Genomic DNA, 72,089 nt, shown 5'->3' on the forward strand with positions numbered 1-72,089 from the left:
CAGTCCTCTCTCCCAGTCTCCTGCAGTGTCAGGCAACACAAGGGAACAAAATACTATACTTTTATTCAGAGCTGCCTTATAATCTTGAACCTTCTTTTAACATCTTCCATCGATTTCTCTCATCAGGACAGGTAGGGTAAAGGAGACTGGGCAAGGTTTATAAAATGAAACGAGGTATGCATTAAAAATAAGTGTCTGAAGATGAAAACTGGTAATGCAGGAAAAGAAACCATAGGTACTGGAGACCAAGTCTGATTTCAGATCTCACTGGAGAAATGTGCCAATACATTTACATCAGCCTCTATTTGAACTCACCCCAAATCCACATGCAACACAATTTCAAGGAAAGTGTGGATCACTGTGACAGTGTTTGTACATGGGACAAAAAATACCTCTTGCCAAGTAAGAGCAGATGGAAAAAAAATCGGCCTGTGCGTTCTGGAAATACTGTAGTAATTTGGACTATGCCTGAGTGTATCCTCTGGCAGAAACAATTTTGTCACCTCACCAGTGAATTTATCACTAGAGAAGTGAATCCAACATTGCAGAGTATCAGGCTGCAAAACTGCTTTGGGGGCTAAATATTTCCTTGACTGAAACAGAAAAACAAATGTATCAGAAACAAAAATTTTAATAGCCTATTTCACTTGTAAGAAATGTAGAATGATCATCCTAGTCCAACTGCCTGATCAACTCAGGGTTGACGAGAAATTAAATCAGCTTGTTAAGGGCATTCTCCAAATGCCTTAAACACTCACAAGCTTGGGACATTGACCACCTCTCTGGGAAGCCTGTCCCACTGTTTGAATGCCTGCTTAGTAAAGAAATGCTTCCAAATATCAGTCTAAACCTCCTCTGGTGCATCTTTAAACCATTCCTACGTAACTTATCACTTGAGTCCCAAGTGGAAGAGATCAGCACTTCCCTATCCACTTGCCCTCCTTGGGAAGCATCAGAAAGTGATGTTTCCCCTCAATCCTCCTTTGCTCTGAACTAGCCAAGCCCAAAGCCCTCAGCCTTTCCTCACAGGACATGCCTTCCAGCCCTTTCACCAGCTTTGAGGTACGCTTCTGGATGCATTCAAGGACTTCAATATCCTTAAATTGTGGGGCCCAGAACTGAATGGAGAACTCAAGGAGAGGCTGCATCAATACTCAGTTTGGAAAGTAAGTGTTCAAGTACCAAATCCTATCTTTTGGAACTCACCTGTGGTGTAAGGGTAGCTTCTCTTGCAACATCTCTCATGGTACTCCTTATTTTAATATTGTCTATAGACAGGAAAGGGAGGTGGAGGGGAAGCTGCTGTCCCTTGTCAAGCCACCCCTTTCTCAAGATGGACTGAGGCCAGGTTCAGTACTAGTCTCCCATTGCCTCTCCACCACTCCAGAGTCACAAATAGTGTTCTGCTCTTCACTGGGGAGGCAATGAATAAGGTAACAGGCAGACATCATCAGAGGTGACATTGCAGTGAAGGAACTTCCCCCACATTGGCTGTTCATGTGTCCAGAAGGAAGAGTGGCTGCTCAGTTCGTATGTTGACTCTGCTGAAGAGTTTTGACCTGGCAGTGGGGCAGATTATAGCAAAAAAAAGGCTCCGTGGTTCCTTACCCTAATGAGATGATTATGATACCTTAACTCGCATCCTTGAAATTATGCTCAGTTCTGCATTTCACCTAGCTACAATGACATAGGTGAGAGCAAAACAAAACCTGCAGCAAATTGGTGTCTTCCTAAGGGCATAGATTTTTTTATAATTGCTTCTTGGATGAAAATGGTAAAAATCTCTATAAAATGGTTAATGGAAAATTTGCCTTTTAATTAGAGTCTAATGCAACCATGAGGTCTATCAGGGAAGAATTGTGTAGAGTTGTATTCATTCCCATGACCCTGAGCACTGCTGAGCAGTACTATTGAAAGGCACAGTACACCGTGCTTATGCAGCAAAATTTGAGGCCAGCACTGTACTTGGCTAGAAGAAAGAGATCAGTTAATCACTGACATATACCCTGCACAAGCAGACACAAAGAGTAATTTAAAATAGCTTCCTTTTATGAAAATGAAGATCTGATGGGACACACAGCTAGGAAAAGGTGCATAAAGTATGGTCTCTACTAGTACAGGAGAAAAATATGACCATCACCCAGTATTCATACATGAAATAAACCATGATTATGATAATATTCTCAGAAGATACTCTCAGTATCTTTCATTGCATTTACTTTTTGAACAACATTTCTTAATTGGGGAAGTGAACACAAGAGTATAGCCAAAGATACTGTGTGCAATTATTTTAATAGCATCATAGAACAACGAATTCACACCTTTAGAACTTGATTAATCAATATGTTTCTTGAACCAAAGAGAAACCCAGACTTAAATAAAACAAAATCTTTCACAGGAGCAAGTTTGAAAGTAGAACACATTACACCTTTTAGACTGTTGTTGTTGTTAACTGTTTCAGTAAATGAAAAAAATATTGGAAGCTAGTATTCTGGTCATAAAATAAGAAGTATTTCTTCAAAACAACTACAGTAAATATTCCCTGAGAATTAAGAATCAGCAACAACTATTGCCAAATTGTTTTTTCCATTACAGTGCAGAAATGTTACAGCACATTCTCACCATTCAAAGATCACACAGGAAGATTAAAGGCCACAGTTTTAATTTACTATGTGTATCTTCTGGATGTGCTCATCTTTCAAGAAAATTAAACCCTCAGCACTGAAGCTAACCAGGACATGAGGGGAGAGAAGGCAGTTGAGGAAAGATTTAATCTGTCTGCTGAGTGTGCATGTTCAGAATTCCTAATTTTTTCCCCTGCACTACGTTTTCTAAATTTTCCCTTCCAACTGATAGGCTATGGCAGCATTCTGGAATAACCCACTCTCTCTGTCCCCTCAGAAACATGCATATAAAATACACACCTGCCACCAAAATGTTCCACTCAGACAAGCAACTTGTAATCGAAGCAGAAAAGGGAGATAAAGCAGAAGAGTGGAGGAACTATTGAAGTTGAAATAATCAATTTTAATGCCTAAAATTAGATTTTATGGCCCATGGTACTGCTGAAAACTGCATGCAGCACAGCTTTATTTTGCATTATTCCTCAGCACGCAGAATTAAAGTGCAGTAAACATTTGGGATTTGGTACAGCACACTGTCATAAAAAAAGATAAAATCTAGTTTTTGTTATTAATTCAGCTCAAAAAAATGTCAGCCTGGGGCAGTTTGCATTTGCCCAAGAAAAATACAAGATCCAACTGGGATCCAAATTATCATGTTGTAGAAGCAAGTTTCTTCCCATCCAGCCCTATATACCACATCACTATATGCATGTCTCCCTGTGGCTACCTTTTAATCCCCTGTCTCTTTTGCCAACATTTAACAATCATTCTTTCCTTGCAACTTGCATGTCTTAGCTCAGCTGAATTCTTTTCTTCATGGCTTCAAAGCATCCAGCAGATCTGACAATGTCTGCTATTGGCTGATCTTTGAGTGCTACAACCCAGAAGGATAGAGCATTTATTAACAGCACACTATGAAAACCTGACCAGAGATCTGCAAAGACCCAACCTGCAAATAGTCTTTTGGTGGCAGTGGTAGTTGAGATGGGCTAACAGCAGAAGGGAGACAGTTTTAAGAAGGTTAAAAAATGGCTATCAGGAAGCCAGGAGAGAAGGCTAACATACACCAATGAATGCTGCAGTACTATCACAGTTTGATCCTAAAACAGTATTCAGAGGTGCTTGGAGAAACATAACATCTGAACACCTTTACTTGCCCCAGAAAACTTGGATGAAAGTACCAGCATGTGGGCTGAGGGGTCAAACTGAGAATGCAAAGTATTCAACATACCTAGAACATATTGTGCATATTGTAGTGACTTCAATAGTTTGGCCATGCTGGATCTGCTATGCTTATATCATGCAATTAATCTGCATGTATATAGGTAAACTGGTCTGAACATCAGTTCTCACTTTGCCCAGGCCATGAGAGGTCCAGAAACACTGGATATATGGCCACATTCCTCTTCTACTTCTTGGAAAAACTTTCTAAGTGAAAACAGAAGACAAGTCTAATAGAAGAGATGGTTGCCCTATCTCTAAATCTTGAGGACTGTGATCCAATTAGTTTTGTATATATTTCATTTTTTTCATAACCATTTTCTCTATTATCAGAGCATCTTTCTGCATAACTTCATCAACTGTTTTACTCAAAGAGATCTAAAGGAAAAATATATGAAAATAATCTTTACCATCTTTGAGAAGCAGCAATCAAGAAGGTCAAACAAATCAGCTGGCTATAAACTATGACATTTACTGTCTATCAAAAATAAATGCATCATATTGCAAAAGAAAATAATGCAACATGACTCACAGCAAAACATAAATGCATCTGGGTGATACAAACTTCAGTTGACATTACAGTACTTTATAGTAAAAAGCCTTTATTTTCTTTTCCTTTCCTTTCCTTTCTTTTCCTTTCTTTTCTTTACTACAGTGACATCTCAACATACACTGCCAGTTACTTTTAATCTTTTTAAGGAACAAGAAGATTCAGGCCTCTGCTCTCATCGTTAGCCAGACAAATAACAAATTCATGTTGGTGATTCAGCTCTGAAGACACCACTGGTATCTATGGCCACTCTTCAGCCACTGAGTAGCTGTGGAACATTTTGTTAGTTCAAGTACTACCTGTACAGTAAACCAAGCCCTAAAGTCTCCACATGTTCAAGTGCACAACACTCATTCAAGCAGTTTTACTTATAAAGAGACACTAAGATTGGTGACACTGTTGACACTTTAGCACAAGTCTGGCTGTGGGAGAAGAGAGAAAGGTTCCTGGTGTGTCAGATCATCTCTTCTAAACAGGAACAGCCAGACATGATGGAGTATAGATCTTGACTAGTTCGTCCCAAGCACAGTCCACCACCTACAAAGCAAACAAAATCTATTTAGATCCTTCACAAGTGTAATTTTTACAAAAACCACAGGGAACTTAATGCACATGGTGGATTTAATACCAGCTGGTACTCTGACTTACAATGCTTCAAAATTACACAGTAACTAAATTGGTTTTGGTTCAGGTTTTTTTTTCAACTTTAACTTTACTGAGAAACATGAAAATTAACAACCTCCTATTTTCCAAACTCCCCATGAGGAAAGCAGGGAAACTTTTGGGCTTCAACTGATTGCTCCAAATAGGCAAAAGAATGTAACTGAAAATTAAATTAAGGAAGGGCACACACAAGTCCAGACCTTCCATGTTTCTTCTCTTCATAGAGTCTTAGGATCCTTCTACCATAATATCTTAACATTTCATGATCAGATCTCAACAACCTTCTTATACTTGCAGATACAGAAATCCATTATAGATATTTTCCTAATGTCTAGTGCTGAGGAATGGAAAACCAAAAAAGTTCAACATAATTATACAGGAAGTTTCCTGAAAAATTAAGCCAGAATTTCAGTCTCAAGCTTGATAAGCTATGAGCTCACTGTCTATTGTTGAGAAGAGAAATGTGTATTTGCTGTCATTGTGATTTGGAGGCTGTAGTGCTGCTTCAAGCACTACCTACACCCCCACTTGTCTGCTATGAAGTGGTACCACTTGTGGCAAAGGCATCTTATAAACACAGTGACTGATTCAAGTATAACCTCTACTTTCCTGAATTCAACATCCCAAGTTCTATCTTAGATGAAGGCTTGAACTTAAAACCAGGAAACCAGAAAGCTAACCCAATTCACAGCATTTAAATTTTTAAATAAAAAACAAAATTCCAACAAAAAAGACTATGAAATACTTTAGGTTTGAAAATTAATTGAAAACGCACTTCAGAATGTGTAACAAAGTGAAAGGGCTAACCACACTGGCAGTTACTCAAGAAGATGACCTATCATAAATATTCACTAAATACTGTAGGAGACAAGAACTAGGGAATATAGAAGAAGAAAGAGGACAGCTAAAGAGAAAAAGGTGATGAGGTCCACAAATGAATGCTAACAAATCTGGCTGAAACCATATTGCAGTATCTTTACAATGTCATTTCCAGTTGGGATCACAAAAGATACAGTATTGGATGCTCTGCACAACAAGCTTCCTTCTGCTGCAAATTGCAATTCCTGTTCTCTTCTAGAGCCAGAATGAACAGCTGCACACTAAAAATTTGGAAATCCAACTACAGTATTTGATTTCAAACTATAATTAGCCCATTTTGTGTTTACTATACTGCACTATTATTCATTTTTATTGCTTCCTTAGCTGGTTCTACTTAGTTATTTGAAGTGCTTTCCATATACATCTAAATGGGTCAAAAAAACTCGTGACAATATGTCTGTCTATTCATACAACACAATAGAGCTTTCTGTAGCATAATGTTCTGCTGCATTGCAGTCTCTTAAATCATACCAAAAAGAAAATTTGAGTTTTCCACTAAATGCTGTGCAAAAGCTGGTAATCACCTAAACTGCAGGTTTTTTACTATTCTGCACAGATACAGATCAATGTTCTATAGGCAATACTTTCTACTTTTGTAAAGAAACAAAAACCAAAAATAACATTTGGAAAAAATCCCATGGGAATTCCCACCTGTTATCAATGTAATTAGCATCCCTGAAATCTCCTCTGAACAAATATAGTTATAGAACCATTTAATGTAGCAACAGTAAAAATAAACAGGGGATATTAAAAGAGTTTGAAAAGGATCACTTGTGATAAGTTACCCAACTCATTGACTTAATGATACCACATGAAAGGAGAAAACATGGCCAGGCAACAAGATGAAAACAAAAGCTACAGTAAGTAACCGTGATTCACGTTCTCCTGTGCAGCAGGAAGTCTATCATGGAATACTGACACAAGAAATCTTGAAGAAAATACACATGTGAAGTACAGCAAACAGTATCTCTGGGAAACGGGAACACTGCAGCATGGCAGAACATTAAAAAATAAAATGGCATTTCCATTTCTCCATGCTTTCTTCAAAATACAGCAAACAATGCCAGAGAAAGGGGGTAACTGTAAGCTAAGAGTGCAGCAGCTAGCATTCATTGATGGAGTGTGCCATGTGCCCCTTTGCAGTGGCTCAGAGACTGTCACTGCCTCAAATACAAATTACTAAGATGTATCCTAAACTAAAGAGAAGGACTTGTTCATGCAGCAACTGCATCAATTTACAAAATGTCTTCTCCTTGCATTTTGCTTTTATCTTGTGACCTGTCTTACACAGTGCTCTTGTGCCAGTTGTGTACCTTTCCCCAGAAAAGCAGAACATAGGATGTACATTGGATGTAAGTGCTTTAAAAGTATTTAGAAATGTCAGTTCTCATGTGACATATGACCATTTTTAATACTTCAAAGCACTTTAGCTTTTTTTAAAAAATAAATCAAATGCTGCTTTATTTAAATATTAAAAATTTCATTGGGATGACGGCTCATCCAGCATACCACAGTAAATAAATACAACATACAAAAAGGGGCAATTTCCTAAAGCTTGTATTTTGATCAATCAGATGGTATTACTGACAGATAAAGAAAATCCTCCTGTGGTGGGATGAAAATATAAGAAAATTGAAAATGGACTCACACTTTATTTGCTCACCTGATAGAAGTCCCTGCCATTAGAAGCATGAAGGGATGGGTTTGTCCTCCTATAAAAAAAGTCTGCTGTCTTGGGGACAAATTCTACTCTGAGATTCAAACAAATCTCACTGATTTCAGTTTTTAGAGGGTGCATGGTTTTGAGTTTGTTTGTGTTTTTTCTTTTTGTTTTTGTTTTGTTTTGGTTTTTTGTTTGGTTGTTGTTGTTTTGTTGGTTTTTTGTTTGTTTGTATTTGTTTTAAACTGACATGCCAGCAGAGCAGCAGACAGTTTATTTCAGTTGCAAAAATTATAAATATAATAATATTAACAGTATAATAAATATAATATAAATAAATAATATATTAATATAAAATAATATATCGTGTAATAATATAAATATTTAAATATAAAATAATAAATATAATTTGTATAAATTGCAATATCCTCATAATATTGACTCTTTTGCATGGCATATTTTGTATGTCATGCAACTTTCATAACATTTATTAACAGTCTTGTAACTATAGAATGCAGTTTTACTATTTCACTATACCAACTTTTAACTATTAAACTGCAGGGAAAAGCAGAATAATTAGAGCTTAATTGTAAAACAAGAATATTCTCTGTTGCACTGACTGGTAAACTACATGAAGAAATAACAAACAGAAGAAACATTCTAAACCTGGTAATTTTCACTGTAATTAAAGCTACATGGAACGAACACAGTCTAACAAAATTACATTTATTAATTGTCTTTAATGCTCTTATTTCAGTAGCAAAATTGTGGTACCAGCATATACACTAAAGGTACTAAACTGTTATTACTGCAGAACAAATATCATGCCAATTTATCTGCCAGCAAAGATACAAAAAAAAGTACAAAAATGGGGATCGCTTTCTCTTTGTATTTCTCTTCAAGCCAAAAACCAAGCAAACAAACCAACAACACTGCAACCATGGCAGAAAGCTAATTGCTTGACTAGAAAATATTAGTTCAACTCAGCTAAAACAGCTATCCTGTATTTTATTGAAATGTTAATCCTTGTCCCAGAGTATAACAATGTTTTCCACCAACTGATTTAATACTGACATCCGTTCATTTATCAGAGCCATTGCCATTGACTCACTAACTGATTTACTCCTTTGACAGGCCCTCTGTTTCCTATTCATCACAATCATCTTGCCTTGCAATAGACTTAGACCTTTTCCAGCACCCGAGGGCAATCCATTCAGTCTAGTGCAATTACCTGTGTGACATTCTGCCTCTTTACTGTTCAGAAGAAGCAAGAGAACAAGAGAAAACTCCCAAGTTAGCCACTAACTTTTTTATTCAGTACTTGAAGGCACAATAAATCTGCAAGACCTAATCAAGATTAAATATATTCAAAAGAACAACTAAAAACTTAAGAGTTCAATTACCCTTTATGAAAGGGTTTAATCAGAACAAAGTACAGCCCTCTCTAGATTAATATCTCCAGAACTATCTTGGTGCCACTGAGTTTCCAGAGTGCTCATAATGAATCACATGATAATACATAAATGTGCCTGAAAAAGACCCACTTCTCAGCTTCTCCTCATCCTGTTTTCAAATGAGATAAGGCTTTTTTTTTTCTGTAGAAGAGTCAGCAAGAAAAATTTCAGCTCTTGATTCCCATTAGCTGTTTCCCTTCCTCTTCTAGTTTCTTATCTTGTGTATCTTCTCAAACAGAATTTAATGGTCTATTTATATCATTATTAGGTATTTTGGAGGGATCCTGAACATCCTCTAAACTTGTGGGAGGGAGATTAATTGAAGATAAAGCAAGCTGGTAGGGTTGCTACTCATCAAATTATTTTCATAAATGAACATTGAAACTGATTGGTCAAATGCATAATGGTTCATGCATGAGTTTAAATTAATTCAGTACCTATTTTCTTAAAAAAAAAAACTGGACCACTATTGTGGCCTGTTTGGTTAGTAGTTGCCAGAGTGAACTGCATAATGCCAAACTTTACATGAGAGTGAAAATTATAAGAGTTTACAAATAAGACTTTTTATTTTCAATGTGCAGTAACAACTATATTTTTTTAAATTTACTTTTGAAAAAATATAGCTTGATTTAATTATTATTTCCAGTAAAGACAAAATTAAACAAACCCTGGAGCAGAACTTATAAAGATCTAGGTTCAACCTAGATTTATCCGAAAAAGATGCTCCAAATGCTGCTTAAAAAATCTGTTTCTTTCTTAGGGGGAAAAGAAAGAGGTAATAGACTTGAGTGGCATTATTTTTCGTGTTGCAAAGCTATGTCACAAAGAACTGATCTAAGAAGCTGAGACCTGTCTCATCATTTGTTCTGATACTCTGACATGGGCAACAGGAAGATGACTTGGAAGTCATGTCACATATTTGTAAATGCAAGTCTTCCAAGTGTGCTTTCATCAGAAAGTTGTAAAGGAAATGGAGATGTGAGTTGCAGATTAGAAAAAAGTTCTTGAAGTCTCCTGAGATTTGGTAGCAATTCCTCTGTACTCTGTAAATTAGGAGACATCACCTCAGTCTTCAAGAACTGGTTTAACTGGTAAGTCAATTTTGAGTTCTGTAGAAGGTCCATTGGGACTGAAAAATGCCTTTCTGTGCTGATACTGACCTTGGTGATCCCAAATGAAGTCAATTTACATCAGTGAAACTGTTTTCTAATGACCCTACCCAACCTTCAAATTCATCCTTCAGCTCAGAGTTAAGTTCAGTTCCTTCCTTTTGGGATACCATCACAAATAATCATAAGGCAAACAGTATTTTCACTAACAGCTGCAAAGTCCTGCTGTCTTCCACCGAGTTTCACTAGTGCAATTCACTGGGACTTCTTTAACATTTACTGGTCATGCAGGAGAGAAACAGAATCCACTACACTGAGTAAGGGATGTAAGGGGCTCACAGAAGTAGCAAGTATTTGTAAGCCATTGCACCAAATAAAATGCATGAGCAACACATTTACTGAGTAAGAAAGTACTGTCTCCCATCCCAGTACTTCAGTATCCAAACTGATTTTCCTCTCCAAACACTTGCAGCTTTTACAAAATTGTGAGGTCTGACAGAAACCTTTCCAAACACTGAGACTTTTGCTGATAATGGCAAATAGTGACCATTACTCATGAGTGCTTAGCTTTGACTTACATAGTGAAAGCTTAATTTTCACAGTCTGGAAAAGACATACAGTAAGCACCAGTAAGAAATATCTCCTTCTTTTAGCCCCTCCAACTCAGTAAGATGTTCAGATTGGTTTAATACTTGCAGCTGGTGAAATCTGATATTTTCTGGAAAAAAACACTCTGAAATTAGGTAAGCAGGTTCTTTTTATCTCAAAGAATCAAAGAAACTGCGTAACTTTAGTAGCATCCCAGAGAAGGACCATAAGGAGAGATTAAAACACGTGCAGATACTGTTATAATTATAGCAGTGGGATAACCATAACAGCTAGGTGGAAGCTATCAGGTCCTTAGTAATTAAGTGCAAAAGGTAAGGGGAAGCAACCAAAAGGAAAAAGCAGAGAATGTCTGTTTTTCTGTACATTTCCACAAGATGTAACTCCACTTTTATATGGAACAATCATCATTTCTGGGCCTCTTGAGCATCCACAATTAATTTAAATGAACAGCAAAATACATAGCCAAACAGCCTTACTAAAGACATCATCTGCATTTATATTTGGCTATACTGGTTAAGCCAACTTCCGCAGCCCCTCCTGTCCCTTCTGCTTCCTGTGTTGGCACAGCTAATGCAGCACACTCCAAAAGCTGCACAAAGAAAACAAGGAGCAGAACAAACCTGCACACCAAAACTTGACAATGATCAAAAATTTCCCCATAAAGCTGGATGAATTTAGAACTAGATTTCAAATTACCTTCAGGACATGCAGGTCAAGTGTATACAGTTTAGCCATGGCCTCCCTCCAGCTAGAAAGAAATGACATGACTGCTTTAAAATTTTAGTGATGCAGAATACTATAAATTTAATGGGATCAACAGACCAAAGCAGGCACCTCTTCTCAGCTCTACCACTGGCCAGGTGCAAGGAAGAAGCAGACTGTGTTTTGGCAGAACATGCTGGTGACACTCTGCAGCTTTAGGAAGAAGAGAGTGGAAGTTCAGGAAGGCCAAATTACAAGGCCAGTGTAACACGGAGCACAAGAGCCACGGGTACCACACTGGTACCATCAGTATCTCCATGATACAGGGTGTTGCGTGTTTAATCCCTGCCAGCAACTGTGTACCATGCTGCTGCTACTCACCCTGACCCTACCAGGTGGGATGGGGGGGGAGAATTGGGAAAAAAAAGGAGGTGCAACTAGAAGGTTAGAGAAAACAAGCTTCCTCCCAAACAGAAACAGCAATTTACACAGAGAGCTGTCCTTTTGCAGTGCAGTTATGATCCAAACACACACAATCACAGTAGAAGCAAATCCTAAGTGATCACTATTTGTGTTGTACACAAGTTATTCTAAAACCTAGAGTTCAGTATGTTCTGATCTGGCATGTTACAGATGTCTAATGTGCTTTTCACATATCAAGTGCTCTAAGCCACTACATCACTTGCCATCACTCCCACCGAAAATTACGAATCCTTGCAGTTTGGGAATGTCATTGTTCACAGCACAGAAATATAGAGAAATTGAAAGATTCCTCTCCTATTCCCATTAGATACTCAATTCTGTTCTCAGCAGCACAACAGAAAGCCTGATTCAGTGGAAATCAGTAATTTATACTTTCCACTGGCTGCTTTACAGAGTTCAGAACAGATGTGAGGTGAAGCTAAAAAAGACTTTCAGACAAAATTCAGAGTGTCAGGTTTTTTTACATTCGTGTTAGGCAAAATTGTTTTCGAACTGCAACAGAAAAGGGCTGGGTGTCTTTTCATCCATGATTTAAAGAAATCCATGATACACGTTTATTTTCTATTCTTTATATACTTATGGAAATAATTTCAGAATCAAGACAAGAATGGAATGTTTACAAGATCTGTACTTTTATCTGTGTCATTAATGGATTGCCTGAAGATATTAAAAATTAATTCATGACTTCCATATGGCATTTAACCTACAAGAGAAGAAAAATGCTGCTTTTAAATAAAGCTGCAGAAGTAACACCAAAGGAAGGTGCCTACAGCATGTAAACATGAACATAAACACAGCAAAATCCAAGGAAGAGATGGCTTAAAGCAGTATGATATTTTTATTAATCTGAACATTCACAGATCACAAACAGGAAAGTAAATATCAGGCGAGAAGTAAGAAATCCAGTGAGCTACAGAGCAGAACTCCACTACATGGTCTAGCATTACCAGCCCCAAGCAAGGAATAGTTTATAGCTGATTACCATTTTTAATCCCTACATAAATCATATGTCTATGTAGTGTGTATACAAGGAAGCAAACTTCAGTAGTTTTTCTTATCCCTAAACTTTGGGAAGAACTATCTGCTTTTAAAAACTGCATACTCTTCAATGTTGCTGAAAGGGTAAACAGATTTGCTCAGTTCTACATACTACACATCATCACAAATTTAAAAGATGTTTGATGCTTAGGGTCTTGCCACTGTTCTCATGTGTGCCTAGGCTACTTTGGCTGAAAGCTGGAGCTGGGAGTATTATCTCCTGGAAAACACGCCTGGCAAACTCTCACACCAGCACTTCAAGTTTAACAGAGAAATACTCTGAACATCATGAGGATCATTTCTGTTAATGCTTTGCACTGCAAAATGCACATTTTTCTGTGCACCTGAAAGTTTGTTTATTGTCTCAAATTTCGATGAATCTGACATTAACATTATGGTGGGGGAAAAAAACCTCAAACCTTACAGCATCCCATGTTTAAAATCCAAAGTTTTCAAAAAACACCTTCTCTACATAGAGGCAGATAATCCAAAATAGGTACTAGAATATGTAATTAAGTGCAAAGGAGTTTACTGTAACATCTAGCTAATATTAGTGAGTCTCTTTACATTCCTTATGACCAGATTTTTTTCCACATTGCCTCCCTTAGCACAAGAACCTGCTTTCCTGCGACTCTCTGCCTGTGGGCTCTGTTCAAAGCTCAATCAGTTCCACAGGAATGTCTTGTAATTCCTAGATTACTAGCTACTTAATCACAATATCTATTCTGAACCCTTTCAATAGTGCAGATAATTTTTTCTTTGACATGTAAAAAATACTGAAGTTCATTGTGCAAAGCCAAAGAAAACATAATCTGTCTAGACAACAAAAGATATCATTAAGAAAGAAAGCAAAGGTTAATGACCAGAATGGTACTTAATTTGAGTATAAATGAATAGCTTGTCCATTATAAATAAAATACCCTGCATTCTCTCTGGATCCTTCTTCTCTTTCTCCCCGAAGGAGAGAAGCAGTTCAAATCTGAAGTCGCAACTCCTTATAAAACACACAGTGAAAATCACAAATCATGCAAATAAACTAAGAAAACAAATAAATGAAGAAGAAGATAATGGAGCTCATCATCAGATTGATAAAGAACAGACATAAAGACAACCTACATACTGGGAACAGCAGCATAAAATTTAAGCAAATAATCTTTGTTAGATGGATGCAGAAGCCAGGGAAAGACTCCAAGGGCTCATACTGGAAGCAACTATTCAGCAGGTGTTCATACAATCATAGAATGGTTTGGGCTCAAAGGGACCTTAAAGCTCATCTAGTTCAAACCCCTCCTGACATTCACAAGGACACCTTTCACTAGACCAGGTTATTCACAGTCCTTTTCAGCCTGGTCTTGAATACTTCCATCCACAACTCTGGGTAACCTGTTCCAGTGTCTCATCACCCTCACAGTAAAACATTTCTTCTTTATACCTACCAATGATAGGAAGTTTGAAGCCATTACTCCTTGTCCTATCACTATGTGTCCTAGTAAAAAGTTCCTCTCCAGCTCTCTCGGAGGGTCCCTTTAGGTACTTTAGGAAGGCTGCTACAAGGTCTCCCTGGAGCCTTGTCTTTTCCATGCTGAACAACCTCAACTCTCTCAGCCTGTCTTTGTACAAGAGATGTACTTGTACTACTTTGTACAAGAGGCTTCAGCCTTCTGATCATCTTCATGGCCTTTCTCTGGACTCATTCCAACAGGTCCATGTCCTACTCAGAGCTGAACAAAGTATACTCAGGATAGTGTCTCATGAGTCTTCCTTTCAAAATGGGGCTATGTTTCCCTTGTGTTCACTCTTTAACTCAGTGAGAGTTCAATTTTATCACAGATTTTTAAACTTCTTAAAAAAACAAAAAATCCCACAATTCTCACTGCTGTGATATCCAACCCACAGAATACATTAAATCAACTCAATGGAAAAAAACAGGAATAATAAAGCTGTTGCAAATGCCAAACTTCTGTCTGGAACGCACATTGGCACTCAGCAAACATGGATATGTACTCCAGATTTATAGATTCTATGCATTAAATCCAACATCAGACTTGTAGAATTTTTGCATGGAAAAACAAGATACCTGAATGTACAAATGTCCTAGTGTTGACAGGTATGCACCACCATTTTCCTTTTTTCAACATAAAAGTGCATATGCACTTTTCTTTCAATTCGTTATCTACCATGAAGCAACGGGCTTATAGTCAAAGTAATCACATCCTCAATAGAAAATGGAAGAAAAAAATCTCTCTTCATTCAGATCAAATGCAAACCCACACCATGGAAAACTGAGCTGGGCTCAGCCCATGCACTGCTGTGGGACTGTGAAGCCCTAAAAGCACTATGCTATGCTCTCTGCTCCCTCTGGATCCAGTGCAGCCAAATCACATCTATGCAGTCACTTGGGATGAAGTGTCAATCCCCAGCAACTGGCCTTTAAGTATTCTTGCCTTGCACTGATGAAAACTAACCTGAACCTTGAAAGCTTTTTTCAGCTTTATAAATTTCCCAATGTGATTCACAGCATGACCTTGTGTAGTTACTGCAGCACAACTGAAGCAACAGAATTTAAGGAACAACCAACCAGGCAGAAAACCCATCAAGCTATCATTTACCTAGAATGGTTCCACATGCAGTAAGCTAAGTATTTTGCCAAACTTACACCTTTCTCCTGTGTCCTTTTACCAGCAGAAATTACAATAGTTTTAATTTGCTTTGTCCAAACAGAATGTGAATGCAGATGTTACAATTTTTATCTGGGGTGAAACAATCATTTTACAGTGAATCTGAGAAGAATCTTGATGCAAATTATATTTCTGACACGTTAAATAGTGCATTAGGAACAGTTAATACTGTTATTTTAAAGTAAAATTTACCTTCAGTTTTTCAGCTTTCCTTGTCTAAAAAATCATTTCATACTACAAAAAAAGAATCCTCTGTTTACAAAATAGAAACAAGTGTAGCAACAGAATGAGAGGGGAATCCTTACAGAACCAGTACATAAATAAGGGCTACTGATAAAATAGGTTCTACTTATTCACATTAATAGCTGAGGGTTTTTAAATTTCAGCCACAGATTAAGCCTCTCCTAGTCCTCTAAAAAAACCAGGCCTAGGTATCATGTGACACTACTGACATCTAACTTGATAACTGAAGTAGATGGAAGAAAGCTCGGTATCTCAGCCTAGCATTCTAGACTCTTCTCTACTATTCCTCCTACTGAAAAAAAAATATCCCATTTTCTTTCCCAGAGCTCACCACGGCTTTCAGTTATCTGATTTTGCAATCTTGTCTGTCCTGTCCTCCTCTCCTACCCAATGCAAGGAACTGCTTCACAAATAAAAATGGACCTTATTTGATAAGCATTCAGCCAGACTCACTTCCAGAAGCTTAGTGCAATCTGGTGACTTATTCAGGATCCAAGTCCTGCAGCCAGCCATGACCTGTGCCTATAAGAGGCAAGTGAACAGTAAATGCATCCCAGCTCTTACCTGACCACGCTTGTGAAGACTTAAATCAAGACCACATGTAAATTCAGTATGATGCTCAACTGTTTCCAGCAAAGGATTAGGCTTGGAAAAATCCCAGAATCTATAGAGAGAATAAAGGAGGGAGTGAGAGAGGTAAAAAAATCAAACAAACCACAATTAAAGTAATTGAAAGGCCATTTCAAAAATACAATTCAAGATATTGACAAATCTGTTGCTGCCAGGGTATTTAAAAAAGCAAACTCATCCACTTAGGAAACATAACAAATTATACTCCTGCAAAGCCATCTGCTGATTTGCATAAATTAAACCCCACTGAGCAAAGCCACCTTTGTGTCCTGTTGCAGAAACCAAGATCAAAGTTGGCACCAGGGAGCAGTCATTGGGACATTACTAAAAGAGAAGAAAAAACATAGGCTAGAATATTCTTGTTATATTTCTTGATGGCTGGGGAATTTTACCCCTGAAAGATATTAGCACAATTTTGAGATTTTCTTTCTCAGTTTTTGGCATCATTAACTATGGGGTCTTTATTTGAATAAAAAATTACACACTCATTTAGAGACCTCAGTCATGCACATTCTCAAATTTGAGACTGTGTTCCTGTAAAACAGAATTTAAAAACACATTTGTACTACACAGTTGAGCTGCATTACAAAATTCCACTAGTTTTAAAAGAAAATTTTAAAATAAATATTTTTTAAAAAAAAATTTTCTTTTGAGCCTTGGTTGATAAAAATACTTAGCAAATAACAATTCTGAAGTCCTCTACTTCACCCAGCTACTGTCCCAAAAGATGCAGTGTCCGTCAATGCAATTAACAGCAAGTATGAGAGATGTAAGAGTAGATGGGATTAAAATAGAGGTAAAAGATACCTCAGTCATGAAATAAAGGATTCAAGCCCAGAACTTTCAAATAACACACTGACAAAACTCCATATGATGGCACAGAACAAAGATTTGTTTCTCTTTCTTGTCTTGTATATACTGCTGAGAAAAGTCCACAGGCTGCACAGCATGGCACATTTTGTGGGCTGTCAGCTGTAATCAAATTTTCTACAGCTCAGATTTTCACACAGGAGTCAGTTGTATGTCTTACTACTTCTGTAACAATCACAGAGGTCTCTTTCCCTTGCCTTTACTGGGAAAAGTGACAATACTTAACAAGAACAGCTCATTATCAGACCAACTATAGTGGAAATACTGTAAGTTCAAACCAATTCAGGTAAAATAGCAAACACTGGAGCCAGCAGGGTCAGTTTGTTTTATATGTAGATGTAATTTCCTTCATGAACGAGGAGAGTGGTATCAGCACAATGGCTATGCCATAGCAACAACCCTCTTAATTTTTTCCTAGTACCTGAGATCTAAAACAAACAACTTACTTTGCAGGAGAGAGGAGCAGAAGACCATCTCAGCAATTCCATCCTCCCACATTTGTTCATAAGAAGGTAAGGAAACAAACCTTGTTGTTTCTAAGTAATAGTCTTCCTTACCACATTAGCTCTCTATTAATGCTTGAAAGACAGACGCTCATAACTAAGAACTACGATTAAAGAAGACCTTTTGATCAATTTTAAAAATAGTGGGACAATACAGTGTTTGTTACATGAAGTCATACAACGTCATATGAAGTTGTAAAGTCAGAAGCAGTTTAGAATTTAAGAGTACTACAACTTAGTTCAAGTTCAACAGACTGACTGGAAGCTTTGAAACCTTTTCTTAATATATTAATAGTTACTAGTGAAAGCCCAAAAAATGTTCAGTCTTAGGACTGAGAACTATTGATGACAAATTAATGATGGTTCTCATAAAAACTTTGCAACCCAAAATGAGAAACACTGTCTATAGCACAGCTTCCAAAACCACCATGGTGACAACAATATTTTCCTCAGATTCAACTTCCATCACATTCTGCAGACTGAGAGGACAATGCAATTTTTCTAAGACACTGTTTACCACAGCAGGACGGTTCTACAGCGAAGTGAAGATGGCATTCACAGCACAAGTAGGTGTGCTTGCATTACTTCAGCTGAAAGTGTATCTACAGTTAGCAGCATGAATTTAAAAAAATGGGGCGGACAAACCCGTAGGCTTTTAAGGTCCCTTACAGGTTTGTAAAGCCTGTACAATCACAGGTGTGTCACTCAGAACTGCTATTTTTACCCATCTTATGTATGAAGCCACAACTTCAGTCACATCTGCACCAATCACAAAACCCCAAAACCTGTATGAATGCATTTTCTTAAACTTTTTAATGTGGGAATTGTTAAAAGTTTAGCTTCTCCCTCATTTCTCTACAGTTTATTTTTTTACACGTACCTGGCATGCAATTCATAAGCTGCACATGTATTGCAAGTGGACTGCTTATTCTGAACAAGACATTATAAGAAGAGAAAAAGCCTGTCATGCTATGGATCTTGTAATTTCTACCACCCATAGCAGTCACGAACACTTGTGCTCCCCAACCGAATCACTTTTACCAACCCAAATATAGTTTTTCCTGCATATCTCCTACCTTGGCCTTACCCTCCACTCTAGCCTTACCAAGTGCCCCTGCACCTTCACCACCGTCTGGGAACAAAGAGGTTGCAAGTTCCAGTGTCGGTACAATTGTATTTGTTGTGGCAGCCTGTTGCTGCATGATAAGGAGCTAGCAGATCAGTAAGAAGATTGCTTACTTGTGGTGGTGAATTCATGCCACATCTCTTACCTTCCTTAAGGCAGTTCTTGGGGTTTCCCTGTCTTGCACGCTCATGAGTTTCTATTAAATTTGTAAAAGCTTAGTAAATTTAGACTGAATTTCCTGTCAAATCTAGTTAAGTTTTCAGTAAGTTCAAAACTTACTCCAGGAAATGATTCTATGAAAATGCACGGATGGAATCACAAAGACTCATCAAGTCTATGTCCTTCTGGGTAAGAACAAAAATATTTATAGTAAATATTTATTCATGAAAGCTTTATTAATGGCCTTAGGTTACAAAATGTCTTAATATACAATATTTTTAGGTGGGTGTGACCAGCTGCTTAGAGGCTGCTTTCCATAAAAGCCCACTCAACAACTAATGCTAGCTTTCAAACAAAACCACACCAGGCACAAGTGACAGTAGCATGCGGATGTATAAAACCAAGAACCTATCAAGAGCAACACAGAACTCAGTGCTAGCTTACTACATGTGTATCACACAATTCATCCCCCTGCTCCTATTCTCCAATTCCTGCACGGACTTGTAAAAGTTCTTCCTGCAAACTAGAAAAACTTGTCAGTGGAGAGTTTAGTGTCAAGCTACTTTTGGATACAGGCCAATGAGGGCAATGATGTTACTTCAGGCATTAACTGGGAACATCTACCTATTTCCATACTAATATTCTGAAGAGATAATTTCATTATAGTTGCAGTGAAGTATCAACATTATGAAGCAATTGGGGTATAGAAAGACATTTTCCATTTGAGGAAAATAAGAAAAAAAGAGAGCAAATGAGCAAATACCCGCCTTTTCACCTTGAAGGAAAAAAATATAGAAAAAAGAATACAAGGATAGTAAGGATAACCAGCTGAAATGAAACACAGTTTATTTTATGATCAGCCTTATTCTGTAAGACTTCTTTGTGATCCAAGTTACTGAACTTGTACACAGTCATGGAGGGCTGGAGATGGTGGTTTACCTTACAGTGTGCTGCGGAGATGATATCCAATATAGTACAACTTTTAACAAAAATTGCCTTTTTGCCTTAGGGACATATTCTGTGAATATGATCAAAAATCTGGCCTGATACCAGCTTAATGAAGCTCTATAATTTATCAGATCTTCTGTTTAGATTTTTGTGAGCACTCTCTGTGACTAATGCAGCAAGATTTCTTTTTTGTACTGAAGAGTCCAAAAATACAAAATGGTGATTCCAGTAAAAGATGATACTGATGTTCTTCCAAACTGAATTTTGACAGAGATAACATTCAGGAATATGCATGCAGGCCTAGAGTAGTTCTGGAAATGTTACAGTACTTTGTGTATTTCCTGGAATTTTAATGATTCATTTGTATTTAATCCGCTCTTTAATTAGCCTACATTTTCTATGAGTTCTTCTAAAGAGTAAGGAAATGGTACAGAAAAAAATTGCCTGAATGAAGCATTTACTGGACAGGGATTATAAATCATAATACCGAGGTATGTAAAAACTCAAGTTCAAATCAACATCCTCTTTTTTCTCACCTCCCCGTATGAAGCTGGCTTGTCAACTAGGTTTCTTTTCAATAGCTTGACTGTAGCCCACATTCAATTATTATACTATTTGCAAAGGAGGAATCTAAGCATTGTTAGCTTTGTTTTCAACCTACTATTTTTTCTTTTAGATATCCAGTTGTGATTATCTGCCAAACTAGCTGTACAACCTGAAACAAGCAAAACTCCTGCCTCTTACATGACAGTTTGATAATCTGAACTAAGTTTTGCAACTTTTGGTTAAACTATAAAGCTGCAGTAACGTTTCAGATTACAGAGCTCTGACAGTAAAGGATTGCTCCAATACTATGCTCTATTCTATCTACTATAAACTATTGCTTGCAGATAATTCTAAGCTTCAAACAGACTCGCCAAAGAATATAAATGAACAATATCATAACTGTTAATAAAATAACACTGCAACAAATCTATTTTTAAGGGACTGCCATACCATGCTGTTCTATTAATCAAAAATCAGCCCCTACCCATCAAATGGGGCTAAAAAGTCACAGACCTTGAGTAGATTCAACAAGATCCATAATTAATGCCATGTACTAGAACCCCTACTTCTCTTCCACCTTTTATATATTTATCAAGGATTTTTACTCTTAAATTGAAATGTATGTGTATATGTGCATATATTCACATCCACACATCCACATGTGTGGTGTACATGTGCATGTATAACAGGACATGTACATGTGGAGTGCATGGTGCATCCAATAAAATGACAGTATGTGGTAGATGTAAAACATAGTCTTTTAAAGAGTTGTTCCCAAATTTCATGGCAATAATTTTCCTCCATTATACAGAATATTTTGCTTGCTACACCTTTTCCAAAGACTTTCACCTGGCCTTCTCTGTTGTTTGTTCACTTATACCAAATTCAAGTCTTAGAAAACTGTCAAACATCTGTATTTCATTTCTTCAATTCTGCTCTCTCCCTAGTCAGAAACAGAAAAATAATGACTAGCGTGAATTTTGTGAAGAGGTCCCCAAGCTCTGCATTTACAGACATGATGCTTTGTGAGCTAGTAGCTCTCTTCATCTTTTCTGACAATTTCCACATACAAAAATACCAGAGCTGAAATTGTACTAGATTTCAGTACTGCACGAAGCACATTAGCGCCGAACCTGAAGGATATAGTTGGTGTCAAAAAGGGGAAGAGCAAGACAACACAATCAAGTCACTTTAATGCTTAATACGTTACCTTCATGAAGTAACTTTATATATGAAGTTATGGCAGAAGACTGGATAGATTTATCATTTAGCAACACATACTACCACTGAGAATTAACAACAGAACCCTTTGGCAACAGAGCCTCTCTAGGTCTGGTGTCAGACAGATTAGGACACGACCAGGAGTGACATTATTTGAGATGATATGGACAAGTGGGATAACTTTGCAGTCCTTTATGGAGACAAGAGAGCTTCTCCCATTTCTTAATGTACTGCCTACTACGTTCAGTCCACGTTAGACAACTAAAATGTGATCAAATAGATCAAAGAATGTGATTGAGGTATTCAGGAATACTTCATAGTGTTTTGACTTACAACATTGTATCTTAGAGAAATCCCAGTATCAAATCAAACTTCTTTAGGACTTTAAATCAGCTTTAAAACAACTTTACTATGAGATCCCCTGCAATATCAGATATACTGAGCAGCCAGGGGAACTTGAAGAAGTACTGTCTAAAAAGCTTCAGCATACACACTGTGGAAATCTACTAAAGCCTCCTCAGATACTGGTAGAACAAAAACTTTGTCCATAAAAAGCCTAAATAAAAATGTGTCACAGAAACATAAGAATTCACCTAACTAAATTACTTTAAGAGGGCATTACCTTCTTATCAGATATCATCACAGCTGGATGCAACTATGTTCAGTGAAGTGATGTGAAAAGGATTGCAGAAAGCATCTATCTGACAGAGCAGATACTGCTCAGCAGAGTGACTGAGCTGGCCTTTAAATGACAAACCCATGCATTTTCAACATAGCTTATGAAGCATCTGACAGCAGCGTTAACTATACTTCAGTATAACCACTCTGGAACTATTTTCTGTTGCGAGACATACTAAAATAGATCACCTTTCTAGTTTTATCCAATTAGAGAAAATACTGTACCTTACAGTAAAATCATAGGAGCAAGAGGCCAATATGGTTGCGTGGAATGGTGAAAACTGAAAAAAAAAAAACCCAAACAACTTTTGAAGTTAAAACATTGTGAACATAATACAGACTTACTGTAAGTAGCAAGTTATCAAAGTTTATCAAAGTTTAACTATTTAAATTATCTTGCCTGGTACTACATTGTGCTGCAACAAAACAGACTACATCAATGTATTTTTCCTCCATGCTTCTAATTACAAGGAATCATAGAATTAATAAACACAAGGAATGCTCTGTGGGATCCTGGTTTGCTTAGATTTCATTACAGCAGTACCAAAAAACCCTGGTGTAAAGTTAAGAAGCTCTGGAACAGTCACATAAACAGTCATTAAATTCTGCTTTTAGCTAATAGGCTGAGTTTCATCTTGTTATATAAATCAAGTTTCAAACCAGCTATGTGGCCAGTTAATTATTTTCAGAGAGACAAAATTGGTGCCACACTGCAGAGAATATAAGATGTATTACTGTCATTAATTCTATATCCTAGCATTTTGAAATTATTTATACAAATGGGAAAGTTGGAGAGAAGCAGAAAAACTGAAGGCAATGTAACATAATTTCATGATTTCCCCCTCTCCTATGGGGCAATTTACAGGATACACTCTTCCATAGACTTCTGAAGACTGGTTTAAGAACTGCAGCAAAAGAAGGATGCAGGTATGCAAAAATTGTTCATCTCAGCTCCAGTTTTTTGGCAACCTTCAGTTTCCAACTATTTTAAAATCTGTGTTTCTTAACAGGAAATACAACAAGCCACTGACGTAACGAGTTTGAAATGCAGGTCCTGCACACTGTGGTTCATAGTTAAGTCTTCCTGCAAGAATATTTCTAATATTCTTCACAGCAACTACAAAGTTGAAAGTTAAGTCTGGGCTATTGCCACAACTGATCGAGTTTCCAAGAGAACAGAGTATGTTGGTGGCTGCTGAACTCTGCAGACAGAGTTCTCTTTACTATAGCAGAATTGAGGGATGTGCATGCTGGAACTTGAACCTCTGCAGACCTCCTGCATTTTTTTTTTTTTGAGGGGAAAAAAACCCCAAAAGAAAACAGGTTCTGCACATCAGGAAAAAAAATACTAGAGAGGAAGAGGTCTGATGGGCAACAAAAAACAATGGTACACTTTCCATAAGCCCCCTCTGCATGTCCACACAGTTTAAGATAAAGCAAAACCATCCTGTCAAAGCTTTGTCATTAACCTTAAGTATCCTAGAAACTTACCTAAGCAAACTATCAAAATACTTAGCAGACTGCTACACATGTAAGTTGAAAAAATTTGCATGTCTTTCTGCTACAAGAGAAAATTCTGTTCCATTTAACTGTAAGATACTACAATTTTATCATCCGAACAGCTGTATACAGGCAGAAGATACCACCCTATCATCCATCCTGACCTCCAACAGATCATTTATCCAAGTTTTAAGGTAAATGCAAAAACCGTAACTATGTTTCAGTGTAAGATATTAAGCCAGCTAAGAAGGTGAGGATCAAATGCATCAACATCAAACTCTCCTAAAAAGGACTCCAGATGACCTCAGTGTGGTGATAATGCCCTGTACTGCAGTGAAAGACCATAAGAAATCTGCAGGAATCCTGACAGTATTGTGTTGGGTAGAATTCCTTGCCAGCCTCAGATCTGACAGTCAACACAACCCCTGAACAAGTGAACAGAATACAAACGACAGGCAACAAAAGAGTGTGATTTCATGGTTGGTTTAAGCTAATTTCAGAGTGCACTGCTGCCAAGACTTGTGGCTTCCACCTTCTTTTCCACTTCTAACTGCGTGCTCCTGTCCCCCTCCTTTGTGTCAAGGCTTGCAATCGTGTGGTTGAGCAACAAATTGAAACAGCTTAGTGATCCAGACAGAAACTAGTCACTTTCAGGGACAGGGTTTTCAGTCAGAGCCATCAGCTGCAGCTTTACTATCCCTAGTGTCAGCACAATGCAGGGGAAGGGATAACAGTAGGGGCAGCGGCCTTTATGGAGGCAGCATCCAGGTCTCTCTCTCAATTCAGTGTGACTGGTGAGTTATACCACACAAGTGGAGATATGCTGCACCCTCTTGAGGTGCTGGCTCACACTGTCATATCTTAAGTCCTCAGGGACCATGTCTGTCTTGAAATGGAAGCAATGAAAGCCTGGCAAGACGGAATAGAAGTCATGTACTCTCAGTATGGCTCCTTTTCACATGGATGCATCTTCTCCTATGAAAAATATTTCACAGAGCCAGATTAGAGAACAGTCATGCAGGCATTAAATTAGAAAAAAAGACTCATCATCAATCACCAGTGGGGAGAACAGGCACAGCTGGAACAAGGAGACCAGGAGCTTCTCATGTTGTCTGACCATGAAAAGGATTTGTGATACGGAATGACTACCTGAGTCACACCCTTTTCTGACAAATTACAAACTGAGCACAGAAACTTCTAAGTATCAAATAAAAAAAAAAGAAACAAATCAAGACCATGTGAAGCAAAATACCAACCCAGGCTAACTTTTTTCTGCTAGTTCAGACTTCCTAGAAAATATTAATAAACATACCTGTTCCTGAAAGGCTTGAAAAGGATTAGGTACTATCTCCTTTTTCAGGAGGCCTTGATATTGAGGCATTTGACTCTCTCACTCTTTGCTGGTTTCAATATTTTACATTGAAACATAGTTATAGTTTCTGAGTTTACCTAAAAAGATATTTGGATACATATTTTCATACAACATGAAAAACAGTCATTGTGCATTGAGAGCAAATTCTTATTGGTGGGAGTTCTAGTTGTACACAGATACAGTAAAGTCATCTGTAGCCTTTTATGCATAAAGTTTCAAAATCTCTTTGAATGCATTAATATTTTCTTTGTATACAGAAAGTTTATATTCACAATGTGTTCTCTGTCTTGTCCTCTGTGAATATTGGCACTCTCTGTGTGGAAAGACAAAGGAACAGCATCATTTAAAAATGAGTAAGGGGAAGTGTTTTCCCCATCTCAAATTTCCCACATAATTTAGCTGAAGTCAACCTTCTAATCCTCTCTCAAGCCCTCTAACACTCTTAGTGTTAATATACTGACTTTGAAAATGTAATTTACTGTAAAATCCCAGCAATCTGCGAGACATCAAAATGTTTGACAGTGCTAAACTGAAAGTTTTCAAGAACAGTCACTGTAACATCCAAAATCCTGTTGGCTTTCTCCAACTTATTAGATAATATAAAATATTACTCGCTTCCAGAAAAATTTGTGTAACAATTCACTTGGTCAATGGGAAATAAAATTCAACTTACTTTTACTCTTCTGATAGCATAGGTATGACCAAACAAGACAAACACTGGTTGCCGGATGTTTCTCAAATCCCAGCCTTTCAAACTACAGTCAACTGCACCAGTTACCAGCAAGTTCTGATGATATAACAAAAAACAGATATATCACAACAATTACTAAATTGGAGCAATGCATATGTTGGATACAAAAGATAGATAAATAAAAAAATGCAGGTTAATAAATCATAAATGAAGTGACATCCCAAGTATGTAAATTAAAGAGCACAGGGAAACACAGACTGGTCTTCTACTTTTCACTACTCTGCCCACTACACTAAAGAGTTAAGCAACATCTCTGATCTGCTTGGGCTGACCATCTCTTAGAACAATGCTCTTCTGAAGATTAACAGTGAATGAGAGCAACATACAACTAGGCAAATTTTCATGAAGAGAAGATGCAACAATGTTGCAGTAAAACGCCCGCTATTTAATGACAGTGGTTCAATTAGCAAAACAGTGGGATGAATAGTTTTATACCTCATCATATTTGCACCAGTCACAGCTCAAGACCTCAGCCTGGTGGGCTGGTATCACAAGTTTGACTCCTGGGGTTTTCACATCCCAAATTCTCAAAGTCTGATCACCTGAAACAAAGAGAAATTGATTCAATGTTGTTGCACCAATTACAGTCCATCAGCACTTAGCAGACAAGTGTTTCTTAGCTGTATGAAATACAAATGATTGCACAAGGACAATCATGCCAAACAAAGCAAGTAATATTATAAACATATCATGGAAGTGTCAGACTGATGCAAGAAAAGGTATCTGAACTTACTATTGCTCTTTCATTAGAGAGAAAACTTCATTTTACTACTTACACTTCCACTGTTTTTTAAACTCAGATTCTATTAAAAGGAGATAGGGTAAAAGACTTAACATTTAATTAAACTAGGAGCCATTTAAAAGGTCCATTTAAAAATGAACTTAGAAAATCAGAATCATGAAAAAGCTTTCTTTTCAAGCCATCTGAGAATTACCACCTAGTCACATGCTTTTGGCACAAAGTGAACAGTACTTGATATACAACTTATTTCAAAATTCCTTTAAAGAAAGGAAAATTTATGATGTATCTATCACCTGTATTCATCATGTACAAAGCTTGCAGTTACTCTCATTTATTGAAATATTGGAAGATAAATTCATTCTACTGTAACTGTTACAGATATGAAAGGCAACATGTGCTTTAACCTTGGAGCAAGCAAACACACACACACACACACACACACACACAGAGAGCAGTGGAGTCCAGCTTAAGAGCTGACAATCACCCGTGCCTCTCTCTTAACCTCCAGCCATACATTTTCTTCTGCCTCTAAAGATCTGTAGCATTTGTATACACCCTTCTTACAAATTCAGTTCCTAATGGCTTGTAAAGTCATCAAAAGCTGTATCAGCTGACAGGACAACTATGCTTTTCAATTTTTTTAAATTGGGATTTTCTCATTAGCCTTGATTATTTAGCTTTGTGTCAGCAAAAATGGATTCTCTAGCTATCTAGATTACAGAGAGAAAAAATCAATTAGAATTTATTATTATGCATATGTTCATTCAAGAGACAAATTTAATCACTAAAAGGTGATTAAAACACTCGTGATTTCTATAGCAAGCATGTATTAATGCTACCTAAATTAAAAACCCACTGTTTTACGCTAGTACTGAAGAAATTATTGCTATTTCCTTATAATTATTATTTTCATGCCGTTTATATACAAGCATTTTGACGGTTTTAGAGCCCTGTTGGTCACCAGCTGTAAAATATACAGCTGGGCATAAAAAAATCATAGCTCTTTTCAAGAAACTGGCTACAGATCAAATAAAATCATCCCTAGCGCCACAGCAATATTCCTAATTGCATGAACCACCAGCCCCTGTAGACTTCACAAAAAAGCCCCATAAAACATTTGGAAAGTTTAAATAAATAAAGCAGAGGGCTTGCTTCACTACATGTCACGAGCGTAGCCTTCTGACCGCAGAGACCATGGGGAGCTTGCTCAGGTGTTGGCTGGCTCGTCCTCAGCCCTCACGACTGGGAGAGATGCTGCACTCTTGGTGGATAAATTCCCCATCTCTAAGGTGGGAACAACACCCAATTTCTCCCCATTTTCATTCCTCTCCCCTACTGTCAAGAGGAAGACTGCTGCTCAGTAGACGGATAGCACTCCTGACTGTGGCACCCTGCAGCCAGCTGAAGCCTCAAACATTGCTACACTGCTTATAAAAACAGGGCAACATATGGAGAGGAAGAAACAGGAGCAGCAGGGTTTTGGCATAAAAACTGGTAGCATGCCCTGGATCCACTCTCCATTAGCCTTGCTAATCTGCTTGCCTGCAGAGGAAAGTTCGGTTTGAGTTTTAAGTCTTTCTGAGATTTTATAATGGACTTCTTAAAAAGCTTTTATTTTAATTTAATCAGATAACATAGATTTGAAGGGGAAACACATACTTCACTACAGACAGGATCACTTTCCCCAAGCAAATAAATATATAAATCCAGGTGAACTAGAATGAACTGTTATAGAGATGCTACAGTAGCATTATAAAGGCCAAAAGCATTTGGAAAATAAGTTATTCAGCCAATATCAATTTTGACACTAAATATACAATTGCCCCAATTACTTCTTTTTTAATAGAAAATGCTGATGCACGAGAAAAGGAAAAAATCGCTATTTTCCGTTTTTTTTTTTTTATTTCTTTGAAAATGCTAGACTTAGCAGTTATTAATTCTGGCTGGCACTATCAGTGAAATGTTTTTAATGGACTAACACAACATGCAAGTGAACCTTTCTGTGAATAGAAAAGACTGATTTGAAGCCAAAGGCAACTCTATTCTTTCACTTAAGTGGAAAAATCAGATAAATTTTTAAGAAAACCCTGATAAACAGTGCAATCCTGACTCTGCACATTTTAACAAACTTTTTTTAACCTCAAACTTATTTCCATTACATATATATATGCACATTTAATTGCAACAAAAGCTGCAGTTAAATATTTTGCAGTTTCCACATTTCCATGAGTACTACTGAACACGCGCTTCTTCCACAAGATAAAACAAAGTAATAATAATAAAAAGTCCAAGGAAAGCACATCTAGCACAATCATGTTCACTAACAGACACTTCCAGTTGACATCCCAAAGTAAGCAACCACAAAAGTACCCAACATTTCCCCCATAAAACATTGCTATTTTTGTAAGAAGAAATTTCTCCATGGCCACAGATTTTTACTGGTCCATTACATAATTATTATTTCAGAATTCTATACATTGTACTTGCTTGCTTGCTTTCTATTGAATATTTGTGAAATCTTGGACGAATCAATAGAACTACAAAATACACACCCATCTATTCAAAAACTTTTCAATTGATGCTAATCTACAAGTACATCATCCTTATACACAAGATAAAGATTGCTAATGTGAAATACAATATTTGATAGTGAGAAGAAAGAGTTTACTTGAGATTTAAATTTTATGTGAGTTTTATATGACGTTTTTTACTCACAGATATATTTTACCTAAATTTATAAATTATCCTCTTTGAAGTCCTGTGAGAACAACCAGCTAAGCAATCATTCCCAAACAGTAAGTACAAAAACTAGCTAGGTATTTGGGAGGTTAATAAAACCCCATGAAATCTTAAACGATATCTGAAGGGGGAAAGGACTCTAACTAGGACAGGCACAATGTTTTTCAGGAACCAACTTCCACCAGACCAGGTTGCTCAGAGCCCCATCCAACCTGGTCTTGAACACTTCCACAAATGGGGCATCTGCAGCTTCTCTGAGCAACCTGTTCTGGTTGTTCTGGTGCCTCATCACCCTCACAGTACAGAATTTCTTCATAATATCTAATCTAAAGCTACCCTCTTTCAGTTTAAAGCATTATCCCTTGTTCTATCACTACATGCATTTGTAAAAAGCTAAAACCATCGCAATGAAAGTATGTCTGCAGTGCCACTGACTGATTACAAGTTAACATTACTTGCTTACTTACAAGTATTTTTAAATATTAAACCAGATTGAATTATTTAGCTCAAATCAAACAAAAAATCTGCAGAAGAATTAAAAGCAGAACACAAATCTCATGACTCAAAACCAATCTCTTTATGCATGTTAAAATGATGGTGCTGATTGTTTCTATCAGAGACAATTGCTCTGATTTTGGCTGAAACAGAGGTGTTTTTCTTCCGAGTAGCTGGTACACTGCTGCGCTTTGGATTCAAGACGAGAATAACGTTGATAATACACTGATGTTTTGGTTGTCACTGAGGAGTGCTTACACTAAATCAAGGACTTTTCAGCTCCTCATGCTGCCCTGCCAGTGGCAGGGCTGGGGCTGCACAAAAAGTTGGAAGGGAACACAACCAGAACAGCTGACCACAGCTGACCAAAGGGATACCCTGTAACAGATGGCATCATGCTTAACCTACAAAGCTGGGAGAAGAAAAAGGAAGAAAGAGACATTTGGAATGATGGCATTTGTCTTCCCAAGTAACCATAATGCATGATTGAACGGTGCTTTCCAAGAAATGCCTGAACACTTGCCTGCCCATGGAAAGTGGTGAATGAATTCCTTGTTTTGCTCTTGCATTCATAGCTTTTGCTTAAACTGTCTTTACCATAACCCATGAGATTTCCAGCTTTGGCCCTTCTGATTCCCTCTTCATCCCACTGTGGGGGACTGACTGAGTGGCTGCATGGGGCTGAGCTGTCAACAAGGCTTAAACCAATACAACAGCACAAGAAAACTTAGAACAGGAATAATAAAGCTCATGGAATTCCACACAAAGACATAGAAATAGAGTGACACAAATAAGAGCTTTAGTTAAATCATCCAAGAGTACTATCGAATACACAAAATCTATCTCCATGTAGCACAACTTACTTAGCAAGCACGCATAATTACCAATGGAAATATACTTTCCAACTGGTCAATTTCAGTCTGATACAAAATGCTGTCAAGCTAAAAACTAGAAAAGTTTTAAGTCACTTTAGGGAAGAGCCAAATTAATTCTTTTTCTAAAAACAAAAATAAAAATAAAATAAAATAATATTTTTTTTTTAAGTTAGTGAAATCTTTATTTCAGTGTTTCCCAAGAGGATTATACAGAAATCTTGGGACAATTCTTTATTTATTTCACAACTGACCAAAGTTACGACTTAATGATTAAGCCATTCTTCAGCAAATGGCAATATTGGCTAGACACCTACCTGTATCCCAAACAAAACAGTCCAAATTAATTTACTGCAAAAAAACTGTCACTTTTTATTTCTTCTGAACACGAAACCATTTTATGAGATTTTAATATTAAATATTGTAGCCTGAAAGTGCTTTATATTATAGCATGTGCTATATACAGTACTTTACTGTGGTTAGCACGTAGTATAAATTGAGGGATAAACTCATTTCCTGAGAAATGATTCAGCTTGTACATTAAAGAATGATTTAGTAAAGCTTATTTGATATACTGGTTTTGGCTTGGGTAGGTTTAATTTTCTTCACAGTGGCTGGTATAGGGCTGTGTTTTGGATTTGTGTTGAGCCCAGGGTTAATAATTTGGAGATGCTTTTGTTATTGCTGAGCAGGACTTGGGCAGAGCAAGGCACTTTCTGCTTTTTAGAGAGCCCTGCTGGTGAGGAGGCTGGAGGTGCATGGGAGGCTGGGAGGAGACAGCTGGGACAGGTGACTCCAACTGACCAAAGACATATTCCAGACCTATAACATCATGCTCAGCATATAAAGTAGGAGAAAGAAGGAGGAAGTGGAAGGACCTTTGGAGAGATGGCATTTGTCTTCACAAATCACTGTTATGCACGACGGGGGCCTGCTCTCCTGGGGATGGCTGAACACCTGTCTGCCCATGGGAAGTGGTGAATTAGTTCCTTGTTTTTCTTTGCTTGTGTGCACAGCTTTTGCTTTCCCTATTAAACTGTCTTTATTTCAATCCACAAGTTTTCTCTTTTACCCTACCTATTCTCTCTCTGATCCTACTGGTGGGGAGTGACCATGTGGCTGCATGGGGCTTGGTGGCTGGCTAGGGTTAAACCACAACAATGCAGCCCAAGACTCAGATGAATTCAATGCTGTGCTAGTAAGTCTTGAAATAACAGATTGCAAATGAAAATGCTCACCTCACGTCACTACACAGACTTGACGTAACAAACTAAGCAAGTAAATTGTATTTCAAAAGCTTCTAGTATAAACAGCAGTTTGGCTGAACTGCAACAAGCCACAGTCAGCTCTCTAGATGCCTGATTTGTACAACAATGTACCATGCAGTAAATTGAAGCATCTTATTATTTTATCCCTTTAGGGTTTGGATTTCAAAAATGACCATTTTTTTTTGCAAAGCCTTCAACCTTGTTCACTATGGCATTTCTCCTAACACATTAAACAAGAAAATCACCAGGAGTCATAAGAAGCAAAAAGTGGACCCACACCATGCACAATTGGATTGAATATAAACCTCTAGAAAAAAGTGCTTTGGAACTCATGAGAAACTGTCATAGCCAAGCAGCAGATTATTTCTTCCATTTTTAAGGAACCTGAACAAACATAAGCATCTTTGGAATTACGTGCCTGCAAGCCCTACTCTCCAACAGCTCCTTCCTTTGCTCAGTGCTACTTCTGAGGCAGGAATGTGAGCTGAAACTTCAGAAAACTGATGTCAAAAGCCTGACAACCCCGAGTTTTGGTCCAGAAACACAAAAAAAAATCTCTATTGAGAAGCTGCTCTAATTCAGTAAATGCTCTCTTAGTACATGCAACCCTTTCCCATCTCATTATTTCATGCAAAATAATTTGTTCAACCATAGGTTTTTTACAATTTGAATAACAAACACAGAAAGGTGCACCAAGACTACCTGCCAGCCTGATCTGTGGAACTACAGCTTAACAATCCCTTTACTACACACATTTATCACCAAGAGACCAGTAAGCAAGAAGACTTTTTAAAAGGCAACTCACTAACTCAGGGTTGGCAGTAAAACAGAATATGAGACAAACAATGGTTTTTAGTTTCAACATTAAAGTCTAGCACTCAGTGCAAGGGCTTACAAGAGTGGGACCTGGATTTACAGATTCATTTATAAAGCAGCAAAGCTATAGTCATCCAACACTTTTGTCAACATAATAAAAATCTATCAGAAATTATTGAGTCTTGTTGGGGTACAAGAAAATTTTCTGTCCCAGGGTTTCAGTCTGAAAAACAAATCTTTGAGCAAAGAATACAATTAATTCATCTAAATACTGATGAATACCGACACTGTCAGGCAGTTTTCAAAGGAATTTCTTTCCCTTATTCATGAATGAAAATGTTATTAAAATTGTGTATCTTCCCTGATCAGTAAACTTAAAGACTGATTTAAAAAAGAAAGCAGCATTAAAACTAAGGCCCCAGTATTTAAGAAAATAGCTATCAGTCATTGTAAATCTGGGCTTTGTCAAATCCAAAACATTCATACTTTCATCATTTGTCAGTTTTGTATCTGTATCAAAGAATACTTGAAGATAAAGGCAAAATGGTATTTATTAAGTACTTTCTACTGTTAAAGGACAATAAACCCAGTTGATACTAAAAAGGATGCTTTCTTTATAAACCACAGGACTAACTAAGGCCTATAGCTCTGCAGTCATGGAGAATCATTTAGTAGAACTGATTAACATTTGACTAAATATTACTGTTGTGTGCATTTCTAACGTTCTTTATGAGCTTCTCACCAATTTGCTCTCTGGGTTAAAAAAAAACCCCTCTACCAGGCAAATGACATAATGACTCATTAAACCCCTTCGGCCATGAGGCTTCTGTTAATGCTGTTAGTGGCTTCATGTCACTTCTTTAATGACATTTTCCACATCAGTGTGTTTTCAGCATAAGGCAGACATTTACCAGGACTCTGGTTTGGTGCCACACGTACACCTGAACATCCTGCTTATCTGCTCAGAAATTGTTATTGACATCACAACAGCACTTATTTACATATCCAGAATTAACAGTTTGCTCTGTTACTATTAACTCCCAATTAAAAAAAAAATCCATTTGCATTCTGTTTCTGGAGTATGAATGATTGTACATGAAGATAACAGCATGGTAAAGAACCTCACACATCTCTGTAAATGTTAAATGAAAGTTTATTAGGTGCTGAATAAAACCTAATTTAACTGAAGCATCAGACATATATATCTATTGCAATTAAATTGCATTTTACTGTCCACTGCAGACAAGTTCGGTTTTCTTATATGTATTCAGAATGGAGACTTAATGAAGCAAAAAAGGCTATATCTCATATAAAATTCTTTTTCAATTGCTTTATATTGCCATCTTAGATTTCTCATTTTCTTCACTTGTATTCTTTTTCGAATCTCATAACAGCTTAATAAAAAGCTATATTTCAAAATCAAGTATTAGCTTCAGGCCTAAGTTGATCCTTTTGACCAGCTATTTTACTGTGGTTTGCAATTCTGTTTGGTTTTCTGTTTTCAGTGTTCACAAACTAATTAGTTACATGGCAATTAAACTTCTGCAGGATTCTATAGGGATTCAAATAAAAGCAGAAAAATGGCAGGGGTGTGATATGGAAAATGTTTTAAAACCTTCTTTCCCCTTGCTTGCTTCTTTTAAAAGAAAAAAAAAAGAGTTCATTATTTTACTTACATTTAGTTTAATCTAAAATATTTAAAGAGCAACATTTTTTTCAATCTGTGGTGTACAACATACCTAACTTATTTCACTCGTACATATAGAACTGAAGATGCTGCAACATGAAACAGTTAATTTCTCAAGCATTAAACTATACTATTAAGACAGCTGTAAGTATATTGTTGTGAGTAGGTATGTGTGAGGTGGGATGAGAGAAAGAGGACAGGTGGGACAAAAGAGAGAAAAAAAAAGACACAGACATACAGACACCCTACAATTCCAAAGCAGTGCAGACACCTTCAAGAAAGGTATGTTAGAATCATCTTTAACAACATTCAAAAAATCTATTGTTTTAAAAATTGAAAAAACACAAGTGAGATGAAAGGAAGTATAAAAAGTTTCCCTCCAGACACATTTCAGTCACTAATTTTCAAGACAACAAAAAGTTGCAAAATAAGCCACCACAAAACCACAGGTCAACCTTTCCAGCAAGTGCATCCCAAAGAAGGGAACAGCTCCAAATGTGACACAGTACTATCACATTGAGATTCAAGTTTCTCTTCAACTCCAACTTTAGCTCAATAGAAGATGAATCATCAGTGAAATTTAGCTTTCTGTCCCATGATTTTCTGTCATCCTTATAGAGTATGCAGATCATAGCCAGTTTTAAATGAGGACAACCAGCCTCCTTGAACAGTTCCACTTCACTTTCATCACATACCTTGACTGACAGAGGAGAATGTCATTAAGCACTAAATAATAAACTCTCTGAACATCAACTGTGTGAGATACACCTTTTTTACAATAAGGAAATGGCATTTATACACAGAGCTAGAGGGTCATGAGTCCTTCTACTATCCAGTCTTGCTGACCAAAGAAGTGACTACCAATATGTATTTTCTGTAGTGAAACAATCCAATCAAACCACAGGAAAATTTAACTGTAAACAACACAAACAGAGAAACCTTTTCCACATCAGCATGTCACAATTTCTATATTATTTCACCTAGAAATACAGTACACCAGATATTTTATTTTGGAAACTAAGAAAGTTCACCACCATTTTGAAGTCTTCTTCTTCCAAAATCTAATTATTTTATACCCAGAATTACACTTATCAGCGTACATACAGCAGATTTTTATTTCACACCCAAGTAGGTACTTAGAGAAGAGAAACACTGTGTCTTTTGTGCATGCTGTTTTTTCATCAATGAGTGAAAACTGACTGCAATTAGCTTTAGGCTCCAGTAGCATATTAGTCCCTTTCAAGCATCAAAGTAAAAATTCACAAAAGAATAGGAACTCTGTAGTGTTTTGGTTCTTCCAACAGCTGCACCCACTGAGTCACTCAAAGAACAGATCAATAGTTGTACTCAATTTAGGTACCATGACATACAGATTCTAACAATCAATGTTTCCCAAAATTTTTCAAGTGGCAATGTATTAGAAGAAAGTTTGGCTTCATATCCTAAAGGATCAAATATGAAATAATTAGTTGTATCATAAAAGCCCTTTTGCTCATCTAGAATGCCAGATTTTGTGCGGGTTTACCACAGACAGGAAGGTTCTAAGCAGGATTCTAAAGAGAACATTCCTTAGAACTTGCAAAAAACACTAAGCGCTTAACCTTGACCAAACGGCACTTAGATAGTATTCTGTAGTATATAGACAGTTGCATTTCAGTAGAACTGTTCAGTGTACATGGCTCAATCCTGTAAGTTTCTGCACATCCTGTTAGTCAGGTATCCACCAGATAAGGTGAAAAACCTGTGCTCCAACATTTGGCTTTCAAGCACTACTATGTTAGAACAAATAAATGTTACTCATCCATCATTCTAGCTAAACTCTGCAGGCAGAATCAGATGGAAATAGTCAGACTGAAATTTTATGAAAGCCACATGTACTTTTTCACCTGACTTGCCACAGAATAGGCAATACCAGTATCTGTGTACACACTGTCTCTCTAACTTCAGTAATAGGAAACATAGTTATTTGCACTTACCCTCTTGATGTAAGAGCCAAAGGAATCCTATTTAAATCAGTACAGAAGTACAACAGATATGAAATCTGAGAAATTTAGGCCACTGGAGTTAATCTATCAATATTTGTATTAAGACAATGCCTTATAGCCCTTTTACCTGCCAGGCAAACTCTGTGGCTCACAGCACCTCTCTCACAGGTAATCATCAGCTGGGCACCAGATACCACTCCAGAGCTCTCCTTGTGCCTCTGAAGCAGGAGCAGTGTTTGGAAAACACTGCCACCTCACTTCTCTTTGCTTCTGTGTACACCCAACTCAACTGTGATTTTATTTACCACCGAGACCCATAGCACTGGCCAAAGCAGAAAACTAAAATTGATTGAACAAGACACAGACATCTACGGAATTATTTAAAAAAGCTCAGTGGGAACTGACTACATTTCTCACGGAGTCAATGGCCTACCAACACTTGAGATAATTTGAACAAAAACATAGGCCAAGACACAAAATACAGTACATAACGTGATTTAGTGGCCAATAACAAGGGTGAGATGAATGGGAGAAAGCTACATAAAATAACAGAAAAAACTGCCACAAGGTCACTGCTAGAAAACTGCTGATCCTCGTTTAAATGGCCAAGAGGATGACCTACTGACTGCAACAGAACCTACAAATTCAGCGGCAGCGATACACTTACCTTTCCTTGTTCCATTTTTATGGAACAAGTGTACATGACACACACTACCATCTGCTGGACAAAGTGCTGAACTGATGTACTAACACAGAAAGTGGCTCTTGGGTTTTTGTTGTGAGAACCTCTTTACCATCACACTTACCTGAGGCAGATGCAAAACAACCTGGGATATGTGGAGACCATATAGTGCTGTAAATTACCCCTTCATGGCCTTTAAAAGTGCATAACGACTTCCCCACAGCTGGATCCCACTGAATAAAGGAAAAAAAACATAACTGTTAAGATACACATCCAATAGGAAATAAAAAGGTTTCATACACTGAAAAAAACCAACTTTCTACATACAGAAAGGACTAAAAGAACTTCTTAAAAAAAGAGCATTTGTATGCTTAAACTGGTATCAACTGAGAGTTTAAGCAATCTCTCAATTAAAGCAGAATTTCAGCCACAATTTAGTGACTATTTTTTTAGTGAAAATAGAGAGGAAAAGAGAATCCATGTTGTCTCTTAACACAAAGAACTAGGAAATACAAAAGAAATCAGACTTTTCACCTTCAGCAGAAAACAAACATACCAGCTTGGCTGTTTGATCCCATGAGCCAGACACCACTAGATGTTCTCCTCTAGTTTGGCTCCAGTCAACACTGTATGCCTGTAAATGGCATAAGAACATAGTTTAGAAGGAGCATTAGAATACAAGTTTCAGGCTGCAGTTAGCCAGAGTTTCACAAAACAGACTTAGATTTGCAGATTGTATTCTAGTTAGCTGAAAAACCATGCCACTAAAGCACAACAAAACCGCCAAGAATGTCATTTACCTGAACAAAAATTAAATTTAGCATCTCAGTCAGACATTAAAGGTACATACAGGCTAAGACAAGTATCTGAAAAAGCAAAGATGGGCCAAAATGGAGGAAAAAGAAAAGTTGTAACAAAATCCACATACACCTGCCATCACTAGGAGTCTACCACTTTAAAAGCCACAATTCAGACTTGATTTCCTGTCGCTGATCCAATTTTATTCAAAGATCTACAGTTTCCAGTTGCTAGCCATCTCTCATTGTAAATGCCTCAGCTCTCTTCAGAGCTGACTTTGAGACTTTAGCTGACTAAAAATAAATGTTTTTAATGATACCTAGTTCTCCTAAGAAATATATGTCATAAAACACTCCTGGTTTTCATCTTTTCCAGGTTCTGTGGCACTCTTTTTTTACCTCAAAATCCTCAAACAAGTAAAACAAAATCCACTTTCCCTCATAACTACTCATTTCAGCTATTAAGAAATTACTTTCCACTGTGTAGTTGAAAAAAGCTCCCACTTCCCTGACAGCATGCTCCAATGCTGGATCCTGCTTTGACAGAGGATAACTTTATTCCACAGAGGATACCTTAACTCCACCCTTCACTGCTGATTTTTCAGCTCTGCTGCCTCACAAAAATAAATGCACTAATGTAGTTCTTCAAATTATTTAAAATCCTCAAGTCACAAGTACAATTTCCATCTTCAAATACACATCTTAACTTGATGGAAGGTGCATTCTCTTTTGTCTGGTTTTACCTCACACCAAAGTGATTCAATTAGCTGTAGTGGGACATGAACCATTTCACTGTAAGGTGGACAAATATTAGATAAAACAATTCATCCACTTAATCTCCTGACCCAGTCAGAGCTCCCAGGACACTTCTCAGACATGTGTCACTATCAACAAGTAGGAGGTTGTACTCCACCTGGGATAATCTAGTTCTAGCATAGCACTGGATATGGTCTGCAAGTCAGTATAGTAAATGTTGGGTTTGCCTTGGATAGATGGAACTGTGCATTTAATAACAGCAACCCTGTTTTGAAGGTGGAAGTGCTTGGACCAGTGTCACCAGATTAAAAAAGCAGAGAAGCTGAAAGAGAAAGAAATCCAGCAACTGTCTAAGTCTTCTATGGAAAGTGTCCTGTGTGAGAATGGAAATCAAAGTAATATTTAGCTATTTCTGAGCACTTTCCTTCCTAAGAAATATTTCAGTCTATGCTAGATCCAGCTTAAATGAACTGGTGTTCATCTATCTGCGCATCTTCCATAAGTGGAAGGCAACCACTGCTCAGAGAAAAACAAACTGCCTAACCTGCAACTCTCCTTTTTTGCTTGACAAAGTCCTGCTTCCCTGAAAGCCATATTCTGAAAGCCATACTGCTCTAGAACCATTTTGTACTAACTCCCTTCCTTGAGTAGCTTATACTACAAATGTACAAGACACTGGGAGAGTACTTGACAAAAGCCATATAACCAACTGAGAGGTAATTCTTTCGGGGTTTTTTGCCAAACCACACTCTTGACTTTTCTACTTTTGTTAGCTAACTAATTGTACTACAGCTCATTAAAACATGCTCCTTTCCACATTAATTCTCCCTACTGAAACAGTAACAAAGGAAACACACCAGTACCTCTCCATAGATTCTAAGAATGGAAAACATGACGGTTCCCCAAAGTGGCTCCCAAGGTCCTTATAAATATTTCTGTCTTTGCCTTTGAATCTGTATGATGGCCTGAGCTCAACTCCTAAGCTGCTGCTGTTTGGAAATGCCCCAGTTGCATCACTACACAGCATGCCTCTTTCACACAACTCAGTAAATGTTTGGTTTTCATATTCCAGATTTTCCAGAGAGAAGCAGATCTTTGGGAAACATGCACCTGTGTCACACAATCCAGGCAGCTGGTATTCAATACATTGTACTCGGGATGTATCAGATCTACTGCAGGGATAAGGCAAAGCACACCCGGGGCTCCCAGCTCGATCCCAAGCTATCAGCACGTAGATCTGCTGAGCAGGTGCTGTGACACAGACCTGGGCACAAATGGCACGCAGGGCTGGCACTGCTCAGCGCTCTGCAGCTGCAGCAGAGGCAGCGGGGCCCGGGAGAACTCTCCTTCGGGCAAGAATTACAAACAGAACAGACAACAGGCTCGGGAAAAACAAGAGATACCATTCACTTGGCATGGGACAGGTCTAGGTAATAGGAAGAGGATGAAAAGAAGACAGTGTGAAGAACCCAGTAAGGTTCACTTTTATTCTTCTTTCCTTCTCATGCTATCCTCCAACATAAATTTACAGACACTTCAATGGAAGCTGTGTTGAGCAACTGGGAAAGACTAATAACACAGCATAAACCTCAGCTGTTAATCTTTTAGTGCTTTATCTTCAATCATAAAATAAATGAACCCTATCTTATGCCTAAACAGCAGCAAGAAATGCCTCAGGCAAGATAAAAAAAGGAGGGAAAAAGGATGCAAAAACATAAAAAATAGCTGAAAATAAATGTTCAGGCTGACTTTACAAGACAAATTTAATTCAAGCATTCTATTATCTCACAATCCAGTGAGATTTTGTCAAAACCGAAGTAAATAAGACTAATTTATTCATGAGATTCAGCAGTTGGCTAGTGCTGGAATAAAACTCATCATCCTTTGATAATGCAAATTCACTTTTAAATTAAAAATGCACATTCTTTTTTAAGAAGGAACAATGATCTCATTTAGAAAAAAAGAAACAGATCCCTGTCAATCATGCACTAGAAATAATAAAAAATACAGCAACAAAACTGCCATTAAAAATGCCAGACAGGGATTAAGGATTAGGAAGGTAGTGAGAATAGTCTCTGCTAGAGTTTACCACAAATTACTAGGTAAATTCCTTCTGAGATCTATCCTCTCAATACTAGTTTGCAAAGAATCAATGCAAATCTTTCATATCTCACAATAAACTCTCACTCGGCCCATGTTTCCCATACTGTCTTTCTAAGCACAGCTGAATATGTCCACCTCCCATGCTACCAGCTCAGCTAAGACATAGACACAAAAATGTATATTTCACAAACAACAGATGGTGTAGCAAACCAAAATAAACTTACTGAAACAATTTCAATGAGAAAATTACAGAAACAAACTAACAAAAAAAAATCTGCTACTGTGCTTCACCTATGTCTTTCTGGTACTATTATCAGCCTTTGATTACTATCACAAAATCCTGATCACAACTAGAAACTCCTCTCTCAAAATTCTCAGTTTATAGAGTACATGTATTAAAACAAAGTAGAAAAACTACTAAGAAATAAGCCACAGAAGATGGGTTCTTCTGTAACTACAGTCACTCAGCTTTTAGCTTTGTGCTTCATATCTGAAAAAATATTGAGATTTTTGGGAGTTAAACTGAATTTCCTCAATCAGTTTTTTAACTGCATATCTACTAGATATTGATACCTACTTTTACTGACATTGATGTCATTTAGATAAAGTATCAGTAAGGCCACTAAAATCCAGGCTGAAACTCACTGCATCTTAAGTTCAAAGACTTAACAGAAGTGAGTGGACTGTTAGAAGGAAAGCTTTAAAAAAATGGAAGAAAAATCATGTTTGGAGAGATATATGTACTACAGTATAAATATCCTTAAAACTATGCAAATATATTTATGAACCTGAATACAACATTATTTTCTATCCATACAGCACTGCATAAAGAAACTGAGATTTTAAGAAAATCAAATGCAACAGTATCAAACCAAGGCTAAACAAACATACACACTGTCTTAACATTTGACTAATTTGACTATTTGAGTAGGATCTCACAGATGCTAGGAGGGAAAAGAATAAGCAGATCCAAGTGCAACCCAAGTGCTAAGGATCTGCATAATGTGTATCACTCCATCACCTCAAGAATAAGACTGATATATCAGCTGTCTGATTTAGATCTATCTAATAAGGCTCTCTAAAAATCACAGCATGACTGCAGTAATTTCATACATCACAAAGACTGCTTGGCTTGTAAGGAACCACAAATGCTATTTCTGAATATAGTAGATTTGTGTAATCAAGCAGTATCTACTACAGCATATGAACACGTACAGGAACATGTACATCCACTTTATATTCAAGTTATTAATTCAAACCACAGACCCAAAAAAGGTAGAAAACAAAAAGCCACTTTTGATTGTAAGACTACAAATACATATTTTAATTATTCCAACATAAGAGCATCCATTACATTTTTTAAGTTTGCCTGATTTACCTCCAGAGTGTGCTCTTTATAGACTTGCAGTGGACCTTTGGTTTTAGCCATATCCCAGATTTGCAGAGATCCATCTCCACTACAAGTGATCAACACGTTTTCATTATTCTCACTCCAGGTCACATCAAACAGACCATCATTCCAGTCAAAACTAAATTGGAAAAATGAAGATACTTGTCTGTTAGAAAGCACGACATACAAGTCCAGACTAGTTCCATGCAAAGAAAGTCTTTAAATCACTCTTTTTACCATTCTAAACAGCATTTTTATAATTTCAGTTTCAAGTGAATCTCCTCAAATTAACTTACTTGTTTGAATGTCAATTTCTACAACCATATGTCAGAATAGATTGATTAATTTAAAGCATAAATAGGCCAAGGACCTTCCACAAACAAAGAAGGGACTCTGATTTCAGTCTAAAACTTGTCAGGAAAACAGAAGTACAACATGCTTCAGCCTGATTTATGGTTTCTCCAGAATGTAAGAGCACTTTGTTTCTAACAACTGTGGTAAATAAAGAAATAAAACTGTGTTGGGAATTCCTATCCAATTCACAACACCACTACAAATCTGAGTGACAATGAAAATCCAACAGAAACACAGTCAAGAATTTACTGAAGAACTCTACTCACCCTTGAAAATACTTTCAACACACCAACAATTCACCATATGGGATCTGATGCCATATATTAGTTACCCTGTGACAGCTATCAACTACTGCAATATTATCTGATGGGAAACAAATTTATTTACCCCCTTTTCACTGAAGGTTTAGCTAAGCTTAGGTCAAATTTGATGGCACTCTGCAGTAATGACAGGGTAAATGGATGCACACGGAACACTGATAAACAACATGGTTTGTGGGTCAGAAACTTAAGAGGACTTTCTACCACAAAATAAGTGGAGTCACTGAAAACAGAAATTAACTGTAGTAAATCAGAGTACTTACCAAAAGTAACAGGTAAGTTACTTCAAATAGTCTTGTTTTATAATTATGAATGAAAAAAAGTTTCTCTGATTATGATTAACTATTTTTTAATCATTTCTATGTCAGCCACCCTAATCTAAACAATCACTGTTTCAAGGCTCTCCTTAAAACATTTTAGGTTAATAACAGTCAAGTATTAAACGCCCTCCTTTCTAACCTTTCTTCTCCTTCCATCCATAACAAAATCAACCTCCATAAAACCTTTAGAAAATTGTATCTCCTAGGATCTCCTTCATGACTTGACATGGCTTCCTGGTCTATTTTCAGTATAAATCAATCATAAGGGCATAAATCTAGGTGTCAAGGCATTGTTTCTAAAAATCTAGAACTTAAAATTTCAAGCAAGGGCAGACAAGCTGCTCTTAATTCATGTTGTCAGTTGTCTATAAAATGCTTTACACTATGGAAATGGTGCAAGCCATTATTTCCCATAACAAAATCAATGCAATGTAAACATCTTTTGTACTGTACATAAATACAAATACATTTATTGTTATATAAATACAGAGACCTGTATTCAGTAGCTATTTCAGAACAGAAAAAATACTTTATATCACTAAAAATAACCAAAAAAATTTCAGATGTGCCTGGTACTCACAAGTACACAGTAAGATAAACCTGTATTACCTCCTGAGCAGAACAATCCCAGCTTCATTTTGTTCCAGCACTGCCAGAGTTCCACAACCTACACCAGCAAAATGAAACAAAACATTACAACTAGTTCCTCAGTGCCAAAGGAAACTGGGGTAGTTCTGAGGTAGCTTCAGTATGCAAACACAAAAGGCACATGAACTTTAAGAGGCTGAACAATTACTTGCATAATTAAACATCTTGTGGTCTCATGTTCTTTAAAACAGTAATTCATTTGCATCAGATTGTTCTGATTTGATTTTGTGTTTTTCTGGTTTTTTTGTTTTGGTGCCGTGGGTTGTTTATTTGTTTGGTTTTTGTTTATTTTTTTTTTTACTCCAGTATATCTGTAGGTGAGGTTGAAAAAGACTTGCTTATAAAAGCATAAAAGTGCATTTTTCCCATGAGCCTCACACGACAGACATACCAACTTGGGAGTTCCGTTTTGTGTTTTCAATGACACAGCAGACCAAACACTTTTTTCACCCCTTCCTGAATACAGTAATACAAACACAGCTCACCAGAAACGAAATAAATAATTCCGTTCTGATAAAACGCACATCGGTTCTGCTTCGTCATCTGATGAGGATATTGTTCAAGTCATTCTATACTTGGATTTATTTTTTTTTAATTAATGTTTTGGGGAGCAATACTCCCACTGGAAATTAAAAAGGTGCCAGTACTGAGGAACACGCAGCTTGGCTCTTTCCAGCGATCACAGTGGGTCAACCAGGGCCTGCCTGGACACTCCTGTACTAAAACAAGAACAGCTGAAGCCACAGAACCACAGAATAATCTGAGCTGGAAAGGACCCAACAGGATCGAGTCCAGCTCCCGGCCCTGCACAGCACCATCCCTAAGAGTCACACCCGAGAGCACTGTGCAACACTTCTTGATCTCTGTCAGGCTTGGTGCTGTGACCACTTCCCTGGGGAGCCTGTTCCAGTGCCCAGCCACCCTCTGGGCGAAGAACCTTTTCCTGACACCCAACCTAAACCTGCCCTGACACAGCTTCAGGCCGTTCCCTCGGGTCCTGTCATCGGAGAAAGTTATTTTCAGACATTTTATTCCCACCGTGTGCATCTTTACTGCCGTATTTATTCTGGACCCTAACAAACGAGCGCTGCTCCGCGAGGGCGCTGTGAGAAGCACCAGGGCAGCAGCGGGCTGGTCCTTGGGAACCCGAGGCAGATCCCGGCGGGCTGCGGAGGGCAAGGGGCAGCAGCCCCGCGACACCCCCGGCCCGGCCGCGGGGCACAGGCGCTGTCTCGCAGCAAAGCAAACGCAGCGGAAAGGGAAGTCGTCCCCAACTGCTTTGGCGTTTGACAGACACCGTCTGTCCTTCCACACACCCACGTTTCCAGCCGCCTTCCTCCTCCTCCTCCTCCCGTGAGGAGCCGCGTTCCCGGTCACCCCCGCCGCGCCGCCCCCCGCACCTGCCATGCCGTAGTACTGCGCGGCGGCGCAGGCCACGCGCCCCGGGCAGTATGGCGAGAACTCCACCGCGTACCCGTGCAGCCCGGGCAGCCGCAGGGCGCCCGCGCCCGCCGCCGTGCCCATGGCCCCCGCCCGGGCCTCCGCCGAGCCGCGGAGGAGCGCGGAGGAGCCGCCGCGCCCCCGGCCCCGGCGGAAGCGCCCGCCCGCCGGGCGGTGCCGGAGCCGCGGCGCCGCCACCGCCATCTTTGGCCATGGCAGGGGGCGGCCCAGGGGCCTGCCCGTGTGGCGGGTCAGGAATACCGATCCTCAAAACCGCCTTCCTGCGCACAAGGAACCACTTCCAAATTTCAGAAACAATCCTCTCTTTTGTACGCCGCGCAGGACATAGATCAGCTCGGGGGATGTGCATCAGCTTGAATGCAGGAGACGTTTCAGTCATAAGTGTGTGCGTTAGCTTTCAGTTTTCCTTTTAAAAAGACCTTCTGAGCTTTTCATTCTCCGAAATTCCTGAATAGATCTGCATATTTTATCATTCTTCTCAGTATGCAATTGTGCTCTATGGAAGTCCTTTTATGAATAAACTTCTTTCACCTGTGACAACTTCTGTTTAAGACGGTGGGAATTTTGCCTTTGAAAAGAAGAGGTGGGCAGGGGGTGTTCATGCTTAGAAATTTAATAGCAAAGCAGCAACTGCAGCTTTTTTTCCCCCATATTATATCCTATATATATCCGTATCTATGTCCCTCAAAGTACAGACAGATTATTCCAGTTAGACACAGACCACTCTAATTAGTTACAATGACCCGTCTATGTGTTTAAAGATAAAAAAATTAAAAAGTGTAATTTTACACTTGCAAAAGTTACAGCAAAGGCAAATTAGATTATTTAATCACGGGTACCTCATGGAACTTGGAACATAGTTACGTACTCCAGGTGCCTGGCCTTCTATTTACAACTAAACCTTGACTACAAAATCCATTCTAAAGCCACAAAAATATCCATTTGCTTAAACTGGCACTCAGATGCAGAATTAGGCAGTTCTACTTATTCTTTAGTCTTGTAATAAAAATGAAAAGTAACGTGTTTATCAAATAGCCTCCAGGATTTTAGAATAAAATCAGTTCAAATTCAGTGCAAATGAAACTCAATTCAATGTATCCTTTGGATTAGCACAGCAGTTCTCAAAGCCTCATAACTGGCGATTTATAGGCTTCGTGTATTGACATCATGTGTGATCAGGTTTTTGAACTCTGGAGCAAAGGAATACAATACAGAATTGCCTGCTCCAGGCCAAATTCAACCAATTTTAGCTTCTGTGAAATCTTTTAACATCAATTAATCTTTTCAAAATGCAAGTTACAAGACAGTTTTCTGAGCAAGTGTTTTTAATGTAATTGCCCTCTGTGACTGCTATAGAAATAATATAATAAATAAATTGAAAGGCCACCATAGGGGTATGATAATTAAATTTGGACACAGCCATTTGCAAAGTGTCAGGGAGTCAGTTAAAGTCCAGTTACTCTATGGACAATTTATCACTGAATTGGAAAGTTTGCGTCAAGTTTTTTCAAAGCTAGTTGATCTTTTGTAATGAGTAAAATTCTACAAAGAGGTTGTGCAAACAGGAACCAGTTCTTATCAGTGGCCCAGCTTTGTTTTAAAGACATGATTAGAAGAATTTTCATAGACATAAAGATCAAGAAGGGGATAAAAGGTTACAAGGAAGTCCTGAGAGTAGGACTAGTTCTCAAACATTTTTTTTTCACAGACAAATTTGTGAATTCACATTCTGAAGATCCACAGAAGTAGCAAGCAAAATAATATGGACAGTGAAAGTACTTGAATAGGATGGTTTCAAGGAAGAATAACAACAAAAGAAACAAAAACTGTTCTACAGGTAGAGAGAGAAGGTCACAAAAAAAAAAGTTGCTAAACATGATTCTATTTCCTCCTCAGCCTCTGGGCAGCTGAGTAAATTCAAGAAACATGAAGGACCACCAATCATAGCAGCATTTTATATGCAGCTACTGAACCAAATTATCTACCAGTAAGCTCCTTTCAACTAACACTAAATCACAGAAACACAGAATTAATTAAATGGAAAAAGATCTCTGAGATCACTGAGTCCAACCTATGACTGACCATGTCAGCTAGACCATGGCACTCTGTGCCATGTCCAGACTTTCCTTAGATACCTCCAGGGACAGTGATGCCATCACCACCTCCACGGGCAGCCCATTCCAATGTCTGACCATCCTTTCTGTAAAGAAATTCCTCCTGATGTCCAACCTAAACTTCCCCTGGTTCAGCTTGAAGCCACTTCCTTTTATCCTGTCAAAAGTTGCCGGGGAGGAGAGGCTGACCTCTACCTGCCCACACCCTCTTTTCGAGGTGTTTAGAGATGGACAAGGTCACCTCTGAGCCTCCTCATCTCCACGCTGAACACCCCCAGCTCCTTCAGCCGTTCCTCATCAGACCTATGTTTCAGAGCCTTCACCACCTTTGTTGTCCTTGTCCGGACTTGCTCCAGTACCTCAATGTCTGTCCTGAACTGAAAGGCCCAGAACTGGACACAGGACCCTGGTGAGGTGTGGCCTCACCAGTGCACAGAGGAAGAATCCAGACACATTCTACTGAACAGACGGATCCTGCGTGCAGCAGTAGATGGCAGCCACGTTCCACGCAAAAAACGAGAGCCCTCAGCTGAAGGAAAAACATCCCCAGCTACACTGAAATTGTTGTTTACCTAACACAACATAATTTCGATAAAAAGAGGGAAAGTTGCTTAGTATGCAGTTTTAGGCTTTCGTTATGCAGCTGCCACTTCTGTAGGCTCAGCTCGAAGCGGACCCCCTCATTAGCATTAGAAGTGGTGGTTGAGATGGTTACTGCAGTAGCTCCACCCTTTTGGTCCCAAGAGCTCAGCTCTGCTGCAAACACGTCCCTCATTTTCTCAGCTTGCTAGCTGACAGCTAGCTTAGGTGTGAGTTGAGCTGGTAACCATCACTACTCTGTGCACAAATCCTTACAAAACCCTTGTTGGTCAGCAAGAACAGTAATCAGAAAGGTTCGAGTCCAAGTGTTTGAACAACTTATAGAAATGTCTCTTCTAGCAGAGAGTAGAATGTGAGGTATTTCTTCATGCACATCAAAATTTTATTCTACAAGTCCTTACTGACTAATAGAAGCATAGAGATGTTTCCAGCTGAAATCCCCATATCATCATAAAGCTGAATGTGTTGCAGCTTTAGAAAAAGCATTTAGAAGTGCAAGGTTCATTTAAGATTGAAAAATTTGCAACATTGAAAATAAACAAAGGTAACCAAGGGGGTTGCAGTTATGAATGCAAAGGGAAAAGGCCCTGCTCATATGGATAACTGAGGGTTATGGCATTTGAAAGGAAGAGGCAGTTAGCATGGAGGATTTCTGGAAGTTTTAAAGATTAAAAGAAGCAAGAGGAGGGAAAGACACTGAAGCAAATGAAGATTTAGACATGGAGATTTAGAAGGAAATGTGAGAATTATGGGGAAAGAGACTATGAAGCAGGAACAGCACACAATCTTCACCATGCTCACAAGAAGAGGGCTACAAGGATGATCCTGACTGGTGAAATATACATCCCTGATGAGGTATCCACAGTGTTTGGTCAGGCTTTACTGGCTGCCACCCATGTGCACTATGCGGTAATTTGGTAAGCAGATTCCCCATGTTATTACTGTTCCATGATCAGCTGCATCCCTATACAATGGCCACCACTCCCAATTTACCACCCCCCACCCCCGCCTTCTACTTAAATATTGTTTTAAATGTTCAGTGTGACCATAAGCGTATCTTTCTACTTAAATATTGTTTTAAATGTTCAGTGTGACCATAAGCGTATCTTTTCTTAAAGACTGGCAGCTGGCTGCCTCAAAATACTGCCGTCTCCCTACTGAACTTAAAAGTTAACTTCTCATTGTCTACAGTGACATACTTAGTCAAACTTTTTAGACAGCTTTTAGAAACAAGGTTTTTAAATTTCAATTTAACTGTTTCTAGTGCTTGTGAGAGTTCTGGCCTAAAGGTTATGAAGATCACATTAACTTACATAGTTTTATTATCGCATTCAAATTTTTGTATCTCCAAGTTTCTTTAAATTCTTCTGGATTTTTTTTTAGATACTCATAACTGAAGCATGCTGGACTCCTGAAAACTTTTTCCTGTTTATCAGTGAACAATTTACAGTGAATCTCCAATCTCTCACTCCTATATGTTAGCCTGTAGTTAAATGAGAGGGCCTCAAAGGATGAATGAAATTTCAGATCCATTTTAAACCCAGTATTTCTGGAGATAGATTTCAGTTTGTTCTATTAATTCCATCCACATTACCATAAACAAATTAAAAATGCAGATTCATCTAAGATAATTTTTCTCCTTCTACTGGACATAGATGGCCACAATACATGAAAAATATAAATCAGGCACAGTTATGTTTAAATTCAGTCTCTATAAATCAGGACATTTGAAGTGTCTTTTTTGGTCTTGGACCCTGTTTACACTAATTCGATCAGCTAAATCCAGCCTGTGGTATTTGTCATGTGCTGTTTGTAACTCATCAAAAATTGCATTTATATTTGCAACTAATAAAGTTGGCAAACTCTTGGATGTTAAATTCGTTAATACCCGAGCTAAATGACTTACAGCTGTAGAAATATATAACGAAGAGAAGGTTGTTATTTCAACAAGTCTACAGCCAACTGCTTGCTCCAAGTTTTTGTCTGTTTCGTCTCTGCAAAAAACAGAGCTGGAACAGGATGGTACTGAATCGTGATTATATACAAACCATCTGGTTTTAAAGACGTTAATTTCACAGCCCTTGAGATACAAGTGAACAAGGTAAGAGTACTTCTGATAACAAATGGGGTGTTAGATCAGTTTTTAAAAAGTCCTTGTAATTATCTCCTAATCAAACATGAAAACACAAAGAGCTCCTAAATGCCTGATTGTTCGCTTCAGAGAGCTAACAGATAAAAAGATACATTTTCACTTTCTAAAAGCATCAGCAATTTGTGTATGTTATTCAACAGTACTTTGATTTTTTTCCCCAGTTTAACACTCAACCTCACTCACAGCCAAATTAGTAGAAAACCTTGTACCTTGTATTTGAAATAGACATGGTATGAATAATGAAGCAAGCCTCACAAGTCAGTAATACTAAGTGGAATAGCATGCTTCTTCCGTCTCCTTTCAGTCCATGACTTCCTTCTGCACTTGACAAACACGGGCTGTTCTCGAGAACAACAGAGACATATTGTTCTTGCTTCCTGTAAGGTGATGTAACTGCAATGTTGAATGGATTAACACCAATTCTGCATTTTGTGGAAAACGCCACAATTTAGAAAAACACTTTACCATTCAGACTTTAGCAAGAAATAAGGACTTACTGCATCCGGCAGATGAGCAAATATTAACTTTTCCCTGTAAATTAGTGTTTAGTTTGCTTGTGGTCTTCCCACCCCATTTACCGATTTCTTATCAGCAGAAGCAAATGCCAGGCATATCTTGTTGGAAAAGGGGACTGCTCAACGCAAAAGCAAACAGAGCTACTGAAGCTACTTCAGTGAGTAATTTTTATAATTATTCCAGAATTGATCCTCTGTCTACAGAAGTAATGGAAAACAATGATACAGGAGGCAGGCGGCTTTGCGCCAAAAGTGGATTAGTTTTAACATCAATTTTACCAGGATGAGACCTATTGATATAACATATAAACAAGGCTGATAAATACTACTTTTCCTTCTTTCTTGTACCAGTTTAATAGATGCCCTTAAAAAAAAAAAAGACATTTGATAAATCATCCACTTTCGCAGTGTTTATATCCAAAAACAGACTGCAGAAGTCTCAACATTATTTCCTTTTCCAAACCGTCTCGAATTGCCCAGATATTCACTCTTGGACTACAAATAATCTGAAATTTTGGGGCATCTTTTCTTCATATGGAAGATGGATTATTTCAATTGCCAAAGGATCTTTTCCTCTGCTGGGTGCTACACCATACAAAGTTAGCACAACTTTTGGCTAAATGCTAGTTATTCCTGCTAGTTTCTTTCTCTGTGAAGTAATGTTTTTTGTAATTATCAAGCTTTCAAGTATTCTTGACAAGTAAATTGCAGGTGAACCGACATATTTACTCAACATACAGGGGTAGTTTTCCAGTTTCCGAGTGCAGCACTTGCAAAGCGTGAGGCCAATCCTGCTCAAAGCAGCCATAAACCCTTCAGTGAACTTGAAGCCGTTCGGGAGCACAGAGCCAGGCAGGTTCAGGCGGATAACAGCAGATGGCAAAGGCTAATGATTACTCAGTCCTGACATTGCATTCAACTCACTGCAAACACTCAAAGCATTTACTCCTGACAAGTTAGTTAGAGTATGCGTGCCATTAAAAACAAACAAGAAAAGCAGTAAGTGATAAGAATCCCTTTAGTAGGACCGGTTTCAGCGCACAGGAAGGACCTGGCTTTTTGCAAACACAGGCTCCTTCAGGTGAGCCCCAAGCACCTCTGAAGGCTCCGGGGGGGGGGGGGGGGGGAAGGCAGGGCCCCCGTCATTTCAGCGGCGGGGAGGCGCAGCCTGACCCCACAGATTTGAAGCGCGACCGTGGGGTCCCGTTAGGGGGGAGGATATCACAAAATAAAGCCCCGCAGAAGACGGCAGGACCGTCCTCTCCTAGGGCGCCTCAAGTAGAGGGGGTGGCCGGGCCGAGACTTCCCAAGGGGACCGGCGCCCTTCCAGGCTGACAAGCCCATGAGGACACAACCGGACTCCCTCGAGAGCTCCTACTCGGGACGCGGGCGGAACGCCGACTGGGGGGGCGGAAAAGGTTATTTCTGCCCGAAGGCGGGGCCGGAGGAGGTGCCCGGTGCTGGGGCCGCCCCAGCCCGCGCTGCCAGCGGCTCCGCAGCTGTCGCTCGGCTAGAGCTGGGGCGCCGGAGCGCGATCCCACAAGTGGTTCCTCCCCGCGGCCGAGGAATTTTGCCCGAGGAGTGAAGCTGCCGGAGGAAGAGCAAGGTATCGGGAGTGGCAGGAGAAGGAGGCCAGGCTGCCGGGGGTCGGCTCTCCGGGAAGTCCCTGCAGGTGCGGGGGAGAAGGGAGCGGCGCGTCATGGTGCCGGTGGCAGGCACGGAGGGAGGCTGTGCTCGTCTCCCCGCCTCCGTCAGCCTTCTCTAGCGCCCGAGTGGGAATCCCTCGCTTCAGCCCGGCCGTCTCTCCCCTCCAGCAGCTCAGCGGGACCGCTCCGGGGCGCGCGGCGCATTATGGCATCCGCCTAACCCCGGCCAGCGCAACAGAGCCCGGGGCTGCTCCTTCGCCGCCGGGATGAGCGACAGCAGCGAGGGGATCGTCAGCCTGCCGGTGCCCGGCCCGCCCGGCGGCGGGACCCCCTGCGAGGAGGTGCCCGGCAGGAGAGCGCCCGGGGCCGACACGGGCGCCCGCAGCCTCCCGCCCGACTTGGCTGCGCCGCCCGCCGCTCTCTGGGCTGAGGACGGGGCCGCCGCCGCCTGCCCGAGCACCACGGCCCGGGCCAAGGGTGACGGCCGGCGGACCGCGGTCACCTACGTGATCAACGAGGCGAGCCAGGGGCCGCTGCTGGCGGCGGAGAGCGGCGCCCTGCAGAGCCTGCGGGAGGCGTGCGAGGCGGTGGGGGCCGCGCTGGAGACCCTGCACTTCGGCAAGCTGGACTTCGGCGAGACGGCGGTGCTGGACCGCTTCTACAACGCAGGTGAGAAGGACCGCCCGGCCGGGGCTGATCGTCGCCGCCGCGGGACCGGCTCGGCCGGCGCTCGCCGTCACCGCCCCGGGTTCACCGCGGGGCGGCGGGAGCAGCTCCGGCCGCCAACTCCTCCGGGGGCCGAGCCCCGGTGCTCCCGCTGCCCCCGGCTGCAGTGACATCCCCGGGCGGCCGCGGCGGGTACGTGGGGAGGCAAAAGCGCACCAGAGTCCGCTTTTGTCCCCCGCGCTAAAGAAGAAACTCTTCTGTCAGCAAGCGTGTTGTGAATCAGCGCTTGTGACTGCTACCAGGGGTTAAACGTTCCCTGGCTGTTTTCCCTCGGTGTCCTACAGAGTGCAGGGATGCAAATTCGCATAGTGCGATGAGTGCGAGCTGGAGTAGGCAGGAACTGCGAGGCCACGGGAACTTTGAAAAGCAGATTTGACACCGGACGCCTAGGGACAATTTCTTAATGCTGACGCTGGTATCTGGGACGCTCCATGTGTTCGTGGTTGAAAATTTGTGCTTTTGATACTAGTTTCATAAAATACACGCGATGGATGCCCTTGAACAAAGGGCTGCGCACACCGATCGAGTTAGTTGGCAAGAGTGCCCAGGGCTGCGTCCTCTCGCCCCAGTTTGCCAGCTGCACGGCGACAAAAGTACAGCACCTTCATTTGAAGGTGTGGTAGCCTGAGGTTCTGTGTTATGATGTACTTGGCCCCGTTTGTAAAAATAGTAACTAAAACTTTCCCCCATCTACTTATCTTACTGACAGATACATGGTGTGAATGTAAATAAAAGAAACAGATGTAAATATATAAAATGTAAATAGAGTAAAAAATACCCCTGCTTGCTAGATTTTCATACAGCAAAGGTTATAGTACTGAATTAATGGCTTTTTGCTTAAAAAAAAAATCAGAAGCAGGAAACTGACCTGATCTGCAATTTTGAGCTTATTGTGTGATGTGGCTTTAGTGTATATGAAATACATGCTAAAGAGAAGCATTTAACAAGTTTTGTGAGATACTGCATTTTCCTCCTCTCCTGGGGAGAAGAAAAAGGGAAAGAAAACCCAAACAAACAAACACCTCCTGGCAGTATTGTAACCAGTTCTCACAAAAGACTCTTCGGCACAGGCATGCATATGCCTGTCCCCTCTTTGAAATTTTGCAAGCTTTGCCTCATGGACTGCTGCTTTCAGTTCTGTGCTGTAGGCACTCACAGCTTACTCCTTTTGCCCCACGCAGAGCCATTTCCTTAAAAGTAGCAATTCTCAGAAGTCAGAGGAGCTGTCCTCAGAGGTGGAAATAGGAAGGCCGTAGAGTTTCATTACAGACCTTATATTCTCTGCATTCAGGTCAGAGAGGTTTCAAGCGCCCTGACATCTCTTCATTCCAGGGCAGGTGAAATCTGAGAGCCTTGGTTCTGTTGTGGAGGCTGTCGCATAGTGAGGCTCAGGAAGCTGAATAATCCCCGATGTTTTTGTGCTTCTTACGTTGGTTAATTTTTAGACTCTGAGCTGTTCAATAGGCGGGGTCTTGATAATTCATGGACGCTTTTCTTGTAATGGGAGATTTGACTTGGAGTGGGCCCCTTTTAATTCTGTCAGGAGGCGTCTGGCTTACAGTGCTACATAACTGCACGCTTATGTAATATAATTTGCTTATTTCAGTGGCTTTTCAGCAAACTGTAAATGTGAAAAAATTACTTTTCCGTTGTCCTGTTTGGCTGGAATTTAATGGAACGGTTGCAAAATATAAAAAGTACTTTGTCATTCTGCTTTGGCAGTAAAGTCCATAAACATGTAAAGAACTAGGAGAGTTGATCACCTCCAGTGCCTGGACTGAAGAGAGCTAGGTGTAGAAGTTTGCATCTGCTCCACATATATTCTGTACTGTCAGAACTGACCAGTGATAAACCAGCTGCAGTCTCAAAAACTGTGTTATGCTGCTTATCTTAGGTCTAGAAGGATCTGTCGATTTTCACACTTGTTTCTTTATCCCTGTTGCACTTTCTATACTGTATTTTTTAAGCGTTAGTTGTTCTCCAGAAGCTTAAAAATAGTGAAAATATCTCTCTCAGATTTGGAACAGCATTAAGGAGTAGAAGCTGTGTAGTAGAAGAATGCAAATGGGTAACAGTGTCGGAAACAAAACTGGCCATGGAGGGTGTAGCTTTTGCAGAGACTTTTTTTTTAAACTGCTTTAACAGGGTGGTGGGACAGAGCATTTGTAGATGACCTAAACTCTTTCTCTCTTATCCTTCTTGTCCTCTTTTGCTGTGTGCTTTCAGTGATCAAAAGTGTAATTTGTAATAATAAAGAATATCTGCACACTATGTTATCTTAAAAATAGTGTATGAAAATAACACAGCATGACTAAATGTGAAATAGAAATTCAGCAGTGAAAGTGTTTTCCAATTATGTGATAGTTAAATGGTCATATTCAGGGTATGAAGTCCTCCTGGATTCATTGTAAAGGCCAGCTAAGTTACAAGAAGAAGAAGTGATGTGATTTCATGAAGGTTTGAAAAATCAAACTTACAGCTGTGTTTGTATGAAACAAAACATTAAACCTCTCAACACTCATAATGCATATAAATTTACTGTGATTTATGAGGATAGACCTACAGTATAACATAACTGTACATCATTAAGGCTTCCCTTCTTAATGTCTTATTTTTTGCTTTGTAAAACATAGTCTGAAGTCTTGGTGATTTCTGATGTATGTTTGCTTCATGCCTTTCAATGGTTCAAAGAGAACTTGAAGGAGTATTAACTAAAATATCTTAGATGAAAATACTCATCATCCGCTCTAAATGTAGATTAGCCTACTAATAATCTCCTGCCAGCTTCAGTCAACTATGGCCCTTAAATGCTGAGACATAATTAGCAGTGCATATTTAGTAAGTAGTTGTCAGCTATGTATAATTGAACCATGCATGCACCAAATAGTAAAAATGAGCCTAGTCTAACATTTCTGATTACATTTTTGATAGCATTTCTAAATTCCACTTGATTTCAGCAAAAAATTTTAAAAATTATTTCTTAAAAAGCAAAATGAACCCTGGAAACTGTTGTAGAAATGTCTGACAAAAACAGAGACTTCAATATTTATCACATTTTCTTCCACTTAAAGAGGAAGATGAAGGGAGGAAAATGTAGTTCAGTATCTTGCAAAACTTGATGTATCTGGATTTAATCAGCTGTCTTAAGGGCTCTTTTCATTTGTAAAGAAGATAGCTAGAGGGTTTTTTGTTTATTTTGTTTGTTTTTTGTTTTTTTATCTAGCAATTTTAAGCCAGTACAGGTGAATTACAGGTATCTCATCAATTCAACTTAATTTCTAAACACTTCAGGAATATTTTAAAAGTTGGGCAATTAAAGATATGCCAAAATGTATCTGAGACACCATTCACAGTGCGGTAAATAATCACAATAATTTAAAAGTCACTGAAGCCTTTAATATTTCTAATTAAATGGTATTTTCTCTACATTTTAATGAGCAGATCTGCATATCCTGTTGATTTTTCTTTAACTGCTCAGTTTCTTTTGGAAATGGGCATAAATGAGTGTAAAGTACTTAAGAGTTTGTTTGGCTTAGGTAAGCATTCTATTTTTTCCCCCTATCTTTTTTTGGCAATTGAAATGAGAATGATTTTCTTTCTGAGCAGATCTTTATGTAGTGACTTGGTATTACATAAGTACATCAAGGACTGGCTGAACAGAGTGTTTGAGAAAAACAAAATAGATGAAAGTATGGTAAAAGGAAAAAAAGTCACACATGAATCTGTGATCTGATTGAAGTTAGCTCTTCATGGGAGGGAGGTGCTCTAAGTCAAGGTAATTTCTTCACAAATGTTTTTAGAATTAGACAGGGATGTGTATGGTAATTTGCTAGATGCATAGTGTTCGACATTCTGACTTTTAAATAGTGTCAGAGGGAGTGGTGGAAAATAAGAACGATTACAGTTACTGAGGACAATATGGGTTTTCGAACCTGTGCAGTCACTTGTTTTAGGTTGGTTCTCAAAATAGACAGCTTGACTGATGTGTTTTTCTTATAAAACTGTCTTTCTAACTTTAATGTTGTCTTATAATGGGGAATTTCAATTTCATAAGCTTCTTATGCTCAAGTATCATCCATCAATGCCCCTTAGGATAGATAGCATTTTCTACTGACACTGTTGTATGAGGCTATTGAGATAATTCTCCAGAACACCAATGATCAACTAAAATACAGTTAATCAGATAAGAGATTATAAAATAGGTTTACTATCTTATCTTTATTTCTGGAATTCAGCATTATTGGTTTCAGAATTCATGCAGGCTTGGGTTTGAGACTGGCATGTTGGCTTACTGGGCTTAGAGACATAGTTGCAGTGTTTTTGGGAAGACTGTTGATATAAAAAATGACAAAAAGTTCAGGGAACTAGTACAGTCATGTGTGTGAAGGTAAACTTTGCATCAAAGATGTTCTACACCTAAGTTGTTTCTGCAGATTCTACATTTGCAGATTGTGCCTTTAGAAGCATTTACATTACTGCAGTAAAGCAGTACCAGGGCTCAACAGCATTCTTGTGGTTTCTTCCTCTAAATGTGATAAATTCTAGGATACTATTTTTATCAAGCAGGATTTTTGCCTTTATATATGTTTCCTGAAGTTCATGATTGTGACACACTAATGCAGACTTTACTCTTAAACCCAAAGGAGGTCATATTCTATTCAAAACTGATGTTCTTGATTCTAGAAATTGATGTAAATATTTTCTGTGGTAAAAAAGCAACATGTATCCTACCATAGTAGCTGTTTGTAGGAGAAAAAAAAATCACTAGCAGAGAGTAATCACAAGTTTTATTCTATTCAACGCTTAGGTGGTTTTTACCTTTTTCTTGGTGCCTCCTGATTAATGTTTTTTAATTTCACTGAACAGAGGTTTGTCAGCCACTTGAAATACTGCACATACTTTCCATGATTATGCAGCACATTCATATCTTACTTTACTTCTTTTTGATACCCCTCCCCCTCCATTCCCCAGGTACTACTGTAGCCCCACTATTCTCCATCATGACTGGAGAATGAAATTATAGTTCTTATTAGTGTAGCAGGAGAAATTGTCATGATGCATTATTCTTGTCCAATTTCAGAGCCCAGAACAACAACTAAAAAATTAAAAAGAAGTTTTGTCCCACTGTCAGTGGAAATCATGTTGAAAAATTCTGTATTTCAGCAGCGATGATGCAAGTGATGAATTGGAGCAAGAAATGCCAAGTAAGTTAGTAATGGTGTGCAGACTTGAGCTGATAGCAGTCTTGAGATCATGACTATAATCGTGTCAGGGTTGCAAAGTATTATGAGTACAGAATCTTTGTGTCAGAATGCATAGCACATATTGCAATGTTTAGGTGGGGTGGGTTATAAAGCTCCTTTTGATTCTGCATATTGATTCCAGACTGTCTTAGAAAGCAGCATTAGAAACCTAAGCCAAATGCATCTTTGACACAGAAGAGTTATTTAATTCAAAAACTCCTGTCATCTACATCTGCAACAAAAAATATGAGTCTGGAGAAAAGTCTGTAATCGTGATACAAAGTTTGTGTGTTCATAATACTAGTGGAGAACTTCTGAATTTATGAAGAAATTGTGGGATTTGAAACAGCATATTCACAAATATTTCCATTGCTGAACCAGCTGTAAATTTTTATAACTAGATTCCAGTATTGGTACTGTATGGAACTACTCTCATCAGGCTACTTGTCAATAGGTGACTGGAAAACTAATATTCCATCAATTTCTGTCTGAAGGAGGAGCACAGCAGATACACCCACTCCATGTATGTGGGCTGTGAGACTTGGGTTGCCTTTCAGGCTCTGTCACTGGCCTGTTACAGCAGTCTGTAGCCCTGCTGTGCAGGAAGAGCTTCCTTGGGCCTCTCCCACAGCTGAGAGGCTTATGCAGCATGTGCCATGGGTGTGAATTGCCAGCCATGTCTGTAATACAAATAGCATCGAGGGTGTGCTCTTGCAGTGTTTATTTACTGAAGTGTTATTGGTGAGACAGCTAGCTAGAGAGTCCACATGAAGGCTTTTGTTGGATGATTTAGAAGTTACTGGAAGTTACTAGAAGTTAGGCTTTTGAAATGGTACTTTCTCTTCTGCACTTAAGTGCATCGGGGTGATAGAGCAAGTTTAGAAATACCATGGTATTAGAAGTGGTGGGAGGAAAGCAGCTTATGAAATTGTTAGGGTCTCTTAAAATACAGAAAAAAATGTAAAACTCATGAGGCATCTTTATGAGCAGACATCATCTAAGTATATTCCTTACTGGAGAAAATGCTGAATAGAACTAGATGAATGCATTTTGAGTAATGCAGAAGAAAGCTTGTGACTGATTTTTCTGTAGTTTGCATTTCTGTAGCTCTTAACAAGATGTGTCATGAAGAAGTGACTCTTGAATTTGCTGCAGTCATGATAATAATTTGGCTTCTCTTTTTAGTGGCTTTCCAAAGTAAAGAAACACAATACAAAAAGCTGTAAATGCAGCAAATGACAACAGCTGAAACAAGTTATGTTAAAGGTAAAGGTTCAAGTGAAAAGTAGAAAAGGCCTTTATATATATGCTTTAGCACCATTGTCCTCAGTAAATTTCAGCCTGTGTTAACATCTTAAAATTAAGCTAATCAAGTGAAAATTTAAGCTTTAGGGCAGTTTGTTTTCTTTTGTCTCTGTACAGAACAGCTGACTTTTGAGTGTATTCTATGGTGCTGATCATTTAAAACTTGTTACTCTCTTTACTTGGTGCTTTTGGAACAGTCTGTATTTGAAATTGCTGTATTTTCATGCATAGGTAACCTGCAATTTTATTTCTAAGTCAAATCTGAAGGAATTAAAAAACCTCAGTGGTTCTACAGTGACAGAGATTTTCCAAGTCTTTGTTTAATAAAATGGAAGTTATTGCTGGGATTCACATCTTTCATTGTGGACTCCCTGCTCTAGATTGTCCCCAAACATCCGCTGTCCACAGTAGTCTCCTACCGCTTCTTCAGTACGGCTTCTCTGGGGGTTTATACTCAGCAGTACAGACAAGCTCAAAGTACAGCATTTGTTAGAATGATATAAACATCTGTAGCAGTCAGCAAAGTCATCTCATACCACTGAACATTTGTGTGTGACAGATGACAGAAGAATCTATTTTGACAATTGGGGGATTTTCTGGTAAATTACTGATTTTCTGTAAGAAGTTTGTAATTGTGTTCCAAGAGAACATGAACCTCAGGCTGAGCTTGACACACAAGCACAGGCTGCTTTTTTGGTTTATATTACTTTTTTCCTCTGAGACTATATTTATGCCTTGAGTGATGCAGATATAATATTTCAGTTATGAAGAGCTGCTGATCAACCATTAGCAATGGCATGCCAGAGTTGAATTCTCTTCTAAATTGTGTCTGCCTTTATTCATAAACATTGGAATGAGTTTAGATACAGCATGGGGTTTAAAGATTTCCCACAGTCTGAATCATTTGAAACCAGTGGGAATCAGTGCTCTTTCAAATCCCACAAGAAATGTATGTTTTGATTTAAGAGCTAGACACCCTTGCGAAAATTTGGCTCTGCATTTCTCCCTTACTGTAATAAAGTAAATGAGTTGCTCTGGGACTTGCTTGCTGATTGTGTCAGTGTGTGTCTCCTGCAGAGAGTACACTCTGGGTGAGTAAGCAGCTGGTACTTTCAGTGGTGGAGATGGTTTTACAATGATATCTCCACAGAAGAGCTATCTGCACTTCTTGCAGAATGTATCTGGTTTTCTTCCCCTTCATACACTACTTGTCTGATGCAGTTTTAATGCTGGTTTCATTACAGTCTTTCTGGCTTATTGGGGACCTATAGACTGAAACCTGTCGTCTGTGAACTGTGAAGATGCAGGTTAAACTTCTGCCAGAAGTCTGTTCTGCAGTGTGCATAGGTCACCTGACTGTAGCACAGGAAGGCCTGGATGTGACCAAGGAAGACTCAATGATGTATCAGGAATAAAGAAACCACTGTAGGAATTCATTTATAGTTCTGAAGTGGGGTTCCTTCTTCTTGGGATAAATTTATTCACTTATCTTGACACAGAAAGTGTATAATTTAGCTCCACCATAGAGGCACACCCATAAATGCTCCTACTTCCACTTCTCCACCTTAAATATGATTTTTGCAGCTACACAAACTTTTAAAATCATGATAATACTGGCTTTTTGCTATAGAAGAATGTATCTGAGGGGAAACACACTAAATGTATGCCATAATTTTGTGTTTTATTGGTTTATTACTGCTTTTCAATACAATATCTCAGATAAGGTTTCTTGACCTTCCTCCAGGAACCTTATAGCTGATCTGAGTGAAAATGGATTGACTTGAACGTGAATACATGCATGCTGAGTACTGGTTATGCTTCCTATAATGTAGCATGATAATGAAAGCCAGGTTTTTGGTTGTGTGCTGCATCTTGTCTTCACTCACCCTTTGCAGCTGTTGCCATCAATGGAAGTGACATGTGGCATCTGTGGAGAAGGGCAGAAGCCATTTGCCTCCTGGTTATAACCTTTTCTTCCAGATCACAATTATAAATGAGACGTTTTTGCCAGGCTGTTGGTCTGAGGAACAGAGAATCCCTCCAAATCCTCTTGGGAGCAGAATTTTGTCAGTTCTGAACATCATTCCTGGGTCCAGTGCAATTGCAAAAGGCTCAGTGACACCATCCTGATCACTTTCACAGGAAGTTATTGTTGCTTGTGTAAATAAGGTGAAGTCCTGTGTATATATGTTCTCTGTTTCCCTAAGATCAATTTCAATTTTTGTTCTCTGCAGAGCTGAACTTCACTGTTACTTCTTATGAAAATATACTTCCTTTGATACTAGGAGTCCTTCTATATGTAATCTCTTACAAGGGTTTCAGTGACCTTGCAAATCATGCAAGCTGCTGTGCACAAACTATTTTCTTTTGGATATTATGTTGAAGCTTTTATTGGGAGGTAAAGTTCGTGACTAAATCATTCAATATTTGTATATTATTTAAATTTCAAGACTCTGAAGATGCTAATTTCCACAACAATTTTTATGATTGAGTGTTAATTAAAAGAGGAACAGAATTTCTTAGAGGTTGTTTTGGTTCAGTTTTTATTTTTGTTTGTTTTTGTTTTGGTTTTATTTTGTTTCGTTTTGATACTGTGCCTGGTTGTTCTAGTTTCCTTTTATGTCTTTCAGGGTTTTTATTATTTTGAGAATTTTCCTGATTTATTAACCAGGAGTAACAGCATCTCTGTATAGTGAATGTGGCACACATGAAGCATGGCAGTTATTGCAAGGCAAGCCAGAAAAAAAAAATAGCCCTTCCAAAATATCCTGTACAGCTGTACTATTATTATATTATATGACACCAGTGCTATTAACTTTGAGGAAGTGCTGTGGGTCTTTCAGCAATTCCCAATTCTTGTTTGTTCTTGAGGGATTATAGTGTTTCTTAACCTTAAATCAGAGTGAAAAGAGGTGGTTTTCTTTTTCCTTCTGTTTGCTGCCACAGGCCAAGGGGCAGAGCGTGGGTACTCTGACTTGCTACAGCATAGAAGACCACCTCCAGGGGTGAAGTTTGAATTTTCCATGGCTGTGCTTAGTCCAGGTGTGTAGCTGGAAAGTACTTCATCAACCTCTCAGCATTAGGAAGGAGGTACTTTGGCCTCAGAGCTGGGGTCTCACGGTGGATGCTTGGTTCTGGACAAGCCTTTTAGGCTGGAGCCTGTATGGGCAGCACTGTCCAGAGCTAATGCTGTGATGCAGCCCAGCGCAGCTGTGCTAGCAGCTTTTTGCTGGACCTGTCTCTGGGTGTATTGCAGAATGTTCTCTTTGCAGATGAGAAGTGTCTCAGGCTGTGTTTAGCAGCCACTCAAAGAGCTGTATTGAAGATTTACTCAAAGATACTTAGTTCATTGAGACTTAATAACACCAGAAGTTTGTTGAGGTCATTAAGTGTGAAGTGGATTTAACATGGTTTAAATACTTCCAAATATTTGGGTGTATTTCACAATTCTGAGGTACATGGAGAAAGTCTCAAAAGTATGTGTTCTAAAAGCATTCCACAAAAGAAACAAGAAAATGAGGATTCTTGCCACTAATTCTGTTTCCAGAAACCATGATCTCCCTTTTCCAGCTGATGCAAGAAGGCCAAAATGCAATAAAAGCACTGGGAAAATGTATTGAACTAAAGAAGGAGCTTTTGCAGCAAACCCTGCCAAATGGGTGTGAACTGGAAATTTTCCAGTCTATTTAGTTGCTTAACTGCTTGCATTTTGGTCTCTGTTCTACAGCATCACAGAAGTGTCTCTGTTTTGAATGATCAGTGTGTTGACAACCTGATACTTGTCTCTGTATCTCTCTGTTCAAGTACTTTAATAGTAGCTTAAGTTGAAAAAATTTCCTGGTAGACAGACTTACCAAACCTTAGTGAATTTCAGTTTATGCTGTGGCTGGTTGCAAACTGGCAGATGCCTGTCTTCAAGATCTGATTAAGTTCATAAGAAAGGATATATTCTTATCCATTATTAATTGAAGATACTGATTCACAGACCCAGAGCTGATGTTGCTCAACATGGAGAAGACTTCAGGGAGACCTCATTGCAGACCTTCAGTACCTCAAGGGGGCTTACAAAAAGGAAGGAGATGGGCTTTTTATATGGGTAGATAGTGACAGGAAAAGGGGGAATGGCTTTAAACGGAAAGATTAAAACTGGTTTTCTAACTGAAAGAGGGCAGGTTTAGCATAGATGTTAAGAAGAAATTCTTTACTCAGCAGGTGGTGAAGCACTGGAACAGATTGCCCAAAGGTTGAGGATGCCCCATCCCTGCAAGTTTTCAAGGCCACTTTAGATGGGCCCTGAGCAACCTGATCTAGTGAGTGACATCCCTTCTTAGGGCAGTAGGGTTGGAATTAGGTGAACTTTGATGTCCCTTCTAACCCAAACCGTTCTGTGATTCTGTGATTTAGAGCTACTGCCATAGTAATGTCAAATACTTGTGCAGTAGAGCTGTCTCAGACTTCTAACACTGAAAGGCCTAGTTGACATGGCGCATTTTCAAATAATCTTTAATGCCAGTAAATAAATATGAGTAAGATGACTGTTACTGCAATATGCATATCAGTATCGGGAAAGAGAATGGCCCTCCTGCTAAGAGTATACTGCTGCCTCATTCTAGCTGCGGTGCTAAGTAGGGTAAGAAGATCATAAAATCAATTCTTCTGTGCACTTACTCTCATTAAGTAGACCTGCTGGAATAGTTGAGCATATTGTATCCTTTGAGAGGCAGTCCCGCGGCAGCTTAAGTGGAGGAGAAACTGGACTAACATGCTTCTCCCTGGTGCTGCTTTCAGTGCTCAGAGAATTATGTGATGAGATAGGTCATGGATCTGGCCTGATTGCTCACTCACTCTTTTACTTCCTTCTGGTTAGCTCTCTGTTGAGTAAATTCTGTGAGCTAAGCATGCATGCCAAGGGGCAGACCAAAAGCAGGACTGCACCAACCTGTGTTGAGATTGTCTAAAGGTGTGGTTTCATGTTATTCTTGATCTTGTCTCCTTGTGGGTTGCCTCATATCCTTTCCTCTTCCGGTCAGGGTGGCTAAGGTGGTGGTATTTCATGCTGGCTGCGCCAGCTGTTTGTGCTCTCAGTCTGATGTTTTACAGATACTTTCAATTTACAGGAAGATTTGAAAACATTCTCAGAGGTTTTGCTGTGTATTACAACAAAACCTTGAGGACTTCTCATTATCTTAAAGTTCAATTGAATTCAAGTGAATTGGAATTTTGACTACATCTTTGCTACCAAAGTATTTGTGGTGTGGTGTCCCACTCTTAAGGGAAGCAGCCAAGATTCATAGGTGCTTATGGTTGAAAGGAATGACAAAAGTCAGAGGTCTGCAAAAGCTTACAAAGTTTCATTAGGTTATACACTTGCCATGAAAATTGGTATGTTAGCCCATTTTCTCCCAGTATAAGCAACAGTAGTGGGTTTTGAATAAAGGGATAGAGTGAAAAAGAAGAGAGAGAGATGGGTTAAAGAGGGTGAAAGTGGCAAAAAGGAAGAGAGATCATCAGTCCTGGCTCTGGGACTGATCCAGCTGATGGTGTGGCCAAGGTCCTGGGATGCAATCGCACCTGGGCTTTGTGGGGGTACCTTTTTATAGATAAGTTTTCTCTGCCCTGAAGGTAAGTTTCTCACTTCCTGTGCAAATTAGTTATCACGCTCAGTCCATCATTTTAGATCTTTCTGGAAATGGATCAGAGGGCTTTGGAGATCTTTGTTGGTCTTGATACCCCCTATAGTCCGTGCCCGCTTCTTGACCTCATTCATGCCCTGTAGTGTGTTGTGCTTATCTCCAGGAGCCAGAACAAAGACTCTTGTCCCGGAAAAGCACTGCCCTACCTCTATATGGCCCCCTTCTCCAGCCACATCCTGTTCTTTCTCACAACAATCCTGGTTGGCTCCACAGTTATCCGGCTATTGGTGTTTGGAGACATACACAGTAGTCCCCTTATCTTCTAGGCTTCTACATGTGGATAGCAGAGTTCAGTGGCCTATGCTGTTAAGGTGTTATCACTTCTGGCATGCTTTTGGTCTGTGCCAATGAGTAGAGCCTCAGTAGCATTCCTAGTAGCCTGTCTGAAAGAAGCAACCTGAGGCTAGGAGAATTTAAGACTGATGTAAACCAGTCCAAGCCATTTGGTCCTGATGAAGAAGTGGGACCTGGGGCAAGTTTAATTGGTCAGCATTGTTGTACTGGTTTCTAGTTTAGGTGTAATAAGTGTGCTTAGTTGAAGCTTTTGTTCAGAGCTGAGGAAGTACAGTTGCAGTGCCATATCTATTCAGGAAGATGGGTTGAAGATACTGCATTTGTGAATGCACAATTTCAGCAGCTATCTTAGCTTCCAGATCCACAGCGTTTCTTGAGGCCCTTAAACTGAACAAAGGGCAGTGAGTAGCTATTGCAAGTCTTAGGCCTCAATGGTCATTCAGCAAACAACCTGCTAATATATGCTGTTTGTTGAAAAAGAATCTTTCAGATTCACCATATGGAACTAGATTCCAAGTACAGCATTTGTGCATCTTTTCCAGCATGGATCATCAGTTTCTTTGTATCTGCAGGAAATGTACAAAATGTCATGACTGAATACAATTTCATCTTTCATTTTAATAAATCTGATTTTTCAGTCAAACTCTAGTGCATAACTCAGAGCACATCTCAGTTCTTAAAAGATATGTTTCAGTTATTAGTTTCTGCTTAAATGTAACTGTCCTGCAGTTATATTGAAAAGCCTTCAGTGTGGTAAATGAATAAGGTTGTCTACAAAAGAAACAAATGAAATTTCAGGAGCTTAATATTTAGCTTATGCTATTGTAAATCACTTGGTCTATGCTGGCAAAATTGTTTCCTAGAGTTTGTTGTTTAATTTGCTGGCCTTTTTATCCAGGTGTTTTTGGATAAATCTCTGTGAAAGAGTGATTACTCTGCTAAAAATTAATGTGTGAGTAGGTGGTGGCTGTTGTCACTTTTTTCCCCCCATTGTATCAAGTGTTTCTCCATCCTAAGTGTCTCTTTTTCTCTTCTATGGAGGATTTAAGTTTTATATGATACAAATACAAACTGAGCTAGGTTTCCTACCATTTGTGTGGGCATTTATTTTGTGTAAAGCTGAATATCTATTTTGGTGGGCATTATTCAGATTTACATCTGTGTAGCTTTTCTGTTCACATCAGTAATTGCTGTAGGGAAAAAAAAAAAAAGAGTTCTGTTCTTAGCAAAAGTTATTGTTGTCTTTACCATTTCAGCACTGCAGGAGGTTGAAGCCTGTGTTGAGTATTGCAGTGACATCATGTATACCGAGTTGTTTTAGTTAATTGGTACTAGAACAGTTGGAATACTAACTGAATTCCAGAAGTTACTTGGAATGTAAACATTTTTATCTGTACATAGAATACAGAAGGAAAAGGAATATAAGATTAAGCAAATCACTAATTTTATATGCAAATGGTAATTCTTGCCACTTTGGCTCAATTAACATATGCCAGTCATCAAACTTTCTCTTGCCCTGCTGATTTAGGCACTTGGAATTGATGAATTCATAAGGTTCTTCTAGTATCAATTCTTTGGTTCAGTCGTGGGCTAGCTAGTGAGAGGTTTTGCAATCTACTGTGGTTTAAAAAATGTAAGTAATGGATTAGTTGTAGTCTGTTTTCTCAAGTAAAACATTTGCTTGTGTTTCTGCTTTGTAGTCCTTGTTCTTACTCAAAAATATGATACAATGCAAGACACTTGAAACCTCATTTGTAGTGCTCGTTCTGCTTCAAAAGTGCTGCTGGTACAATATATTCTTTTTCTATACATGGAGTTCAGCATTGTCCTAGCTTGGTGAATGTCCATATATAAATACTTCACAATTGAATTCAACATTTACAGTGCTCCAAGCGCTTTATCTTGAAGTCTTTTGTCTTGCTTCTGCCAGCTGTGTTGCTGGCCATTCCCCTTCGTGGGCAATGTACTTACTTAAGGATTTCATCTGTAGAGGCTAATGCACTTTATAGAGGGAACAGAGAGCCATCTCATCATTTCAAGGAGAATGTAACCAGAAGGATGGAGAGTAAATTGCTTCCCTGAGGTTTGGCAATAGAAAGGTGAGGAGAGAAGTCAGCTTTCCTGAGTTTGTGAGCTGCTGGCTAGATCAGGTGCACTGCTATTGTGATCACTGGTGATTTAGCTATGACTCATTTCTGTTAAGAAGACAAGAACATCCATGATCGTTACATAAAATCTGAAATTTAAAACACTCTTACACAGTGGCTGGATATTAAATTGTGCTGCACTAATTCTAAATTTGTTCTGTAGCCATATAAAAGTAGGTTTTGGTACCAGAATCATATGCAGACATGGGTTGCCTTTGGAAGTAAACTCTGAGCATCTTGTATTAATACGAAGAGTGACAAGCAACAATAATCCAAGGCTGTTCTTTTTGCTGTAAAAGTGAATTGTATGAGAATGGAATCATAGCTATTACAGGCCACCTGGAATAATGATTGTCAAAGCCAAAGGCTTATCAGATCTGTTTAATCTCGTTTTGCAACAATTAGCAGCAATCATGTCAAGCCTTGAAGAATTTAACTCAGATGAGTCATATCCGTTTTCTGTTGGAGGATGCAATAGCGAAGTTGCTTGTGAGGCTGGGCAGTCTGTGCTGCCTTAGAGGCAAATGGTGGTGGTGTGAGCAGTAGTATTTTCTGTATTAATTTGCAAATTAGTAGTGGCTTCTCAGGAATTTTGAGTGTAATTTTTCCAGTAACTTAAATACCAACTTACTATTTACATGCAAACGCGTGGTTATTTTGGTAGAAAACTAGTGTGGGAAGTTTCATCCTCCTTAATAAGAGCAATTTGCATATCACCTCCTCTACCCTTTCTTTACTGATGCTTTCACTATTACTCTGACAGTCCTGAAAGGTGAGGGGTAGCTCTGTGATCTGTGCTCCAGCAAGCTAAAGCAAAGAGCCATAGCTCAAATTGTGAAATTAATTTCAAGGTTGGTCTGTGCAAAAGGGAGATGAACTTAAGCTAAATAAAGCAGCCTGGATGAATCTGCGTCTGGACTTTTATCCTAGAGTTGTGTAATTGCTGTCCTTGGGAAGTGGTGAGAGGCGAAGTTTAGGAAGGGACGGCTCTTCCACACTTTCTTGTACTTGGCAACAATACTGTCATCTTGTAGCTTGTATGTCTGCAACTGTAGACAAGGCTGCAACTTTGCTTCTTTCTGCTGGAGATAAACTCCTCCTCCTCGTTTCCTTCTAAGAGGGCCCTTTAAATTCTTAAAAGTATTTGAGGCTTTTGTGTTACGGGGCAAGATTGCCTAAATCTGCGATGTGGAGTGCTTTGCAAAGCGGGACACTGATTCTGGCTCTATCTTTTGTGAATTGCTGCAATAGAAGAAAATTATAGTTCCACGGACTGTGTTAGTGACATATGTCTAGTTTGATGGAGGGCTGCTTTTTTAAATTTCTGATACTCCAAACTATAGTCTTGTCTTTAAGACTCTATTTTCTGTGTGAAGTTGATAGTTTTTTGCAGTGTTTTTGGTGGAGCGGAGGGGATCTTTCAAGCTAGATGTTATCAGGTGTGTTTTGTTTGTGCTGCACTTCACCTGTGTTGACTGAAGTAAATTGATTTGTGTGGTTGAGTGCTGTGTGTGGGTTTTTTTTCCTGTTAAATTGCAAGGAAGGCTGCGTGCAAACTCGTGACTTAAAGATCACTGAGGTCTGACCAAGCCCTCTGAAGGTTGTCCTACCTGCTTTCACATCATGTTTGACTTGAGAAGCCTTAGTAGTAGTGTTATGTGGAAAAAGCAGCTTAGCTGTAATTCTGCAGTTTGCTTTGTTAAAAGAAAGTTGTTGTGGTGGTTTCTTTTTTGTTTTGTTTTTGTTTTATTTTGTTTTTTAAAGGAAGAGCTGGAAATTGATAAGGTATATGAGGTGTGGAAACAGATACTCGTACGTCTTTTCTGTTTTTTCAAGGATTTCTTTGAAATAGAACATAAATAGACCTTGTAAGGTACAGATAAGTAGGAAAAGTAGACAAAATCTTTTGAATTTAAACAACAAATATTTAGGACATTGCAAGTACACAATCAATAATAACAAATTTATTGCTATGCTCATAGGGAAGAAACATACATTGCTACCCAGAAGTCCATGAGCAAGGAAATAATTGATAAAGTAGTGCTTATACTGGTTTATTTTGGGAAATATTGGTCAGTGCAGTCACTAGCCCAATTTTAAAATCAAATGAATAGACAGAGACACAGAATGACTAAATACTGCAGGGTATGCTTATTTTTTAATCTATTAGGGTGTGTAACAGAGGTTAGAGCTGTTGTGAATAAATAACTGAAAACCTCACAGGAGTAATAAATAAACTTGTCAGGGGTCACAAGGAAAGAAAAATGAAAAACTAGAAGAATTATTTGCTGTATAACTATGATGTGGCATGTCTTTACCACTGCATCTCTGCTCATCATATTTGAAAAACTGAATTTGGGTCTTGGCAGAAGACACAGACAAGGGAAAAACCAAATCATCAGAAGCATTTATGGAATTGCTTCCATGCAGATGGAGACTGACTAGACAGGGTTTTTTCAGAACAAGAACCAAGGGAAAGGTGGTGTAATCTAAAATCAAGAATGGAAAGATATAGTAAGGAGTAATAACTAATTTTAATTTTTTACTTTCTCTTATCTGTAAGCAGCTTTAGAATAAGCAAAAAGAACCACTTTTCTGTACAAGGATATGGTTAAAGAGCCTTCAAAAGCGCTAATGTTCCTGAGGGATGGGTTTCTAAGACTTCCTATATATTGTGTGCACATGAAATTACTTGGAAATTCTTCAAGCTGTTGAATTTCTAGATGCTTTAGAATGTACCATATGGTCCTTTCCTTTCCTTTCCTTTCCTTTCCTTTCCTTTCCTTTCCTTTCCTTTCCTTTCCTTTCCTTTCCTTTCCTTTCCTTTCCTTTCCTTTCCTTTCCTTTCCTTTCCTTTCCGACTTGTGCACTTTCAAGGAATGATTTTTTTTATTTTTTTTTTTAAGGAATGATGGGCATGTGAAATTCCAAAGCCTTCAGGCAATTAGTTTTCTCAGTGTCTTTCTGTTCATGAGGAAACATTGGACACAGCAGTAAAAATGCTACAATGTAGAGATTTTTGTGAGAGAGTGGTGAGAACCAGGAGTGGTAAACATATTTTTTCATTTTTATTAAATTTGGGGTCTAAAATTCTCAAGTGCTGCATTATTTGTGAAAAATGGGGGGGGGGGGGGGGGAAGGGGGGGTGTTTAGAATGAAAATATTTCCATGTCTAAATAAAGACATTTAACAAATATGTTTGTTTACATATCTTAGAAAAATTCTGCTTCCAAATTTGCAGAAGCTTAGGAAGATTCCTGCTTTTTACAGGCATGCCAGATACTGTTCATCATCATCTTGAAGTGCTTGTATTTATTTTTCAGTGTGTATTTGCTGCTCATGAATCTTCTAAGTTTAAACCATTTTTGGTATCACTGGACTGGAAAACATTAACTCTCATGATTTGAAAATAATGTTGTAAGAAATACTTGTGCATTTTTGTATTAGAAACACTTCCAGAGTCTTTTCAGTGGCTTAATGGGTGTCGCTCTGGCCTTCTTGAGAAGGCTCTACAGTCTGTCTTGGACATTTAGATCCTCTTGGTGCAGCCCATATTGCCCCTAGAAACTGTGAAAAAATGAGCAAGCTTCTTAACAAGAAATTGACAGGATTAGCTAAAAAGAGGAGAAGCTTTCAGATGGCATAAAGATCATCCTAAGGAAAGTTCCTTCCAGAAAATGTGTGCTATTTACTAACACAGTTTTTAAAGTAATCCACAGCAGATGGCATTGCTAAGAAGATGAAGAAATGGAATGATGCCCTTTGGAAGGAGAACTTTTGTTTAGATGAGCAAACAATTTTAAAATGTGTAAAAATTCATGTAAGCTTTCGCAAGACAGTTTCCAAAAGGGTTTGAGTAATACTTGCTGAAGACTGCTTTTGGTTTTTTTTTTTTTTTTTTTTTTTTGGTGCATGACTTCTGACTTTAGTTGATATGGGCAGCATTGTAGTGGGAGATTATATTGGTATTGCATTAGGGCAAATGGGTTAAAAATATAAATA

The 72,089-nt window shown here is 38.8% G+C and overlaps 2 protein-coding genes across 2 annotated transcripts in view; one reads left to right on the top strand and one right to left on the bottom strand.

Moving 5' to 3' along the window:
• Window positions 1–2,302: 2,302 nt before the first annotated feature.
• On the bottom strand, window positions 2,303–45,715 carry PEX7 (peroxisomal biogenesis factor 7). The gene is made up of 10 exons (XM_062488922.1): window positions 45,592–45,715; window positions 44,153–44,210; window positions 42,538–42,688; window positions 38,060–38,137; window positions 37,628–37,736; window positions 26,653–26,759; window positions 26,140–26,253; window positions 22,820–22,875; window positions 16,478–16,577; window positions 2,303–4,932 (listed from the first exon to the last, which is right to left on the bottom strand). The coding sequence occupies exons 1-10, from the start codon at window positions 45,713–45,715 to the stop codon at window positions 4,864–4,866; spliced, it is 966 nt and encodes a 321-aa protein (XP_062344906.1). The 3' UTR covers window positions 2,303–4,863.
• Window positions 45,716–52,945: 7,230 nt separating this feature from the next.
• MAP3K5 (mitogen-activated protein kinase kinase kinase 5) overlaps window positions 52,946–72,089 on the top strand; it is a 97,417-nt gene continuing 78,273 nt past the window's right edge. The window contains exon 1 of the mRNA XM_062490106.1: window positions 52,946–53,348. Within this exon, the coding sequence (XP_062346090.1) occupies window positions 52,946–53,348 (403 nt within the window). The remainder of the gene's footprint in view (window positions 53,349–72,089) is intronic.

The sequence above is a fragment of the Cinclus cinclus genome, chromosome 3 (assembly GCF_963662255.1).
Source record: "Cinclus cinclus chromosome 3, bCinCin1.1, whole genome shotgun sequence".
Taxonomy (NCBI): domain Eukaryota; kingdom Metazoa; phylum Chordata; class Aves; order Passeriformes; family Cinclidae; genus Cinclus; species Cinclus cinclus.

Coding starts and splice junctions, on each gene's coding strand:
- PEX7 (XM_062488922.1), bottom strand. CDS start 45,715: ATGGGCACGGCGGCGGGCGCGGGCGCCCTGCGGCTGCCCGGGCTGCAC. Junction 42,689..44,152: donor GGGATTGTTCTGCTCAGGAG/GTAATACAGGTT, acceptor TTTCCAATTTAG/TTTTGACTGGAATGATGGTC. Junction 22,876..26,139: donor ATGCTATCAGAAGAGTAAAA/GTAAGTTGAATT, acceptor TTTTTTTTTCAG/TTTTCACCATTCCACGCAAC.